Source organism: Candoia aspera, chromosome 8 (genome assembly GCF_035149785.1).
Source record: "Candoia aspera isolate rCanAsp1 chromosome 8, rCanAsp1.hap2, whole genome shotgun sequence".
Taxonomy (NCBI): Eukaryota; Metazoa; Chordata; class Lepidosauria; order Squamata; family Boidae; genus Candoia; species Candoia aspera.
This window is the reverse complement of record NC_086160.1, coordinates 48,172,414-48,244,502: the sequence shown is the minus strand read 5'-3', so window position 1 is coordinate 48,244,502 and position 72,089 is coordinate 48,172,414. Positions and strand designations below refer to the sequence as shown.

Genomic DNA, 72,089 nt, shown 5'->3' with positions numbered 1-72,089 from the left:
AGGAAGATTATCTAACTTAAAAAAAAAATATCAGATGCTGCTCCCAGTCTACCTATTACAGAACTGAAAACTTTTCAAAGTAATGCTTACTTTAAAAAATTCTGTTAAAAATTATTCAGTGAAAAGTAGATTAAATTTAATTATGGTACTGGCTTACTTTTTTACAATCACAACATTTCATGGAACAAAAGAAGAGTAATATATATTAATTCTTTCTAACATATGTAGAAAATTTTCATTTTGTTTTGATTTTTTCTAAGACTCATGAAAGACTTTGGTGAATTGTTAAAAAAAGTAATGTATATGTCAGATCAGCTTAGTACCTATACATATACATATAGATAAGCAGGATCTACACTTCAGACTAAATTATAGTATGGTTGATTTACTGTACTGTATATACTACCCTTGGGTGGGATGCGGTGGCGCTGCGGGTTAAACCGCTGAGCTGTCGATCGGAAGGTCGGCGGTTCGAAACCGCGCGGCGGGGTGAGCTCCCGTTGCTCGTCCCAGCTCCTGCTCACCTAGCAGTTCGAAAACATGCAAATGTGAGTAGATCAATAGGTACCGCTTCGGCGGGAAGGTAACGGCGTTCCGAGTCGTCATGCTGGCCACATGACCCGGAAGTGTCTATGACAACGCCGGCTCCAAGGCTTAGAAACGGAGATGAGCACCGCCCCCTAGAGTCGGATTCGACTGGACTTTACGTCAAGGGAAACCTTTACCTTTACCTTATATACTACCCTTAAGATCTGAAATATTTATTGTCACTGCAATCAATATGCCTCTCTAGAATTGTCATTTTGCAAATAGGAAGTGAAAGTAAAATTCAGATTCTCTTTGATCAGACCTGACTCCCAAGCTTTTTTTCACGGTTATATAAGCAGATTGCTTGGGAGAGTTCTAAAGGCACTCATATAGCTCTACCTCTGCATTAATGGCTGTTGGCTACCTCTCTAATCCCAGCAGGTATGCTAAATGGACAGATGCTAAATGGTGCCAATAAACTGCAAAATACCTGCAGCATAGACACTTCTAGGAACAGAAATAGCTCCTGCATAGAAGAAAGTTAGGTTGCTGTGCTTTTTCAACCTTATCTGCTTTTAAAATACTTGAAGATCAGAGAATATCCATGTTTATGGACTTCAAGCATACTAATCATATTTGACGAACATCTTTGGGTGTTTGTTGCATGTGAAAATGGGAGAGGACCATTGACCTTAATTTTAGACTCCTAGGTTGTGAAATAATGTTAATACTTTAAGTGACTCAATCTGAACTGTAGCATGTGTGTACAGGCACTCCTCATTGAACAACCACCCATTTAGCGACCGTTCAAAGTTACGACAGCACTGAACAAGGGGGACTTATGATGGGTCTCCTAGTTGCAGCCATTGCAGCATCCCTGTGGTCACATGATCATGATTTGTGTGTTTGGCAACTGGTTCACAATTACAATGTCATGGTGTGTCGGGGCCAGACTGAGAAACAATGCTGAGTCAGTGTATTCCAACTCTAGTTCTTTATTGTTCTCACCGAATAGACAGAATCTTGCCAAACTAAAGCTATCCTAACTGACCTATGGGGAAATAACCCAGGAGACTGTAGGGTGGGACTACTCTAACTTTCTCTGTCTCTCTGCCAGGGCTTTCCAAACTGTGAGTCCTCATATCTCCCTGGAATGCACTCTCTCCTTCCTGAGAACCAGTGGCAGCCTCGAAATACATCACAGGTGTCCTGCAGTCATGTGATTGCCATTTACAAACAAAGTCAATGGGGAAGTTGGCAGGAGGTCACAAATGGCGATCACATGACCGCAGGATGCTGCAACCACATGGGATTTGCTTAGCGATGGCAACTGGCACTGCCATAACTGCTGTCATAAGTTGGTGCTGTCAGGTGACATCGCATTTTATGACTGCATCACTTAGTAACAGAACTGTGGGTCCCAATTACTATCATTAAGCAAGGACTACCTGTATGCAGATGATGATTACCTTATTTCTAGTCAGAGCTATCAAAGTGAAGATGACATAAAAACATGTATCCATGCTCTGTTTTTTGTTAGCTGCAAACTGCAATAGGTTTTAAGTTTTCTTTCCCTTTAGCATTATTAGCCTTTGCATAGTAAATCAAGAGAAATGTATCGGATTGAATGATAACTCATTCTCCACAGCCTGAAGTTAGTTTGTCATGGTTTGCTGCAGCGTCATTCTCTGTAGGGGCAAGTGACACATTGAACATGACCATCACTCAAATTGCCTATCCAGGGCTCACCTGTACAGTATGTCACCATGCTATCAAATTCTTGTGAATGGCTCTTAATTTGGTGATTCTTCATTTGGAATAGGTAGAAAAATATCACTGTTCTTATGTAATCCTGGTATTTAGACAGCTATTTTGTGGACAAGAATAATGAAACAAATTGCTGCAATTATTCAATCATAAAAATAGGAGAAAAGGATTAATTATCATCAAAGGTGTACAACCATTCAATATAATTGAGAACAAAATGCAGTTATAATGGGGAATAGCATATAAAAGAGTGCAGTGTAAATATGAGAAAAACTTGTAGGGCCTAAGCTTACAATGTTTCCTTTCTACTGAGATACTGAACAGCAAACATTATGTCACCTTTTAGTAAATGCTTTTGAACATTCTATATTGTGACTCACCTTCAAATACAGTAAAAATATGTACAGTATGATAGTTGAACACCAACTGCCCACTCAGTGACTGATTTAATTATGTCATGATTTATCTTCTTTATTTTATGAAGGCTTAGCTCTTTTAAATATCTGGATATGGATCTAAATATTTTAACATTATTGGATTAAATCACTATATAGAGCAGCTAGTTAGTAAAGTCCATTTGAATTGCAAAACAAGGATTTTACATTGTAAAACAATCACCCAAGACTGTTAGCTATTCAGTTTATTTTTGCCTGTACTAAGTAATGAGTAGTCCTTGAGTGGTTTAAAGTAGTATTTTCCAGTCTGGGCAAATTCCTGATGCATGAACCATCTCCCAGAAAAAAATGAATGAACAAGTAATTTCCCCAGCATGTATGGCGCCTGCTGAGATTTCTGGGAGTTTTCACACTTCTGGAAGGCCCAGTTTGGAAAACATTGGTTTAAGGGAATCCAACACACTATGTGCTTAATTGGGTGGTGCCTATACAATTGTAGAGATGCTTGGAGGAAACAGCTCTTGGCTCTTTTCAGTCTGGGTTCTAGCCTTGATTATGGACAGAATCAGACTCATCAGACAAATTTAGGAGTGACAGTGTGAGTGAAATTCTATTGATCTTGCTTGATCTCTTTCCATTTTTTTGTCCCTTTAACCAGTTGATCCCTCCTGAATGTCTTTGTTATTGAGCGGTTCTGCTCCTAAACACAGAGAGGGTTTCAGAGATTAGAACTGGGTGACTGCTTCAGGAACTTGGCAGCTCAGTTGTGTTATGTCACAAATTACTATTTTATTCCCAATATTGGTTAACATATATACAGTATGAAATTGCTGATGGCTGGTCATCAGGAGTTTGTGGGCTGTGTTTTATCAATATATTGATGATTCTCAGATCTATTTCTTCATAGCTTCTGAATCAGAAGACACAGTACACATTCTGCATGTCTTTGGATGCAGTGATGGGCTGGATGAAGGCTACTCAACTAAAAATGTATGCTGACAAGATGGACCCCACAGTAGGGAGTGGGAATGGGAATTGGTATAGGAATTGGAAATAGTGCCTTTCTCATACTCTTTACACTTCTTTAAAAAAAGGTATGCATGTTTAAGGATGTTGGTAGAGTTATCACTATCATTGGAGGCTCCTATGGCTAGGAATGTCTATTACTAGCTTTAGTCAACATGTTGCCTACATACTTTCCTGGGCAGGGGCAGACTAGTTAATATTATGCATGTCCTGATAACATCATGCTTAGACCATTTTAATGTACTGAATGTGGGCCTATCCATGTATTTGGTCCAGCAGCTACAGCTGGTGTAGTATGTAACACTCAGGTTTCTTAGTGGAATGTTGGAGCTCTATAGAAGCAGCTGCACAGGCTTTTAACTAGCTATAGATTCACATTAAAGGTTTTGCTTATGATATACAAAGTACTAAAGAATTTAAGATCAGGATGCCTGATGGACCACTTGTGCCATTAACAGACCAGATGGAACTCTTAAATTGCTGCAGTAGTCCATTTTGATGGTCACTAAGGCAAGGGTGACTGTGAGCAGAGCCTCTCAGTCCAGAAACAGGTGCAAGTGGCACACAAGATGAAGCTGTGCAAAAGCCCACCTGGCAATAGCTGCCACCTATCCTTGGACAGGAGCTGTGAATTCAGGAGGAACCCAAATTGCACACTGGTTATGTTTGGAGTAGTGCAACTAAAGATCCAGAACTAAAGATGAAAAAAACCCTGTAACCTAGAGACCCTAAAACCCAGAGTCACATAGTTTTTCTATGGTTGAGTTGAAGTCCGTTCTTCTCTTTCCAGACCACCGCAGAGACACTGATATAGAACCTGCATGGCATCACTTGGTTGGCTCAGGGTGGAGATACAAAGCATCTAGTGATCTCTAATAGTGATATCTACCCAGTAGAAATAATAAACTGGATCAAATAGGAAGAGAAATGAAGATATGGAAGAAGTGATGATGATATTGAGACTTTAAAAACACTTTATATTCACTTTCCCTCTTCATTCTTTTTTTTCCCCTCTGGTGTGGTATATACATTTTTGAATCAGTAGGATGGATCTGGAAATACGAACTGTAGCCTATATTACAATTTTATTTTTTATTTCTTCCAGGAACCAAACTGTACATAAAAGGTCAAAATACATCATTAATGAAAACTAATTGTGCTAAAGAATTTACAGTTGGTAAAAGGATAAAGAGCAGTATACAAGACGTTTTTTAAAAATCTAAGTATCAGAAGAAATAAAGTAAAAAGACTGTTAAAAAACAGCTTGCTTCAGTCACAAAAGGTCAAATAGATAGCACAGTAAAAATATTAATTGATTTTGGCTGTACTTTTTATTGACTATTTTCCTGAAATTATCCTGAAAAACTTGGCTACAGCTAGGTGAGAAAAAGAAAGTAGAAACAAAACAGTTTACGAATTTATTTTAACTTATAGAAATTTTATGTGTTCACAAGAATGTTGTACTTTTAAAGCAGTTTGATATTGTCCTGTAAAAGGAATAGGAAATAATGAGATGCAACACTTACCTTCAGAAGTTGTTCTAGCTTTGCGATATGCAGCTTCCAGGGAAGAAATGGCGGACTGAAGATGGCTGTGCGAAAAGTGGCAGAATGGACAGCCGGCGAGTAGACTGGGTCTTTGATAATTCTTTTCCAGACAAGGAGAGGACTTGAGATCACCCACAAGTGCTCCAGACAGTTGCTCCTTGTGAAGGCACCACAAGACAGCAGTCTCCGGTGGGTTTAGAGCTCTGGGAGACGAACGAATAGCCATCTTGCTCAAACCAGGGTCAGTGCCTTTGAACGGACACTGGGTTTGCATACTTCCTTTTCCAATCGCTTCCAGAAATTGCTTGTTAACTGCTTTTCAGCTATTAAGAACATTTGGGTCAACAAGTTTCATAGCACTGGGTGAGTTCCCTTCAATCCTCAGTGAAAGAAATTTTCAGTACAAGTTTCAGGACTTAATTTTTTTTTAAATAAACAGCAAAAGCCTGATTAAAACATTGATTTCAGAAAGTCACAAATGGACTAAGGGTCCAGATGGATTTGAAATAAGATTTTGGAATTAATTATAAAGAATCCTTCCCATGGGAAAAATGCTTTTCTTTTGAATTCTTTTTTTTAAAAAAAACATAAGATAAGACTTCAAAAGTTGGACACTAGAGGGAACTAGAAGGAACTAAAGATTACAAGGAACTAAAGATTACAATCAAGGAAAAGAACAGTTAAAGCTGGCTTACAAATACAGAATGAAGCAAAATATTTGAACATTGGACATATTGAAGGGTATTTTTGAACAATGGACCTAGAAGTTAATTTTAAAAATGTCTGCCTCTATAGATAGATTGTGTTTAAAATATGTTATGGAAGTTTTATCTGACAAGACTGAGACTGATTTGAAAGTGGATTTAAAAATGACAGGCTACAGGAATGACATGGAAAAAGATGTTACAGTGGACATACAAAAGTGTCAGAATCAAGCCTGCCTCTGATTTGGGAAGTGAAACTCTTTCAGAGTCAGAGGAGTAATTGGAAACTTTCTGGGCTGAAACCGGGAAAATGAAACTCCAGCATGAGTCGGCAGCATGGGAAGGGTCCAAGGCACTGATTGGCCAAGATTCGGGGGAGGATTCAAATCCTCCAATCAGCATGCACCAACAATGGACAGAAAAGCACGTGAAAGAGAAAGCAGCCCAATTGGCTGCAGAAGGGTCCAGGTGCGCGAAGGATCAGGATAAAAGGCAGCCATGTGAAGAGCGAGCTGTGAGAGAAAACTGATCCTCCAAGCCTCCAGCATTCCCAGAAGAGTCTTTACCTGCAGGAGACAGCATCTGTGGCCAAAGGGGAATCAGCGCCTTCACTCTGCTCTGAAGCGGATTTGAACCTTTCCAGCCTTGCTCCAAGTCTCCAGTCCAGGGAATCAAGCCTAGTCCAGGGCTTCCAGCCAAGTCCAGTCTTGTTCCAAGTTCCCAGCCTTGTTCCAAGTCTCCAGTCCAGAGAATTCAGCCTAGTTCAGGGCTCTCAATCGAGTCTAGCCTTGCTTTGAGTTCCAGTCTTACTTCAAGTCTTCAACCCAGTTCCAAGTGTCCAGTCAAGTCCTGCCTTGTTCCCAGTTCCTAGTCCTGCTTCAAGGGTCCGGTTGCTGCTTCCAGTCCAGTGCAAATCTTCAGCTACCCAGTGCTCCAGTGCCAGAGCAGTTCCAGTATTGTTCCAGTTCGAGAACTGTTGTCTTCAGTACCTTGTGTTCCAGTCTCGTTCAGCTTCCAGTTCCAGTCAGAAGTCCTGTCCACTGCCTTGTTGTGTCCAGTTGGGTTCATTGAACCCAAGTTTTTTTAAATAACAAGGACTTATTTATTGTAAATAGTTATTTAATAAAAAATATTTTTGAAATTACTCCACCTGGTTGCATAGTCTGAACAGGACAAAAAGAAACCTGCTAATGTCTTAATGATTAAAAGGCATATACAAATAAGGGAGTGACCTAGATAATTTTCATATATCAGATTTACAAAAGAAGCTTGTAAAGCTTTGAAGAATTTTGTGAGAAGGGACAAAGAAAAAATGAAAAGAAATCAAGTTGGGTGTTATTTGAAGGGACTACAGATCAAGTTTGTTAGATGTAAAAGGAAGGCATATAAAGTTGGTTAATTTGATCAAGGTTAAAACAGATATGTTGTTATCTCTGGTAACCCTTAATGGACTTTTGCTGACATCAGGACTGAAATGACGAGGCTTTAAGGATTTGTTTATAGGTAAGAGATTGGATGTGGGAAAAAGATATCATTTGTTGTATATTAAGAGAAGGTGCTGAGCTACTACAATTGTTTATATTTGTTGTGATGAAGGAAAATATCAGTTCTTTATATATTTCTTTTCTTTTTCTTTACTTATTATTTTTATTTTCTATTTTTCTTTCTATGTTTTTCTTTTTTCTTTTCTGCACCTTCTATTTTTTTCTTTTTAATTCTTTTAGTTTGCATTAGTTTTTAATGTTGTAATTATAATTTTTAACAAAATTATTATTAAAAATAAGTCATTCTAGCTTTGCTAAAACAAAGAGCATTTGGTACTGGCTGAACCTGTTCTGGTATGATAATTCTTTGCTTTGTTGGATTTTGTTCTGTTCCTATAAAAATACATATATGTATATTATATATACATACAAGAGGAAATCTTCTGATCTGCCAATAATGTGAAATGCAAGCAAACATCAAGGAACTGAAGTTTCAGTTAGCACAATTTTATTAAAATGCAGTGACAAATTTGGATTCCATATAGGTAAAAGAGGCAATTTAAAAGGATTTTATAGATGATTTTAAAGTTGCCACTAAATAATTTTATGCAACTGTAACTATATTAAGTATGTATTTATTGCATTTGAATTTATCCTTTTGGAAATTCCAGGTGGTGATCATGAGACATGGGTTTTTACTCCATCCAAACAGCAAGATTAGGAAGTAGATATGTGCAACCCCCACCTCCTCATGCACATGCGTGCATGCGCGCGCACACACACACAAATCAACCCAAGTCAAACTTGCTAATGCTGCTTATGATTTTTTGATGGTGAAGGACATTGGCATTATTCCATTATGGATAATTACTTTCTACTTCCTAAAATCTAAGATCTTTTCCCAAGAGTGAATGATGACTTTTCCTAAGTCTGAAGAAACATGCACACATATATTTCAAACAAACTTCAGAAGGACCATAAAGTAACATTTTTCCATTCTTGTTTCAGAATGGAATTTATTTTAATGGGAGATTAGTATAAAGACATTATATCTATGTGTTTACAAATGAGATCCTTGTTCAAATAGTCAGGGTTGATGTCTATAATCTATGACATCTGTGTTTTCTGTGACCTGCAAATGACTGGAGCAAGGAAGAATCCTGGCCTTTTATTAGCGAACAGCAGATATTTTTCTCTTGAGTGATGTGTAATCATCCTTTTCCTTATTTCTGTGCTAACAAAGGCACAGGATTCCTGAATACTTTGAAGTCTCTACATTGCAGTTTAATCTTTCTTCAACCTTTTATTAGTTTTGACCCTTACTTATACCTCCCACCAATGTTTGATGATATAAATTGGGACTATGCATACTTCAAAAATAAGTTGAAGTAAGTATTTCAGAACTTGTGCAGCACCTCTGTTATTCATTAAAGCAGTTCCTTTTTCAGGCTTCCCAGTGAGTATGAAACAAATGGTGTGGCTATTTTAAGAAGTTGATTCAATGTAATGATTAAATCCTTATATTTTACTGCAATTGTTCATGGTCTGCTTCAGAATCTGCACTTGGAAATTCCTGGACCGCCTTACTTCATCTTTTTTCCTATTATGTAGCCAGTTTGATTCAAAGGTTGTCCATCCAGTGATGTCCAGGTATAGAGTCTTCATTTTAATGTTGTTTGATGTGATTATTAACAATAAACAAAGAGTTTTCTTTGCAAAATTATATTAACCTAAATCTAGTCTTATTGCACTTACCCAGTCCAATTTGTCCAGTAGTTCCAGGTTTTTGCAACTTTTGATATCCAAACAATCATGTGGTAATCTTATGCTTTTTCCGCTATTGCATTAGTGGGAGCATATACTTGTATAACAACAAGGTTTTAATGAATAGCCAATAATTCTAATATGTACAGTTCTAATTTGATATGTAATATCTGCTCTGTATTTTTTAGGTTACATGTAAGTACATGTGATATCCTTTTTGAGTGTCACTGACACTCTATTTCTTCATAAAAACCCATGCCCAGGAATATGTAATCATCTGAGTTAAAATGGCCTATTGTGGTCCAACTAAGTTCATTTATTTGTTAAAGCAATTTACTACAGTCTTAATTTACAATTGTTTATTTTTGCTTGAACAATTTCATGATTTTTTAACTTAAATTTGTCACATTCTATATTCAACTGTATCCATGTTTGGAGAACAAATTCCTTTTTCAATGCTGACCTCATCAGTGATCACAATTCTTCGGCCTGTGACCAGGTCCAAGGAATCACGTCTAGATCTACTCATATAAGTTCATCCTTTTCAACCAATAACTTGAGGAATACCTTCTGACTGGCAGCTGACATCCAAACTTTTTCAGCATGTCTGTATGGTTTCCTTGGCAACAAGAAGGAAGTCATTTTGTATTTGATTTAAAGTTCATTCTCTGAGGTGGATTGCCTTCTCCTGGACCTGCAGAGCCCACCCACTCTCATGGCCACCTTGAATTCCCTACTGAGCTCTTTAACCTCATCAAGATAAATTTAGATTCAAAGATTATTGTATTCTAGAAAGATTGATAAAATGCCTATTTGAAAATGGAAAAGGTACCTTTCAAAGTAATGCTTGTTCTATCACTAGAGTTTTATCAAATGGCCAGTCTGCTGATGTATTTAATTCATATAAATACTTAACAGTGCAAGGCAGCATAATACCATCCTTTTCCCTATTTAAAATTTTTTGATATCAAATTATTTGCAGAAACAGCATTTTGCATTTTTGTATGCGTACAATTTCTAGGAATGGAAGATAATTACTCTGAAATGCATGAAGTTTAGGAAGTTTATTCAGTTTTTAAAATTCTTTGATAATAGATCTCTGATTATGTAGTTAATTTTTTTCCTGTGTGTGTGTTAAGAAAGATACTTCATTTTTTTTCCAGCAGACTACTTTGTAAAGTCACTGTAACCTTAAAAGCACCTCAGTATAAAAAAATGAACTGCAGTCCAGTCTTATCCCAAATTATGCAAAATTATATAAACAATGCTAATTATTAACTCACGTATTTACTCTTTAATAAAGGTATAATTATGTAACCAATTCCAACCGTTACCAACTGGTTCTGTCCAGATTTGATGGGCTACAACCCTCTGAATTCCCAACAAAGGTTGTGTTTAGAGTGGACACTGAAATACAATATAAATCATATTTGAAAAGAAACGTAACAAACCAATCTTGGACTGCCCACCATCATGCAGAATGAAGCAATCATCTCAGAAAGTAGGTACAATTGGTTTCCTCAGCAGTATCACCTTTCTATAAGGTTTCATGAAACATAAATCATGTGTCTAAGGCAAGATAAAAGTCAAAGGGCTGATGACCGGGTTCATTACTCACAATCCAGGATACAATGGATAGCCGCACTGATAAAAGAGAATGCAACATAAAACATAGAACTCCAAGTCCCAAAGTTGAAATTATTAGGTTAATGACTTGAAATTCATTTCTGAATCAGTAATACCACATTCAGTCTATCTTGTGTTCAGCAAAGGCTTGATCTCCCCTACATTTTACGATAGAAGTAATGATAGATTTAGTCATATATACTGTGGCAATGACCTGCTAGGGCCTGAATCACCAACTGCCAATATTTTTAAACAGCCCAAAATTGAAAAACTACTCCTGTCTTGAAATCAACATGAAACTTGGGGACCTTTCCTAATTTCCTCATATACGTAATTCATATATGCAATTTGCATTGCCTTGTATGATTAAAATTACTAGGTAATACAATACTACCAGGCTGCCATCAGTAGAGAAACTTGATAGATGTCTCAGAAGATAATGTTAGATCACAGAGAATATCATTCTATATTTTAGTCTGCCTTTCTTCCATTTGTGCAACAGGAAATACATGCTCTCATAAAACCAGACTTTCATATTTTCTTTTTCATAAGCCCAATTCATTTAATTAAAGTCATGATTTAAGAAATCTGGATAAAAGTTTGATAAAAAAGGAAGGCGTAATAACATATCAGTAATCATAAATGATAACTGATAGCATTTTAGCAGTTTCCATGACAAGTAACAGGATTCATTTATTCATTAGTGTATTTAGAATACTATTGCCTGCTATCAGCCACTTTTAAAACTGTTTAGAATTTTAACAACCAAAACTGTTAGAAGAATCTAATAGGGAGGGAGGGAGGGAGGGAGGGAGGCTTATCATATTTTATCTTTCCATAAGTATATTTTATCTGTCTAGGGTCATGCACACACGCATGCACACACACACACTTTAATTAAACACCAGTGAATTAAATATTACACAGTTATATGCAACAGTTTAGTCAGCTATAGTCAAATTGTATGTTTCAATGAATCCCTAACTGAATAAAAGCTGACATGACTTTGATATGGTACAAGGGTAAATATGCCGTTTTCCCGCAAACTTGAATGCAAACTTACTAATTCTGTTCAGTTGTTGAGAGACTGAAAATAAGAAAACAGTGAACATGGTATATGCCTAGGTTTGGACGCTTCCAGTCAGTACTTTTGCATCACACACTTTGGCAGAAATAACAGCTTTCGAAATGTCCTGTCTGGCATGTTCACTGTTTCAATGTGCACTGTACATCGTAACGTTTCACATGCCATGGTGCTGATGCGCGTTGCTGTTGGGAGAGAGCTGCTGGGAAACCTTGTGCCAAGCTCTGTATCTATGTTCATTTCAATGGAACGTGTTTGGGTTATGTGCTCTGCTCAAGGACTTTTCCACCGCACCACCAGAAGCTGTTGGGAGCACCTGAGATTGTGAGCCTGGGAAGATTCTACTGGGGGAGGGATCTCGTTTGTACCGAGGGTTTTTTAGTTTGCATTTGGCATGCTTTTCTCATTCTCAGCTTTCTTTGTACTTGCATACTATTCTTAAATAAACCAGATTTTATTTAGCTCTTGCTTGTGAGTCTGAGAGTGTTTCAGAATAGGCAACCCTTACATGTTTTTCTGTAGAAAAGACTTCCCAAGAGTCTCTCTATACTTGCTTTTGGATCTTTTCCCTCCCTCTCTCTTGTAAAACTCTCCTAGCTCAGAAATATTCTTGGGTCCCTTACATTTACTGCACATTCGAGATTTCCCCCAGGTTTTCAATATAATTCAAGTTTGAGGAAAATTTCTTTTCTGTTAAGCATTTTATGGCTAATTTGGATGTATGTTTCAGACTGTTATTTTGCTGAAATATCCAACCTTTTGTCAGCTTCAATTTCTTAACTGACAGTAAGACATTAACTTCTAAAAAATATGTTAATATTTGAGTCTATTGTTTGACTCACACAGTATTTCTTGTACCCCAGCAGAATCCCAAACCATGTTAGAACCACCCTTGTGCTTAATGGTTGGTATTTTCTTCAAATACTTTATCCTTTTTTTTGCTTCTCTAAATGCAACATGTGGTTGTTGCTTTGTTGCTTTGTTGTTTATTCGTTTAGTTGCTTCCGACTCTTCGTGACTTCATGGACCAGCCCACGCCAGAGCTTCCTGTCGGTCGTCAACACCCCCAGCTCCCCCAGGGACGAGTCCGTCACCTCTAGAATATCATCCATCCATCTTGCCCTTGGTCGGCCCCTCTTCCTTTTGCCTTCCACTCTCCCTAGCATCAGCATCTTCTCCAGGTGGTTGTTGCTAAACAGTTGTATTTTGTTTCATTAGTGCAAAGCACTTTTTTTTTGTTTCCAAATGTTTCAGGCTTATCAAGTTTTTTCTTTTGGGTAAGGCCAGGAAAATGTTTCTTTCTGACATCTTTTCTGTGCAGATCACTGTTGTACAAGCAGCACTGTACTATGGTCCTGCAGACTACTTCAATGTCAGCTAAACCTACATATCTAACTAGATTTAATGCCGTTCTTGGCATTAAATTTTTCTTGGTCTTCAAGCGAAGACTTGGCTATTTAGCTGACCTCAGGAAATGTTTTAAGCTGTTATTTCTGCTAGTGGTGTTACAAACTACTGACTGGAAGTACTGATCTTAATCTCTACATCTGCCACATTCACTATTTTATTATTTTGAATCTGTAAACAATTGTATATAAATATTGAATATGGATTCTAATTTGCAGAAAGATATCATGTTTAACTTTGTACAACACAGAGGTTGTATGAGCTCCTGTTCCATTAGGAATTGATTGAACATACAATTTGACTAGAGATGCTTAAAGTTTTGCATATAACTGCATAGAAATATACAACTAATGGACATATCTGAAAAAACTAGCACAAAATATATCATTGTAATATGTAATATGTCCAGATATACCTACATTCTACAAATCTTACCAGAAAATAGTAAAAATACTGGCATAGGAACAAAATGTTCTAGTATTTATCTTATTTCTGGAGATGCTCTCAGCTTTGAAGGATTTCAATATGTATATATATCTACGCCAAGTATTCACTGATATTTTCGATAGGAGTTACAAAATTTCCTATCATTTACTGTGCCAACCTCAAGCTGAACTATCATAAAGTAAAAGAATTCTAGTCCAATTGCCTGTCTGCTTCCCTCATCACTCCATTCTTGGTTTCTAATCAATAATAGCAGATCATTTAAAGTATTAGACATAATCTTCCACAGTTATCCACATCATGACCTGTTTGCAGATTTGGTCATGCACGAAATGAAATGCACTTCAAAACTTTTACTGATTTTGTTCTGTCTATTCCAAGGATGATCAAGTTTTAATCAAACCAAATGGATTTAATTAAGTCTAATTTGAAGATGGAAGATGGCCACTGTGTGGACAAATATCTCATTCCTCTAGTTCAGATCACTGTTCCAATTAGCTCCAATTATCATTCTTTTCCTCTTTTAAAGTAATGGTACATATATTCCCACCATAGTAGAATAATGATTTCTGTAATTTTTCTACATAGTTACAGTGGCTAAGCTTGCATAGTTTTACCTACTTTATAACAGAAACCTCTCAGATTTATTCTTTGCCTTTTATCGCATATTGTACTCCAAGGCACCATACATATCAAAAGAGTCAGGCTCAGTATTACAAAAGTAGAAGGACAAAAGGAAACTAGAAGAAATGACATATTTGATATAGGCATGCCCGATGTTTCCAATATACTAAAGTTCCATTAACATAGGTAGGCCTTGGTTTTTCAGAAAAGGGACAAAGAGAGAATAGCAAACAAATGTAAAAAAAATGTCTGCTGAAAAGCAAATATATTTATTATGCACTTTCATATACATAAGGACTTTTGCTTAATATAATACAAGAAATAAAATAAAAATTTTACAATGTGAAATTCAATGTACATTTTAGGCTATTTACAAACCAGTCCAGGAAAGAAAGTCTAAGCTGTGCACCATGTTATTTGAAGAGTTCCAATGGAGGATATCAAGCATTAACAGACATTTGCATAGCAGCACAGCTGACAAGAGGAAAGGATGCTTTAAGTAAAAGCAAAGCCATTTTCCAATACTGATCATAACAAGACCTACATGGCACTGCTATACCTTAACATGTCAACATTTTGAAAGATAAATTAATGATTTGCTTCCCTTTAAAAATGCCTACCTGGGGTCACTTGTGCTACAGGTTTTAACATCTACCTGCCCTTTCTCAAACCTCCCAGTTGTGAAGTGTGACAGTTTACTACAGTTCATCTGGGAATTTTAGCCAGTATATTGTAGGGAAAATAAAAAGTGAAGGTAAAAAAGACAGAGATTTGTGGGCTGAAAATAGAACCCAGGGGTCCTAAATCATACTAAGTTATAGCTGATCAGCCCTGTCAAGTCATGGCTTAACAGAACTGAACCACACCCAAGAACTCATAAAACAATAATAAAACAAAGAATTGTCAGTCTTTCAGGTAATCAGTGTTTACCCTTCTTGGAGAGAGGCCACAAAAGCCAATATATTAAAATCATATATTAAAGCAATGCAAAACAGTCTCACACTTTTGTCAAATGGATAGATTTATAATAAAGGCAGGCATGCTGTATTCCAAATAAGTTCTGAAAATATGCAGGAACTTTTATGTCAATGAATTATCAGAAAGCACTTTCCCTCTGATCTTCTTTTAGTTGATTTCTGTGCTTTGGGGATATGCTTTGCCTTACCCCAGCTCTTTCAAATGTTAAAATTAATTCTGCTGAAAATCACAAAGGCTTCTGTAACATGTAGCCTTCTTGTGCGTATGGCCATAAATGTAATTATCAAGTCACAAATACATACTAGGATAAAGCAAGTCTAATAAATACAACCTCAGCAGTAACTGAGATGAGAAAGAAGACAATCTTTAGGGATACTTTTTACATGGTAAAACGTTATCTAGTAAGAAACAAGGGCTATAATTTTGAATTGTTTTGCAAATGCCCAGTACTTGAAACTCAGAACAAATTCAAGCCAATGTTTTGTATCCTAAGTCACTTGGTAATATTACTACTCCAGTATTTATTTTACAAGAAACCTAATGGCTTCAGAATTATAAGTAGCTAGCAAAATATTCATTATAGTTGTACAGCTTTGTGGAAAAGATGATTTTCATGGAGTATGAATTCATGTTCACAGAGCCAGTTTGGTCTAGTGGTTAAAGCTCCATGCTAGAAACTAGGAGAGGGTGAGTTCTAGTCCCACCTTAGGCATGAAAGCCAGCTGAATAACTTTGGGCCAGAGACACTGTCAACCCACAACATCAGGCTTGGGCAACAAGCCAGTCAGTTAGTTCCTGTTGCAACCAACCGATCAACATTCAGTTGATCCAAAAAAGCGACCCTGCACCCATGGGAAAAACACTAGGAAGAAAAAAAAATGAATTCCTGTTCATATTACACGTATCTTTAATCATCTCAATGCACACAGCCATGTAGCTTTCCCATTGCCATATTCCCATTAGTGAGGGGAGACTCTGTACTGACAAGCCTTTATAACAAATTTTGACCTTCTGGCAGAAGTCCCCCCCCCAAGTGGACCTATAATTTATCCCATAAACAGCCATTTCTCACTGTTGGGCAAAGTAAAGCAGTGACACTGGGTAACATCACTGCAATGGGGGAAAAACGGATTTCCTGCCACTATTTACCAGGAAGAATAAAGCTTGTTCCTCCTGTCCCAAGTTCTTTTTCTTGGTCACAAGAGAGGTGCACAGAATAGCAGGGACAGGATTTTATATATATAGATAAAGGCTGCTACAAGGCAACTTCAAACATTTTTATTTGATATTTAGATTTACAGAACTCTAGCTTCAGATGATTTTAAAAATATCGCATTTGAAAGAGTGACTTAAGTGGATACAATCCAGTTGTATAGTATTATTTTCAACTGGAAAGAGATTATTGCAGTTTACCACTTAGATCAAATCCAATAATAATAATAGGTGGCAAAATTAAACACCTGAAATATATTGGGGCTATACAGAGAAAAAAACAAGAAGAAAACAAACAAGCAAGCCATTATTCCTGCTTTAAATACATGCAGGCAGGTATTTGGGGTTAGGCTTGTCAACTGCTTATGATCATTTCATTTTTCAGTATATTAAATTACTTCATATGGGTTAAAGTCTTATGTCCACATAATGCAAAATAGGCAACAAATATCTTCCAGATGTTTTGGACTGTTACCCAATAGTTCCAAGAGGGAGGCAAATGATGAAATGTTTTTTGTCATGATACAATCCTACTTCTTACATGTTTGCATGCAACATGTCACAAAAACAAAATGATGGAGCTTATGTTATGGTACCATAACAGACACTTTGTTATGTTTGTGTTATTGTGGTTGGGAATGGATGCCTATGCAACAATCATAAGCAACAGAGACAATTCCAATTCCAATTCCAACTGTAATTGTGGAGTTGTAATATAAAAAAATTGGAGATCACCAAATTGTCAACACTTTATCTAGCTCACTGCAATAGAGGTGTCTTGTTTATCTCAGATCATTTAAATGAGGATTGAAGGATTGAACAAGAACCTTTATATAGGTAAAACAGGTGCTCTACCACAGGCTATGTCTCTTCCACAGAAAAAACTGAAGCAGCTGCTCTGGCTCTGGCTGGATGGACCTCTGTTAGCTTTCAAAGAGGAAGAAGGCAATGTGAATACAGATATAACCCGACTTAAGTCAATTAGAGGAGACCTGGATTCAAACACATTCCTTCACCAATGCTCTTTAAAATCAGTAATGAGAACAATCTTGATGACTTGTAATACCAACCAGTATTGAATCCAAGTACTGCAGTTTAGCTAACATTGTCAAAAGATTGCCATTCCTGGTGGGAAACATCTGATATACAGAGAAACATTCCAGTGGAAATGCAATTTAAGATGTACAGAAGAGTAGCTCATATTGGTTTGGTATCATGTGTTTGAGATTACCTATCCTATGTATGTACAGATGATTTTTTGGAGAATATAAAGTGTGAACCAGCCATACAGAGATATAGCTACATGTCCCAAACATTGATATTTGGGACTGCAGTGGTAGGTTTGTTTGTTTTTTTTGTCTGATCACAAATGTTATCAATTACTATTGTGGCTGTGGCAGTTCCCACAATTCTCTTCTACATGCAAATTGCACTCTTTGAGATAGCTGCAGTCTTTTGTATGGGTATATGTGAACCTGCAGTAAAACTATAAGCAGTCTTATGACATCTTAAAGTCTAACTAGGAATCATACACTGCAGAACTGCTGGTGCAAGCATAAAAAAGAAAAAAAAATGACATTCAATTGGTGTTTAAAACGCTTATTAAAAGAAATGAGCAGATATAAAAGAAATGACAGATACGTGTGTGTACATATTTGTGAACTGAGGTTATTTCAATCTTTTAGGTAGACAAGGATGCTGCTTGTCTTTTTGGCTGAAAGTAGGTTTTTTTTTGCCATTTTAATATAAAATAAATACATAAGTTAATGCCTTTCAGCACAAACTCTACCATGGCACATTTACCCTGATGATGCCTTCTTGAAAAGGAGCTTACATTTCTACTTCTTACAACTTTTCAGCTGTGGAGGAATATATGGCATTAACTTGTTCTGTTATTAAGGAAGAAAGTGCTTATTCTGTGTATTAAGTATACAGTACACAAAATACAATTTCTGAAGCACAGGAGGTTACATAAAGAAGGCAGCCTTAACTTTTAGGCACATTACAGTAATCAAGGTAACTGTGCTGCAGTGATCACATTCAGAATTTTCAATGTAGTTTAATGAGCAAGAAATGCTTTTATCCCGGTCTAGCTGACAAACATTCTTGGCAGAAGCTCTTCTTTTTGTTCATGGTGTTATGAAACTGCCTAGGAAAGGAAAAGAAAGGAAAGGAAAGGAAAGGAACGGTTACATTCCACCTCAAAAATCTCAACTCTATCAATAAGTGAGCTGCTTATAATGTCATCACTGATATACAAATAGCAATGACTAAAAATCTTACAGTTTACCATTCATTTATGAAGCTTTTTAAAATGGATTGTCTGAAATTAAATACATATAGAGATCAACAGACTAGAGTGATGCAAGTCTACTGTCCCCAAATAACATTGTCATGTCAAACTTGCTTTTTACACTTAGGATCACCTTTACTGTATCTCAGTGACATCATGTTTTATATTTCCCCACCCAGCAAACCTGGCACTGCTGATAGGAACAAAGAAAAGGGTAAGGTGATATGGCAACATGATGCAGATATTAAGATGCCAATATGGGAATTCCGTTTTGACAAGACCGTGTTGTTGTTTAACATGTAATTTGTAGCTAGCAATGCTTTTTAACAAAATGAAAGCTTTTGTAACTTGAAACTGCATACTTTCTACTCAACCTTCTATGCTATTAGGCCACTGAGTTCTTATAGTTTTGTAATATTTTAGGTATGCTACAATATTGTATGGGCTGACACACAAGGGCAATTTGCAACACTTTTTAAAAAATATGTTAAATTATGTTGTGGGAAAAAAATCTTGATTAAAGTAAAGCTTGTCCTTGAAAAGGGCTAATATGTCACAGGAAACCTAACATATACATAATTATGAAAAAATAACTCTTACAGATAGCTTAATTCTTCTAGTTAAGTAAATATATTTCAGTCACCCAGATTTGATTGAAGCTGGGTGGCATTTGTATTGAATAAAATAAATAAATACATGTTGTAAACATAAAGATCCCAGCTAACATTGTAAGCTCATAATTGCCATACATTCAGATAAACATGACAATTAACATGAGACTTAATTCTAATTGGTCCTCCTTTTTTTACAGCAAGCTGTGAGTTTGAATATGCAATCCCATGAGTCTTTGAAGTCTCACTGTATTCCCATGACTTTACTTTCTTTATATGATATGCATACATAAGGATACCAGCCTCACAAATTAGCAAATGATGCAGCTAAAATGATATTTAGCTAAAATGATATTTTTCATAGGCTTCAATGTATATATATATATACTGATTTTCTTAGAGATGAACATTGGTATCTTGTCAACTGTAATTAAATGTAATCAAATGATAAAATGTAGAATCAGAAACATCAAGCATGAGCACAAACTATGCATACAACCTTCAATGTCTCCCCTGATTCTGTGATCCTATCCAGCTTCATGTCTTAGCTTGGAAATCTAAGGACAGATAACACTGTGGCCACATACTTGCATTAAAGAACTACTGTGCTATTTGTGCAGAATTTTTCCTATCGCTTCATTATAGTCATTTTTAAAAAGTACTAAGGCTAGGTGATTACTGCAGATCAGATTTGAAATTTCTGTTAAAGAAAAATAGATGACCATTCTACAGTCTATAATGTAATCTTTTCAATCATCTGTGACCCCACCAGATTGTATTATCCTCTAGTCTGCTTTTAACCAATTTCCTATCCAAACCATGAGAGACCATGAAAAGTATCATACTGATATCAAAGTTCACAGCATTTCATTAAACTCTGGATTAGTAGCTTTTTTTTTTAATGAGATGTTTGGGAACCATTATTCATAACAAATCCATGCTAATTTGTACTGGTTTGTTGCTATTCACATGTTTTCAACTAATTGTTTTATAATTGTTTTATAATTTAAAATGATAGGAGATTAGGCATTTCACTTCAATGTAATCATGAAGCTACTTTCTAAATAATTTGAAGGAAATTAATCAAAGCAAGTGACAACTGTAAACATATTTAAGTGCAACAATATTAATTCATGATGTTGTTTAAAGTTTTGGTTTTTCTATTTCCCAAAGCACTAGAGTTATTTGATATGCCATGCATAAATTCACCAACTGGCTAATGAAGGGGTGTGGCAAGTAGAAATTGTCCTAAACCCCAAGCATAAAAGTCAAGTTTGTTGTGTGACATGTTGGTAGAATCTATTAATGTCCACGTGGACATGGCTGAATACAACCTACATAAAATGCCGCTAACCACTTAACAGTTATGTTGTTTACAAGCTACTGTTCAGTGAAAGACCTACCAGTTCTTGCTCTTGATTGTCAATCAGCAACAGTAACCAATGGCTATCTACAGAACCCCTTGAATAGGACAATTCTAAAAGTTACTCACCTCTTACAATGGTGTTTCCTTCTTGTAACTGAAGCTTGGGTCATTTCCCTCAATTTGAATTTTTAAGGCTTGTTTAAGGCTAAACTCCGTTTCTGCAGAAGGATAGCCTTCCAAAACCTCCTGATGCCCTCGATCCTGGACTGTTCGTGGTACAGACACTCTACCAAGAAAAACCTGATTGCTCTGAAGATGATAGTTTGGATTTGTCATTATTCCATTTCTTTTCTTTTGCTCTCCACTTTGTTGGTGGATCAGGAACTGCTGTGGGGACTGGCAAACTTCTTGCTGGGCTGAAGGGATTAAAATTTTGCACTGTGTATCACTAGGCATATTTTTAAGAGGCACAGTAGCCCCACATTTGGCAATAGGTATTTGTTTATCAAACTGAGTCATTTCATATTCTAAAACTTTTGGTTGTGAAGAAGTGGTTTGTTTTACTTTTTTTCCAGCAGACCCAGATTTGTTGGAGTTCTCTGTTTTTCCTGTTCTGCTTGGTTTTGTTGATTTTAGGTTGGGCTTCACTTGGCTCCATTCAAATTCACTATTTGGTGAACTATGATTCTGGCTTAAAGAATGAGTAGTGGAAGAAGGTGAAACAATGGACTGCCTACTTCTACTGCGGGGCAGTGAATGCTGCTGTATTTGCTCTGTAAAGGACATGTTGTGGAAACTATCAATAGGTACTGTTTGGGCAGTTGCTGTAGATGAAGTTGTGCGAAGAGAAGAGTTTTTTGAGCTTTTCAGTGAATTATTGGATAAAGACGACTTCTGCCGGTCAACTGTTGAATCAGGGGATTCAGAAGGAGAACTAAAAGCATGAGATGGCCCATTTGACAAGCCACGCAAAGCAGCTTGTACATCACCCCCACCAGTGCTCCCTGAACTGTTTGATTTTATAGTTAAGGATTGGATTTTTGAAGGTACTGATTGCAAAGGTTTTTGCTCCATTGTATGGATTGGAGAAGGAGTATATCCATTTAAACTAGAAGCACCATATTTTTCCAGTAGTTTAATTATCGGTGTGTGCCCATTCTTTGCAGCAACACGCATAGCTGTGCGCCCAAACTGATCTGCATGATTTGGATCAGCACTATTTTCCAGTAATATCTGCACAACGTCTATGTGCCCTTCTTGGGCTGCAATGCAGAGTGCAGTTGCACCTTGATTGCACGTATGATCAACTAAGGACCCGTGCTCAATCAAAAGCTGAACTACTTTGACGTGACCCTGCCATGCAGCAGACTGTAAAGCTGAGCGTTTCTCATTGTCTGCTGCATTTACATCAGCATGGTATGTTATCAGCATCTGTACCATCTCCACATGGCCCTGCCAGCAGGAAACATGGAGTGCTGTCCTTCCTTCAGCATCACTTGCCTCTACATTTGCACCATTTTCTAAAAAGTACTCGGCCATTGATAGCTGGTTCTCTAAGGCCAGGATGTAAAGTGTTGGTCGGCCATCAGCATCTTTATAGTTCACATCAGCTCCATGGCTGAAAAGTAGTTCAACTATATCTCTGTGCCCTTCTAAAGCAGCAACACGGAGTGCATTTCTCCCATCATAGCCTCTGTGATCAATATTAGATTTATTTTCCAGTAAAGTCTGCACACAGTCATAGTGACCCTCCTGGGCAGCCAATATGAATGGTATACGTCCATCATTATCAATTTCATTAGTCCGAGCACCTTGTTCTATAAGTGCTTCACATATTAATCTGTGACCTTCAAAAGCAGCCATATGCAAAGGTGTCCATCCTGCATCATCCCTATGGTTTTCATCTAATCCTCTATCTAACAGAGTCCGTACTACTTCAACATTACCTTGAGCAGATGCTATGCTAAGAACTGTCCGTCCTTCACTATCAATACTATCCACAGCTGCTCCCCAAAACAATAAAGTATTTACAACAGAAGCATGGCCCATTGAAGCTGCAGCAAGAAGAGGAGTGCGACCATTGTTGTCAGTATGATCTACATCTGCTCCACCTTCCAGAAGCAAATCAACAACATCTACATGCCCTTCATAGGCTGCCACTAGCAGTGGCGTCATACCATCTTTGTCACAATGATCCACCTCAGCTCCTCTGTCAATTAAAAGGCTCACAACTGAAGCATGTCCCTTACTAGCAGGAACACAAAGAGCAGCAACAGAGAGAGCAGTCCTTCCATCCACGTCCTCATGATTTACCTCTGCACCATGGTCTAGAAGATGCTCTACAATTTCTTTATGTCCCATGTATGCTGCAGCAATTAAAGCAGTTCTACCTTCATTATCTGCTTTGTTCACCTCAGCCCCATGTTGCAATAGATTCAGTACAATATCTTCATGTCCTCCCCAGGCTGCTGCTCTTAAAGCTGTTCGACTGTCAGCATCTGCACAGTCCACTTTTACACCAGCATACAGAAGTGCAGAAACAACTTCAGTATGTCCACCCCAAGCTGCAGATCGCAATGCTGTCCACCCATCGTGGTCAGTGTGATTTATGTTAGCGCCACACCCAATCAAACAATTTACGACTTTGGTGTGTCCTTGCCGGGCAGCTAAAGTAAGTGCTGTCTGCCCAAGAGCATCTTCAATCTCTAAATCTGCTCCTCTAGAAACTAACAAATTCACTACATCAAGATTGCCACTATAGGCAGCATTGGCCAGCAATGTTCTCCCATTTGAATCACATTGATTTATTGAAGCACCATTATCCAATAAAGTTCGAATGGAATCTTCTCTTTCCAATGCTTGTCGCACAATGCAAGATGTCCGATCATCATCACTATTAACATGAGCACCAGCTTTTACTAGCAATTGTAAAACTTCCTGTTCTTTGGGAATTAATGTCGACAAAGAATCTTTGACAGGAGTACCATTCCAGATCATCCATAAAGCTAACTCAGATGTTTCCAGTTGTAAATTTGAATCTATTAGATGCAAAGCAAATTCTTGTGCTTCCAATGGTGCTAAATCCTTGGCTCGACATGTATAGCTCATTGCTAGCATTCGGTGTCCCTCTGCTGCGTTGCATAAATATTTTTGTGTACAATGCTTTACATCCAACAGCCATTCTGCAAAACTGTAGTGAAAAAGGATCTTTGTGTTTCCAAGACCATCAATGAGAACTTTTGATAGAACGTCTAGCTTGCGCTGAAAATCCTCCATAGACAATGCCATATTTTTGGTCCACACAGCATGGAACAATTCAGTTGTGGTCAGTGGTCTGCAAGCAGCAAGGATTACATTCAGAATAGGTTGGACTTTTGCAAACTGTTTTCTCACAAAAAGTCTCTGACAAAGCCATAGGTACAGTCCATTTAGTGTTCCAGGAATATCACGAATTTCTCTTAACATAATGAAATTTTCTACTACTCCATCTAGGACACGTTCTAGATACAGAAAGCAACCACTGCTTTTAATGTGAAGCTGATTCAACATTTCTGCAGTTTCTTTTGTAAGATGTTGTCTCAGGGCTTCTTCTTGATCCAAGCGATGAAGAATATACTGCTGGACATCTTTCACGATATAGGCCTTTCTGAGATCATCAAGGCTTATTTTTCGAAAGCCTAGATAAAAGAGAAGCAAAAAGGATAAGCATTTCATAAGTTTAGCTTCAAGCAATTTTCACTTTTTTATGTTAGAAATGTTCAATTTACACTAGTTCAGATGTATGTAACTGTACCTAATAGTTTATGAACTACTTGATTGCACAAGATAAGGTTTTCCTTTACCACAGGACATGTTTCTTGCTTGTTTTTAAATCTAGAATTTCAATCCTTTATAATGCAAGATTGCATACTCACAATCTCTGAACTTGGGCTATGATAACTAATTCAGAATATGAGTTTTTGGATTTGCTGTCTCAGAAACAGACTACTAATTCCATTGTCCTTTGTAAGATTATCTGCCATGATTACCACTTGTCCATCTCTATAAAATTATGACTGTTTTCAAGCCAGAATTTGACAAAACCCAAAATTTTATAGCTTTTTTGCACACCCACCAAGCATGATATAATGACCCTTCTTCACATTTCCAACATGAATTTGAAGCACCTTTATATATTCTAAATATTTCTGGTGTCATATACCAATAGTACATTTTATAAAAATTCTCTTTAAGATTGTAACTTAGTGTAAATTTCAGTCCTTTCAACCACATATTTCCCATTTTTCCATCTGTAACCAAACTTTTCAACCCACTTTTTCATACATTCCAAAACTTCTTCTGTTTCAAATTTCAATAAACGTTTATACATTTTAGCAATTACATGTTCATTATTTGTACACAATTCTAATTCAAACAAACTTACAATGTTCAAAACCATAAATTCTTGTCTACTTTAAATCTTTCTAACTATTGTAAATAAGAGAACCATTGACAGTTATATCCCTCTACCACCAGTTCTTCTCTTGATTTTATTTTACACTCCCTTTGACAAAATTCTGGTATCTCACGGTAAGTTAGCCATTTGTGTTTGCCTATTATTTCTCATCTATAAAATGCTTCTTGTGCTGACAGCCACAAAGGTGTTTTCATCCACAACCTAGAATTGTATCTATTCCATATTCTCAATATGGCATGTCTAACATAACGATTTTTGAAATCTACATTAAACCTGACTTTATCATGCCACAAATATCCAGGCCACCCAAATATCATGTCATGTCCTTCCAACTCCAAATATCTTCTATTTCTCAGCAACACCCACTCTTTCAACCAAACCAGACAACAAGCTGTAAAATACAATTTCAAATCAGGCAAACCCAATCCTCCTTTTTCCTTGCATCTTGTAACACCTTATATTTACTCTTGGCTTTTTCCTTTGCCATAGAAACTTAGATACATCTTTTTGCTACCGTTTAAATGGTACATCAGTTGCCAAAACAGGTATTGTCTGAAACAAAAACATCAACATAAATTCTCTCATATTAACATTTTTTAAACTTAATTCCATGACTCAACATAATTATTTTGAAATTACAATTCATATTTGTTATAGTGATACCCAAGTATTTTTTCCCAATATTAAACCCCCCCTTTTCTTCACCAGTTCTGTTTGATCCTCTATTTTCATGTTTTTTGTTAACATCTTTGTCTTCTGATTGATAAAAACCTGTTGGTGTACTGAATTCTTTTAATTTTCCCATTAATGTTTCTATTTCCTTTAGTGGATCCTCCAAAACCAACACCAAGTTATCAGCAAAAGCCCTTAACTTATAAGTTTCTTTTTTAATCTTTACTCCCACAATTCTCTCATCCTGTCTTATATCTCTATTCAATAATTCAAGAACTAAAACACACAGGAAAGGAGACAACGGGCATCCCTCTCTTGTTCCTTTTTGTATCTTGTAAGGTTTTCTGAGATCTCCATTGACAGTTATTTGTGCTTTTCATGAAGTGTGAATCCATCTTACCCATTTAATAAACTTCTCCCCAAAATTCATAGCCCTTGGAAATATTGTTGTGATTTGGCATTCCTTCTAGAACCATGTCTTTCAAACCCAGAAAACATAACACAGTCTGCACATATCTTTTATGTAACCAGTTTATAAATGAAAGGGAAAAAAGATTTCAGACAGATATCTATACATCCATCCATCCTCAAGTTATTAACAGTCATTAAGATCCAACCTATTCTGGAGTAAAAACATCTAGGCCAACTTAAGCTACACATTCTATTGAACCTAAATAAATCTAAGTTTTGAATTACATTTACTATATTTGCAGCATGTCAGATCAAAGTATAGGGCTTTTTAAAAGCTACATTGCAATGAGAAAATTAAAACAGAATACGCAGTTTCTATGGTGCTGATTCTATCGTTCACAGGAGACTGGAATGCTAAGGTGGGCAGTCAGATGATACCTGGAATTACAGGTAAGCATGGCCTGGGAGAACAAAACGAAGCAGGACATAGGCTGATAGAATTTTGCTAAGACAACTCAATGTGCATAACAAACACCCTCTTCCAGCAACCGAAGAGACGGCTTTATACATGGACTTCACCAGATGGACAACACCGAAATCAGATTGACTACATCCTTTGCAGCCAAAGGTGGCAGACATCTGTACAGTCGGTAAAAACAAGACCTGGAGCTGACTGTAGTTCCGATCATGAACTTCTTCTTGCACAATTTAGGATCAGACTAAAGAGATTAGGGAAGACGCACAGATCAGCTAGATATGAGCTCACTAATATTCCTAAGGAATATGCAGTGGAGGTGAGGAATCGATTTAAGGGACTAGACTTAGTAGATAGGGTCCCGGAAGAACTATGGACAGAAGTTGGCAGCATTGTTCAGGAGGCGGCAACAAAATACATCCCAAAGAAAGAGAAAAACAAGAAGGCAAAATGGCTGTCTGCTGAGACACTAGAAGTAGCCCAAGAAAGAAGGAAAGCAAAAGGCAACAGTGATAGGGGGAGATATGCCCAATTAAATGCAAAATTCCAGAGGTTAGCCAGAAGAGATAAGGAATTATTTTTAAACAAGCAATGTGCGGAAGTGGAAGAAGACAATAGAATAGGAAGGACAAGAGACCTCTTCCAGAAAATTAGAAGCATCGGAGGTAAATTCCAGGCAGAAATGGGTATGATCAAAAACAAAGATGGCAAGGACCTAACAGAAGAAGAAGAGATCAAGAAAAGGTGGCAAGAATATATGGAAGACCTGTATAGGAAGGATAACAGTATCAGGGATAGCTTTGACAGTGTGGTCAGTGAGTTAGAGCCAGACATCCTGAAGAGTGAGGTTGAATGGGCCTTAAGAAGCATTGCTAACAACAAGACAGCAGGAGACGACGGTATCCCAGCTGAATTGTTCAAAATCTTGTGAAATGATGCAGTAAAGGTAATACATGCTATATGCCAGCAAATTTGGAAAACACAAGAATGGCCATCAGATTGGAAAAAATCAAGTTATATCCCCATACCAAAAAAGGGAAACTCTAAAGAATGTTCAAACTATCGAACAGTGGCACTCATTTCACATGCCAGTAAGGTAATGCTCAAGATCCTGCCAGGTAGACTTCAGCAATTCATGGAGCCAGAATTGCCAGATGTACAAGCTGGGTTTAGAAAAGGCAGAGGAACTAGGGACCAAATTGCCAATATCCGCTGGATCATGGAAAAAGCCAGGGAGTTTCAGAAAAAAAGATCTATTTCTGTTTTATTGACTATTCTAAAGCCTTTGACTGTGTGGACCATAACAAATTGTGGCAAGTTCTTAGTGGTATGGGGATACCAAGTCATCTTGTCTGCCTCCTGAGGAACCTGTATAATGACCAAGTAGCAACAGTAAGAACAGACCATGGAACAACGGACTGGTTTAAAATCGGAAAGTAGTACGGCGGGGTTGTATACTCTTACCCTACCTATTCAACTTGTACGCAGAACACATCATACAATGTGCTGGGCTTGAGGAATCCAGGGCTGGAGTTAAAATCTCTGGAAGAAACATTAACAATCTCAGATATGCAGATGATACCACTTTGATGGCTGAAAGTGAAGAGGAACTGAGGAGCCTTATGATGAAGGTGAAAGAAAAAAGTGCAAAAGCTGGCTTGCAGCTAAACCTCAAAACAAACCAAGATTATGGCAACCAGCTTGATTGATAACTGGCAAATAGAGGGAGAAAATGTAGAGGCAGTGAAAGACTTTGTATTTCTAGGTGCAAAGATTACTGCAGATGCTGACTGCAGTCAGGAAATCAGAAGACGCTTAATCCTTGGGAGAAGAGCAATGACAAATCTCAATAAAATAGTTAAGAGCAGAGACATCACACTGACAACAAAGGTCCGCATAGTTAAAGCAATGGTATTCCCAGTAGTAACATATGGCTGTGAGAGCTGGACCATAAGGAAAGCTGAGAGAAGGAAGGTAGATGCTTTGAAACTGTGGTGTTGGAGGAAAATTCTGAGAACTTGGACTGCAAGAAGATCAAACCAGTCCATATTCCAGGAAATAAAGCCAAACTGCTCACTTGAGGGAATGATATTAAAGGCAAAACTGAAGTACTTTGGCCACATAATGAGAAGACAGGACACCCTGGAGAAGATGCTGATGCTAGGGAAAGTGGAAGGCAAAAGGAAGAGGGGCCGACCAAGGGCAAGATGGATGGATGATATTCTAGAGGTGATGGACTCATCTCTGGGGGAGCTGGGGGTGTTGACGACCGACAGGAAGCTCTGACGTGGGCTGGTCCATGAAGTCACAAAGAGTCAGAAGCGAATGAACAAATAAACAACAAAACATGGTGCTGAAGTAATGCTAGTGACTCAATTTTTTAATTTTGTTATAAATGTTGTCCACAATGTGCTAGAATGTGAAATATTCCATTATTAAGGATATTCAAATACTAAGCTATGTGGATTCACTGTTCATACAAGGGAATTGAAATTCTAGTTATACAGCTATTCCAATCTTTGCAATAATCAGACTTACCTATCCAGTGCCAGTAACTCTGATAAACACTAGCTGTTTATGAACATCATTTTCACATTGTGGCCTCATTCAAGGGAAATTTTCAAGATGTAAATTGTTACAGAGGACCTTGGATATGCTAGCTGTTTGGACATGCTCAGTTGTATCTTGGATTTTCTTGTTGATATTTCTTTGACTCTTGGGTTGAAAAACAAAAACTAGAAGAAACGGAGACTCGGGAAAGATGATGAATTAGAATAATACTACGGTCGATCAGTAGGATCAGAGTCTAATTTTGTGCATCTCCTCTACTCATTGAATTGAAAAAAAAAAATACATTTCCATTAATCAACTCAAAGGAAGCTGCTGCCAGAGAACTGCTAATATATTCCAACAACCACCTAATTGCCATGCTACTACCAAGTCATAAGGGCATCAGTGTAATGGATAATTCAAAACCTGCCAAGGAAAACTGCGTAACCTTGAGATATTTCCATGAATCAACTAGTTGTAATAGCAAATACTAAATCAGGAGTCTGGTATCCTGCAGGATTCCTTTTGTTTTTGCATTCCAGTGTTTCTTGTACCATATAGTCTGGCTCTGGAATTATCATCTTTTATTGTCTACTATTAAAAGGAGTATATTAATCCAAGAGAATAGGAGTCACTGGCCATCTAGTAGGAAAAAATAGAGAATAGAAATGCAAAACATCTGAAGGACACTAACTTGTGTTCTGCATCTGCATCTGTGCTAAGAAGTGAGTATACTAATCCTAATACTGTAGTTTTTTTATTTCTATTGTGAATATTAAAATATTAAAAATAAAGCCTGTAAACCTGGAAAGTTCTGTTTGATTTAAATTATTCTCAACTTTAGTAATGCATAGTTCAACATTTGCTGTCTGTACACGTTACCTTTCTTTTAATCAGTCTGAACTCATGTATTTGCACTGTGAAGACTGTAGTTAAAATTCTTTTGAATATACACTAAAGATTGCTTGTAGCATTTTATTGTTAATTCTGATCATTCAGCAGAAGTTCTAGACGTGGAGTATAATTAAAATGATACTTCTAGAGATATATGAAAAATCAATAGCCCTTTAGTATAACAGAATTATGCTAAAAATAATTAAGACCAGGTGTTGATAAAGCAGCTATTTGGTGATTTATCATTTTGCCAAAGCTTCAAAATTCTTTGGAATATAATGTCCAAGGAGAAAATTGTAAACGGAATAATACTCCATGGATCATCTAATACATGGTAATTTGTTAAACTTCTTTGGTGCTGTAGTCACTGAGAAATCCTTAAGAATTGTGAACAAAATCTAAATGAAGTAAGAGTAACAGCCACATACAACTCCCATGGAAAGAGAACGGGTATGCATCTATTCAGTTCATGAAAAGTCCCTCAACTTCATCTTCCAAATATACATTATATCTGTGAAATAGTAAGATTTGCTTAACACAGCACTGTTCTTTTAACTTTTGCCAAGCCAGACCAGCCTGTATTCAGGAAAGGCTTTGCAAGTCCCCATTATAATCATCCACTTAACTTAAATTTGCTAATAGATAGTTGGATGTAGCTAAAAGTAGAACAGAAAAATGATAGACGTTAGTGAATGTTACACTGGGGTAGAATGATCCCTCCCTTAATAAATTTGTATGGAAATTACTGTAATATGCCCAATAGGGGACTGTTTTTAAACCTAAATTCAAATGCTTTAACTGATACAGAAGGCTGCTAGTCAGTTAGTGAGCAACATGCAAGATATTCCCAGCTACCTGCCTGTACACTTTGGTTGAAAGTCAGGTTTACTGTACAGATTTCAGAAGACTAAGTCTGAAATTCATCCTCAGCCAGGAAAGCTCACTGTAGGAATTCGGATCAGTAAAACTATCTGTCTGTTCAACCTACTTCACAGGATGGTTATTGTGAGGGAAACTGAAAGAGAATGTGCCTTGAGCATCACCCTGAAATCCTAGAAAACAACTAACACATAAACAAATGGCTTACTGGACTAGACTGATGTACTTATAACTGGACTAGACTAGTACTTTTCTTATTCTGTATGAATCCAGCCTTTGTAATCTCTAATGCAGGCTTGATTATGGTGCCACTGATAGCTGAGATTATCTATACAAGGATCTTCTCAACTTCAAAATTCTCACTATATGGAATTAAGGGCTTTGGATTGAGCAATCAGCTTCACATTTGCTGAAGCCACAATTAATCATTAGCCTTTTGGATTGCTTTGATGCATTGATTGCTGTTAATTCCAAATGTGCAAATTTTTAAAAACACTACAGGTAGTCCCCACTTAATGACCACTCATTCAGCAACTGTTCAAACTTATGACAGCACTGAATGAGTGGTGCTTACCACCAGTCCTCACAATTATGACATTGCAGCATCCTGCAGTCACATGATTACCATTTGCAATCTTCATTGCCAGCTTCCTACAAGCAAAATCAATTGGGAAACTGGCAGGAAGTCACAATTGGTGACCATGTGACATCACGCTTAACGCCATCACGGGATTCGCTTAACAATGGCAACTGGAAGTGCCAGAACTGCTGTCACTAAGCAGCGTGGTCATGCAACATCATGCTTTACAACAACATTGTTTAGTGATGGACATTCCAGTCCAAATTAGCATCATTAACTGAGGACTACCTGTAGTGTTTTCAAAAATTTTGCTGATTTGTAATTCTATATTTTTATTTTTGTAAACTGCCCTGTATATTTGGTATAAATTATTCCTCCCTCTCTAATAATACTTCTGGTTTTAGACTTGACACTGATGTTTAACAGATCTCATCAAGTGGCACAAAATGTAGGGATTCTAATTCAGCACACATGGACTTGAAAAGATACCAGTTTGGAAACTTCATTATAATAAAGCTTACTTACGTTACTAGAAAACTGTTTTATAAGCTGTCTATCTCTCATATAGGAAAGCATACCTATTCTTATTTTTTCTTGTGTCAACCAAATCATGGCTTTGAATTTGGCATTACTTTTAGATGTGATATGATTTCCTGGCAGTTTCTACTGAATACATCTCCTTACATTCACATACAAAAGACAATTAACATTATCTTTTCAACAATAATGATGAAAACAACATGAGAAAAACATCCTATTGCAAGACCTATCTCATGAATTCTTGACCTCAACAAGCAAGCCTATTTACAATTCAACCACGCAGCTTCTGCGTTGTTTGGATTTTTCTTATAACACATCTTCTTCCAAATAGAAGCTCCAAAATGGATTTCCTTGATTTATTGAATACTCATTCCATTATATAAACAAATCCATCCCAATGTAGATTCTGGCATCTTACAGTACTTATGAATATTGAAAGTAGTATCTGGTCTCTGATATTTATTTTGGTCTTTAATGTGACAGAAATGTGAACAGCAGAACACTGGTACTTTGAAGGTTAATGGTTCACTGTAGCATAAGGTTTTAGAGAGGCAACAGATCTGCTTTTTTAAAGGTGCCAAATACACACACACACAAACACACCAGCTCTCCCTATCAAATTAGCAAGGCTATGCTGCTGGAATAACACTGCATTTTATTATCTTTGATGGGTTTGCCTTCTTCATCATTAGCATACTTCATATTTGTCCTTCACTCAGTGCAGCTTTTAAATTTGTAATCAAAATGATGAGCAATGTTCCAATGTTGTAAATATGAATAATTTGCATCACCAATCTAAGTTGACTTAAATAGTATTAGGTATATTAGCATTTTGTACATACCTTTTCAGAAGGAACTAATAATCACTAATTAAACATTAATTGGACAACCAAAGCCTTTAACAATATTATTTCAACAAAAGTCAAAGAACAGAATACCTGCAGCTTTACAACAGTTGTTTGTTAGAAAAAGGTTTAACTGTCAATTTCAAATGTGTACATGTATTTAAGTCCCTTCCACATATATACATGTACAAACTTGTATGTATGCATATGGAAGAGACTTAAATAATATAAAGTTTAAAAAAAATTTAGCCAAGTACAGAACATTGGTCTTACTTGCAGAAAGCCCAAAGATTCAGTCCCTAGGATCATCTAGGATATCTGAAAAAAGACCTGTTAACCTATTGTTAGTCAGAGGAGTTCTAGGCACATATAATCTGAGTTAGAATACACTACCACATTGTTGTTTGTGCACTTGTTTTTCAAAAATAAAGCAAGAAAATATGTTAAAACACATGATACCCTCTATTTAACTCTAACAATAGAATTTATTGAGCCACCTATTGTTAAGTAATATTTCTAGTGGAAACAGAAAGAGAAAGTAACATTCAGTTCTGGTAAATATACATTTGCCCATTAGACCTGGAGACTTGCCACGAAATGTACAGAATTTAAATATTATTATGCATGGTTCTCCATTACCTCCTTCAGATGATGGCAAACTGGTTCCTGTCCCATTTACTAGCTTCAACCCATGATCTTGGCTGCTGGATCACTGGAGGCCCTGGACTCAAGCTAGCTCTATGTAGACAGATCTGAATTTGTCTGGCTAGATTTTGGAGGATTAACCAATCTCAACTCCATGCAGGAGGAATAACATTGATATTCCATGAGAACTGGGTGAAGACTTTATGTGAAATTGTGTTAAAACTATTTGTGAAGTTAGATATCAGTGACAAATTGTTTTCTTTTGCTGCTACTGTGGCCCCTTGCTGTTCAGCTGCCTCTGTTCCCAAACTCCTTGATTTTGTCATTGGGTAATTGATTTCCCTAGGGTGGATACAAATGAGAAACATGTCCTTGAGAGAGTGCAGAAGAATGTCTAACAGATCTTGGAAAAGCAGATGAGAAAAAAGAACTGTAGCAAAAGAGACACCACAGCCCAGGGGAGCGGGGGTAAGCACGAGGAAGAGATTCAGCCTCAATTATGCTAGATATAAGTTGAGTGGGAGAATTGCTGAGCAGGCTTTCAACTTTCAATTACTTTATCCTAGTAACAATAATGATATTTCCAGAAAGCCAAGTAGCCCCTGTTTCCTGAGTTTGCCAGCCTCACGGAGCTTGAGAGGGAGGGAGGGAGTATTATTGCTGGACTTGAAAAAGATGGTGGGATGCCCCTTTTTCAAGAAACTGTGGCTTAATCTGGCTGTCCATCTATAGAGGATTTGGACTTTTGAATAGTTTTACTTTTGTAATTTGTCCAGAGTCCTGTGCATGAGGGAGCACATCAAAATTATAACAACCAATAAATAAATTCCAATCCTCCACTCTTTCCCATTTCTATTGCTTATATTTTAAAGGAAAAATGCAGATACATTAACTATATTAACATATTGTTAGCCCTAATATCTGTCAAGGAGCAAGAAAATTATGTGAACTTTTTTGCAAAGGAAAAGGTGAACATAATAAACATAACCATATGTGCAATCCTAAATCATCGGGTGCATGACCTGAGGCCTATTCTCATTTTCTGGAACATGTGCTTTGCATGCTTATCTTCAGATTTCAGTATACAAGAATGGACACAGTGTTTATGAAGATAATTTTGTACACAGTGGTGTTAAAACATTTGTATCATTACCCCAAAACTCATCTGTATTCTACAAAATTTAGGCTTCTTTGCATTTTTCATACTGATGGCTCAGATATCTCATAGTAGACAGGTCTTCCAAATTCCTTTCATACAATCATAGACCCTTTCTTTACTGTTGAGTTAAAGTGCTATCCACCCATCCTTGAGTCAGAAGAAAATTTTAAAAGCATGACAATTCCTGTTCTATTGCCAATCTCTATCCTGTCTCTATTGCCTTCATTTTAGGTCACTGCAGTTACTTGAATTCCCTTGGAGTATCAGTGACAAAGCCTAATAGGATGACCTTGGGCAATGTATGTTGAAGTTAGGGGTAACATTCTACTAGTTAAGTCTCAGTTATGGGCTAGGGATGAGAGGAAGACCATGTCATGGGAACATGGCAGAAAAAAGACTATTTCAGGTGAAGACTGTGCCATGCTACAAGTAGGTACAAGTAGTAGAAGGACCACAGAACTGGAATGGTTATTCAGGCCACTGAATCCCATGCACTATTTCTGGATAATAATGGAAAAAAGTATATATATACACATGTCTGTGCATTTCCTTCCCGCTGTACAGTTCAATCTTCTCTTTCTGGGTCACCTTAAAAAGGATTTGAATGACTATTTTTACCCTTTACCCTTTCTCTCATATAATTTGTGTTTTAGTCTTCTGGAATTTTATGATAATACTATACACTTCTGGGTTATTATTGTTAAAATGTTTTGTGATATTTGGTATATTTACTTTTGCACTGATTGTTGTTTATCTCTGGTGTTGATTTTTTTGTTAACTGCTGCTGGAATGTGCAGTATACAAACATGGTACGTAGAAAATAAATGTGGTCCCAGAATGGGCCTTTCACAAAGGCCCTCTCTCTCCATGATTTTGACACAGTACAGAATTTTTGCTGACAGAATGGGAGAGGTGCAAATATCTATGCAGTCTCTGTGATCCTATGTGTTGAAGTTTGTAACAGCATGAGAGAAGTTTTGAAAAGTTCTGGGGGGATTTGTGAAAATAGTTTCCCTGCTAGTTACCTGGAATATTCTGAATAAAACTCTACTCAGAATGTGCTTCTAGAGGTGAAAAGAAAACTGGTTAGACCCATAGTCTACTTTCAGCTATTTATTTTATTTCTATTCCACAATTGTATGGTATCTTGCAATCTGTCTCACATAAATGCCTGCTTTTTATTTATATTTATATTTATATATATTAATTCTGCTCCACAGCTTTGGTATAATCTAGTAACAATAAGTACATCTTTCTCCAAATAGTAATTAAGTGAAGTAAGATACCATGGAACCCATTAGTTACTTCTGTCTAACTTGAATGCTTGTATTTAAGCAACATTCCTTGCTCTTCAGGCAAATGTATCTGCTGATAACATCTTCTAGTCTAATTTCATCTAATTTAAATCCGGGATGCAGTCACTATCCTGAAATAAGAAAAGTTCAAAGCAGAGATCAACATTAAAAAACCGAAGATTCTCAACTGACCTCGGTCTTTATTTCAAGATAAGAGAGTATGCAGAAACCAGACAGATTGTTGGTAGATGGAATCTGCATTTCCATAGGAATCTCTTGAGAATCTGTAAGCAGTGTTCAACAACTGTCTTCTTTGCAAAATAATTCTGTTTTCTGTGCCACACTTGCTCTTAAGGCCTCTGGGCTCACAGATTCATCTGCCTAGGCAATTATATAACTGAAGGCAGTGGCTTTGGACTTTTCCCCTTTAGCAGTTTGGGTTGAAATACATATTGGCTTTCCTCAAAATATTCTGACAAGGACATCATAAGGCACATTCATCATCTTTTATACTTACAATGTAAACGAAAACAGGATCCTCCAGTTTTCTCCTCTCTAGTTTTTTTAAAAAAATATTGTATACTCTTATTTCTCTCAAGGCACTGTGAGAAAATCAGAGTGTACTTAACCTAAAAAGAGAGCACATTTTTTCTGAGATTCTACTGCTTCTGCTTTTGTGGGCAACAAAGTTCCAATCATACCCTCTTGAATAATTTTTTCAAGTCAAGATCCATGATTCCCCATGCCTCCAACCAAACCAAACCAAACACAACTCAGGTGTTTCAACAATAGACATGTCGCTTTGAAGCACAGGTGGCATTTTAATAACTTTTGTAATATGGTAATTGTTATAAAAACAAATATTACAGTAATTAATATTCATAATTTCAAAAAGTATATTTTGTACACAATATATGTATATATATGTGTGTGTCTGTGTGTATCCATATGCATACACACGTTTGTAAATAAATGCTTAAGTGTACATTTTACTTACACATACTATGTACATAGACAACATATAAATATTATACAAACTGAATACAAATTTACAAATGAAACTATTCTAAAATATTACAGGTGCTAAATATGTATCCCAATGCCCAAAATAGTGGGTACAACTACTTTGACAACAATACAGGCCAAATCATGCCAAGCCTTAACCTGTTCTTTGCAGATTGAGATAATGTAGTGGTTCTTTCTCAATCTTAAAAGAATGTGTTTCTTTTTATTCAATCCCACTAACTTACAGTAAAAATAACAAAATCTATCAATAATGGGTTAAAACAAGAAAATGTAAGTATCATAATTTCTAAGGTATCTGGCAATTTTGCCCTTGCCTTTTTTATCTCTGTGGAGAGATGATTCCACGTTATGTGGACATAACGAAGAATGCTTTCTTATCCCTAAAGTAGGCTAGACTGAGATGCAATGGACTGGCCTCATCACATAAAGCTGTGGTTCTATCATTTTACTACTATGACCATAAAACATAAATATAATTAATAATTCTATTATTCAAAATGATGTAATAACTGTGATGTTTTATGTATGTATATGTATGTTTGGAAAGGACTTCAAATTTTGATTTACCTTTTTAAGGTCCGCCTACCTTTTGGTGCTTGGGAATAGTGAAAACATAGCATAATGTTCCTCAGAGGTGAGGCTGTTTTTATATATTGGCATAACAATTCTAATAAATGAACCTGCTGTGAAGATGCCTGGATCTGGAGTGTGTTGCAAAAGTTGCTGCTGCTTCTGCCATAGCCAGAGGCTGCTCAAGCTTTGGGTAGAAAAGGCTCTTTAAGGATGGATAGAGGCAGAGAACGGCTGTGAAAATGGCCCTGCTCTCCATCCACTTTGAGTCCCCAACCCTTCCAGTAAATGCCAGGATGGAATTCACAATTCTTCAAGTTTCAAGGGAATATTATTAAAAAAATAAACAAAACAAAACAGTCAATATGTGATGAAAATCACTCCCTCTATTTATGACCAGTTGAGAAACCCTGATTTATAGAGATTATATGGAACTGAACCTTAACCTAGCCTTCCCCGGTCTGGAGTTCCCCCTATATCCTGAACTGACTGGACAGGAAATATGGAAATAGACGACCACATCTGGAAAGCACTTTGCCGGGAAACTTGCTTTAAATTCTACAGTATGTGAAATTGGCTCATAATTGGAAAATTAAGTACAAATCAGTAAAATATTTATGTTGACATAATCTATCTTAATTGCTGTAAAATCTACTCTATATAAATTTGAAAAAAAAATCCAGTTTGAATCTCACAGGATTTCAAAATCTTTTCTAAATGAATACTCAGAATACTTGGCAGTTATTGACATTGTCTCCTGGAAGCAAAGCAGTCCTTTCTAACTAAACAAGGAGCACCTACTCCTATTTTTTTTTGTCAAGACATGCCTGATTTTTCCAAAATTACAGTCTGCAATTTAGATTTAGGAAAACAAGGATCTATGTAGGCTGCTCAATTTGTTCTCAGTTTTTCTTGCCACTATGGTAGAATACTTAAACATTGGAAATATTTTATATAATGCTCACAAAAACCACGTAACTCCTCAAAAACCCCCTAATGTTGAGGTTTCTGGGGGAGGTATGGTGAACTGAAGATGGCTCTGTGACTGCAGCAAAGACCAAGGAATGGGTGAGTACACTGATTCCTTGGAACCTCTCTGAATAAGGAGAGTACAAGAGATGACCAACATGTGCTCCAGACAGTGGTTTTCCATGGGTTTGACCACTGGGAAATGATGGGATTTGCTCACAACTGCAGTGGAGACTTTTAAAAGACACCAAGTTCGCAAACCTCACTTTTTAATCACTTTCGTAAATTGCTCATTAACTACTTCTAAGCTATTAGAGACCTTCAGAATGACAAGTTTGAAAATGCCGGGTGAGTCTGCCTTTAATCCTGAACAAAAGAAATTTTTAATTATAAGCCTAAGAATTTAAAGAATCTGAAATAAACAGAAAAAAGCTAAATAAGATTTTTATCTTAGAAAGTTATAAACGGACTTATAAAGCCCCAGATAAAATTGGAATGTTGAAACTGTTATAATAAGGTTTTGGAATTAAGGTACAAACAGCCACAATATCCACAATGTCAGTAATGATGCCTGCTTCTATGGCTAGACTATGTCCAAAATACGTTATTGAAGAAATGTGAGATGTAGAACAAATTTTATCTGACAAGATAGAGATGATATTAAAAGTGGATTTACAACTGACAGGCTTTAGAAAAGAATGATTTAGAAAAGGATGTTCCACAGCATCTACAAAAGAAACTGGCTGAGGTTTTAAAATTTAAAAAGGAAATACTGTCCTAACAACCAGGAAACATACTGAGACAATGAACTGGTCTCTAATATTTATTGCTAGTACTTAACAGGAATCCTAACAAACTGAAGAAGCGTGGGAAAAACCCAGACATATAACCCCCAAGGGTTAAGGCGGTCCCGATCTGTGTCTCTTTGAATGGCTGAACAATTCATCAGTGCTACGCATGCGCTTGACAGTCTGGATGGGAGCCCCCTGCTCGCCATCCTTACTCATGACAAATACAAATGACAAATCAAGAGAGTGATCTGGATATTTTTTTCCTACTGGATTTACAGAAGAGGTTTCTTAAAGCCTTGAAGAACTCTGTGCAATGGGACAAAGAAGAAAGGAAGAACATAAAATCCTATGACAATATTTAAATGAACTAAAGATTAAGACTATTAGAAATAAAAGGAAGGAATATAAAGTTGGTTTATTTGATCAAGGTTAAAATAAGGTATCTTGTTACTTCCAGCTACCCTTTTGGACTTTCTGCGTATGATGTTTTATGCATTTTTTTATAGATAAGAGATGGGATATGGGATAAAGAGATAAATGTTTGTAACTTTAGAGGGGGTGAAGAGTTACTAAATTTGTTTATACTTTTTGTGATGAAGGTTGAAAGTCACTTTTTTATATATTTCTTTTCTCTTTATTATACTCTTACTTTTTTCTTTTTTTCTTTCTTTCTTTCCCCTTGCACTTTTACTCCTTCTGTAATGTACAGCCATTCACAGGATGAATTTTGCTTTTGTACAACACAAGACTAAGTGCATATTATGGAAAGTCACCTGGAGTTTCCTAATGCAAAGTTGGACCATATGGTTGTTTACAGACAAACAGACTCATTACCACAAAGTTGTGGTTTCTCCTTTCATAACATTTAAATACAGGATGCTACTTGCTATGAAAGCTACAGTCAATGGATGCTTTTCCACAAGAGTGAATGCTTCACAGCATACAGTTTTTTAAAAAATGTGAGTATGAAAGAAAGGATTTTAAAAGTGAGAATCTGTTCCTAAAGTTGATTCTTTAATAAAGTCTGTTATCTCTAATCTTTCAGTGAGGGGGAGCCCACATCTGTTCTAGATACACTGTTTCACAGCTTGTTTTAATTCCTTCTAAAAATTAGACTGAATATTCAGCTTGGTGATCTTGGTTGTTTCAATACTTCAAATTGTTCATTAGCCTCATCTCATTTTGGATTTCCTGACTCCTTTCCTATAACAATAAGCTTCCAGTTTGTATTCCTTCTTTGATACCAGGCCCTGCTTCAATACGTTATGTCTTGTTTTTGTTTTTGTCTATGACCTAGCTATTCATCCTTTTTTAAATTTAATTTAATGTAATTTTATTTTGGTTGCCTTCAAGTCACTGTTGACTCCTGGCAACTGCCTGGACTAGTCCCTGTAGTTTTCTTGGCAAGATTTCAGAAGTGGTTTGCCATTGCCTTCTTCCCACGGCTGAGAGTATGTGGCTGGCCCAAGGTAACCCAGCCGACTTTGTGCCAAAGGCAGGACTAGAACAAGTTCTACACCACTTGACCACTACACCAAACTGGCACTACACTATATACATACACTATATGGCTCATCTGTATAGGCCCTTAAAGGCTTTTCTCATGTTTTCTTCTAATAGGGATTGTTTGCACCTACGCTTTTGGAATCTGGTTTTGGAGGATCATTTTCCAACTTGTTTCTCCTTTAGGATTTCAGGCCATACTATGCTGCTTACTTCATCCGAGTTTATTAAAATCTGCTTCATAAGTCCAAGTGACTAACTTTTCTCAGCTTTTCTTTCTTACAGTTAATCAAACTCTACCTTGATATTGTTGTATTCTCACAAGGTGCTAAACACCTTCCATTCATTCAGCAATTATTTTCTGCTTGTTAGGATTAAATCTAAAATAGCTGAACCATAGTTTCTTCTTCCATCTTTTGAAAAATGAAATTGCCAGCATGAGGAAAAAGAATTAAGTTGAGCTTCCTACTCCTTGTTAGCCTCCCAGCAGATATCAGAATCATTTGAGCATCTCATTACCACTATTGCATAAATCAACTTGTTGACTGTCTACAACCTCTGCCTTGGTAAGTGGCCAACAGCAAATTTCCACTATAGTATCAGTTTACCAACAGAAGAGAATACATGTAGCTCAGGGTTGAACTCTGGAGTCCCTGGTGTTCTCTGAGCTTGGTTGTTTGCTTGCAGACATTTCGTTGTCCGGCTAGGCAACATCTGGTGCTTCAGTGCACTGAAGGTGTTGCCTAGCTGGACAACAAAAATATGCAAGCAAATGTCCAAGCTCAGAGAACACCAAGGACTCCACAGTGTCAATTTTGTTTCTTTTTCATCTTACCCAGATGTTTTCAACAAGATTTCTGTATTTGGGGGCATTCATTTCTCCATAAGCATCTTGCTCTTCTACATACAGAGCCATTTTGCCTCCCTCTTTATAGGTATATATCTTTTGAACAAGCACTATCTTTTGAATTCTATTATCCAATCTTGAGTCTCATCCTACCGGATTTCTTTGAAACCTAGAAGATAATATTTGATTTCCTGTATTAGGATCTATTTCTGTCTGCTTGTTACCCATTATCTGGGGACTAGTGTACAGACACCGGAGACTTAATAGATAGCTGTTTACAAGTCTATGTACTGTTGTGTTGGAGTTTTAGTACTGCTTTCTGCCTAGTGCCTCCGCCATTATTGTATGCAGCCATTTTCTTAATGCCCAGCATTTCTCCACTGAGTCTTTGCCTTTATCTCTTCCTCTCTCTCCCCACTGTCAGTTTACTTTAAACCTTCCAATAATGTTTGCAGAACTCTTGACAAGTACAGTTCTCCCTATCCTTCTGAAGGGCAGCCCGTCCCACCTTCTCCTCTGCCCTTTTCTCCTTGGTGCTCCCATTTGCTGGCCTTCACAGAGAGATCTCTCTGTGATGCCCATGTGCTATTCAACTTCGTGAGAAGTCTTGAAGAAGAAAGGTTGACATCCAGTCCTTTCACCTTTTCCTCTATTAAGGAGACAACAGCAGTAATTATCACACTCTTCTGTTAGGAAGATGAACATAGAACAAGCTACAGGATGAGCATAACTTATTTTCAAAACTCTCTTATTCCTGTTTTCTCTCCAGTTAGCTAGATACAGTTTTGATAGTCAGTCCTCTTTCGAAAGCAGTGTTTCTCAACCTTAACAACTTTAAGATGTGTGGACTTCCACACCCAGAACTCCCCAGCCAGCCATGCCCTGGGAATTGAAGTCCACACATCTTAAATTAGTTAAGGTTGAGAAACACTGTTCTAAAAAGTGCTTGTGAGACTGAGGAATGTGGCTCTATCCACTAGCTGCATACCTGGTCAGTGAGTCTGTTACAAGTACACGCTTTTCCTTCTCAGACCATGTGCTTAGCAAACACATTTTATTTGGCCAGGAAAAAAATGACGAGAGCCTTCCAAAATTCAGTGGATCTGTTCCACAATTCATCAGGTCATTTGAAAAACTCATTCATTCTGTCCAACAGTTAGGACTGTTTCCCCACTGTCCCACTCCCTCCCCTGCCATAAGACTGTTCTTCTAAACATACAAAGGATATTCAGGAGCCTCCTACAGGCTTCCTGGCCAAAGTTCAACAGTTACTCACAGACCTCCTGATATTTCATGGCTAATCCCAACACCTTGGTTGACATAGTTCAGTTACCTTAACATTTGTATGCAGATAGAATTTTGGGAGATGCTCTGAAAGCTAAAGGTTATATGTCCCTACAATAAAAAAGATTTTGTGTTCCTTTTTTTTATAGAACAATTAAGCCATTTAATTTTACTTTCTTGTCATCATCTGCAAATCAAATGGTGGATTCAGAAATCAACTACAAATCTGCTTCTAGAAAATTGAGGAGTTTGTATTACCTTTACATACAGACAGATATGTACATGTATAAGCATTTTTTTCGCCTGTAGTAGTGAAGTGGGATAAGGTAAAAAGGTTATGCAACAGAGAGAAATAGCAAATGTAAAACAAAAAGCAACAGGGAGCATGAATGAGCATGTTGTATAGCTTTGTATGTTCATTCTCACACTTCACCACTGAGGCAAAGCTAAAATAGCTGCTGGTAGTTTTAAGGAAAATCTTGTATAACCATATGCATATACACATGCACCAAGACACGATTATGCAAAACGAATGTTTGTTTAGATTCCAGGTGCTCTACCACTTGATTGTAAAACAACTCAAGTAAAGTGTGGAACCTCTAGAGGTTCAGATGCTGGCTCCCCCTCTTGTTTTAGTAGCTAAATCCACTTATATGATGTCTGGATCCACACATTTGTTTTAGAAATTTAGTTATGATTAATTCATTTCAACTTACAAACTTTTGCTCTGAGGGTAAGAAAAAAATTATTCCTTAAAAATGCAGCGATGAAACAAATGCAACACAAAACAAAACAAGTTCCTGTGTGCTTTCAAGCAGCTGACACATTCTTCCAAATATTAATTATTATCTCTGTCACAGGGAGTTATTTCAACTTTCCCATTTTTTTCCACTGATGTCCTGGACCCCCCACCCCCACCCCTTTTTACCAGAAGCTAACATTGATGCCAGTTAGGCATTAAATATATCATTGGTGTAGTCTAAATGTGAACAGCACAAGGACCTTCTGTGGCAAACCATACCGCTTGCTTTACTAATTTGCCTTTTTTAAGAAAAGATGTGGTTCTTCTGAAATCTTTCTTAAACAAGCAGCTTTATATGCAGGCTGGAAATCCACTGCTTATGCTTCTTCGCATTTAAGGGAAATCTCAAGAACAATAGCAGCAGAGTGACAAAATGAGCTCATAAGTCAGCCAAGACTGGAACAACAAGTTGTAGAAGATTCCCAATAGCTTTTGCCAACAGCACTCCCATAATCAAATGCAGCTACACCCATTCAACAAACTTGCAAAATATAATTTCCACTCCTAGAAAATAAGGTGGCAAATCTAGATTTTTACGGGGGTGGGGGGGAGAAAGACACACAAATGTATGCACCTGGCACCTTCCAAATATTTATATTTAGACTAAATATAAAGTTTTGATTGAGTCAAGCTTGACTCTGGAGTCTATACGGGAAAGTCTACACAGTTTTCTTGGCAACAGTATGGAGGTCAGTTGCCACTGCCTTTTTCCAGGATGCTTTTTGGCTTACACCAGTCTAGACTATAGCCCTGGGATTTCCTGGTGATTTCCCATCTAATTACTAACCAAGTCTGACCCTGCTTACTTTTTGTTTTTCCCCCAAAGAACAGTCAAAATCAGTCAGGTGAGCTATCTTATGACATCTAGAGTATATAAATCCTAAACAAAATGTACATATCCCAAGAATATAGATAGATTGCTCACAGAAGTTAATGGTGCAGCTATTTATTTTTTAATATCTACTTCATACTACTTTCTGTATACTGCTTCCTATACAATGATCTGAAAACACTGTACAAATGACAAATAATTATTATCTCACTGAGATGTGTACTCACCAGTAAACAACTTTGTAACAGCTTTATTCTGTTTTCGAGCAGAACAGACGAGCAGCAACCATGGAGGAAAAAATTCATAGTGAGTAGCTAGAAGCTCAGCTATAGTTCCAGATAAGCCTGCAGATGTCTGGTCACCTTCTGCAATATTACACCCCTCATCTACTGAATCTACCAAGAGAAAGAAACTTTGTTGGGGGGGCTTGGTTCCCAGAAGTGGGAGTAGAATACACCTGAAACAAAAAAGGAAAGAAATATAAGAATTACGTGTATACACATAACACTAGGGCTAAGCAATGGCTTAAAAAGAACATGTGCAAGTATGTATAAAACATCTATTTTCAAATAATGAAAGCATCTGCAATTTTTCCAGGCTTTTATGGCTGCTTCAGAAGCTGTTCCTTCCCAGCTATCTCCACATTTCTACACCTACTCTGTTTCAATATAAGGCATGCAGAGACAGCTGAAAAGAGTTTCTAAAGTAGTCAAACAAATCGGAAAAAAGAAGAAACGATTTTAAACTTTGAAAAGGAGCTTCATATGCATACATATGCAAATGAAGAACCTCTTTGGAATTTGCCTAACACCAATACATACATTCTCTCACTTTATTAGAAATTATGTGACAGTGGAACATGTAGACAAAAATTATGCTCGCTATGCACTATGCATTAAAACGTTTTCTTGATATTGTTGGGGGTTCTTTATCATTATCAGGCTTTTTTATTATTTGTTTCTTATGTAAACCTGACATGTTGGCACTAGAATTCTTCAGAACTTGAAGCAGTCATTAGCCACGCTAGTTGAGAACTCTGGAAAATTGTATTCCTAATATGACCAGTGGGCAGCAAATTGGGAAAACAAATCGAAAACTGAAATGTTGAAGACAATCAAGTACACATTTTGCTTGTGTGTAATAACTTCCAGTTCTGAGAAATGGATTACAGTCTTTCTGAAGATAAAAGTCCCAGCTTAGTAATCATTCAAGCTTCCTTTCTAACAAGATACAATAATCACAGTGACCTGGATTGATTTGGCTCAGTTTTAGCTCCCCTGCCCCATGAACTATGACCATTCCTAGGCAGGAATAATTGGCTGCTAGTAATGATCTACATGAGGCTACCCTCAAAGTTAGTACAGAAAATGCAGTCAGTGCACAATGTGGCAAGTGCATAGTTGTCAGTAACATGCAGAATTAATAATACCAGTTGTAAAATAACTGCATGTTCTAGCAATACCTTCATTCATTCAAGGGGAAAATGAAGATATTAAAAGCCATAAGCAGTGTGGAAATGTAATACAGTGTCATAGCAGGTACAGTACACATTCTCACGGTATATACCTCCCCAAGTATCAGGACCCACTGAGGAGGCTCTTTTCTGCCTCCCACTATTGGAAACATGGGAAAGGTCTTGGCTGTGGCACAGATTATAGCACCATGCCATCAGAGAATATCAGAACATATCTTCTGCTATGAACCAATCTGGCCATTTCTCAATAATTTCCTAGAAGTAAATATTTTAGATACAGTCCAGTCCCAAGCATATTTGGAGCATCAGAAAGTTCCCATCTGTTTTTTTGTGTGTGTGTGTGTGCCTTCAAGACAATTTTGTGCCTGGACAAGTCCCTGCAGTTTTCTTGGAAAGGTTTTTCAGAAGTTGTTTGCTATTGCCTCCTTCCTAGAGCTGAGAGAGAGGGCCTGGCCCAAGATCATCTGATTGGCTTTGTATCCAAGGCATGACTAGAACTCACCATCTCCCAGTTCCTAGTCCGATGCCTTAAACACTACATCAAACTGGCTCTGAGGAAAATTACTGGATCACAACCAGTATGGCAAATTACTTAAGAAAAACATGCCATTCTGGTAGCTTTCCCAGAGCAATGAGCTTTGCAAACAAATATTTAAATTCTTTATTCATTATCCTTCCCTCTGGAAAGATAATAAATGTTCTTCTATATGATATCTTTCAATAACTGATTAACATTGATATCCACTGTATTCTATGTCACTTGATCCCTGAATTACTTTTGACTTTAGATTGTTATATTTATATAGAATTGCCTGTTGTTGCCTTTATGAAAATTAGTTAAATTGACATTGGTGTGTCCAGCTGCCTAATCCCACCTTTGGACCATAGAGTGGAAGCAGGACTGGGAAGGTTGTGTAGTCTACAGATTCTTTAAAGTGAAATTGGTCAAACTTTCCAGTATTAGCGAAGACGCTAAGGGAACATCAATTGAACATAATAAGCCAGAAGGCAAGCTGTTTCAAGCCTCCCTGATGACAAATTGATTAGGAAAATACCAACTTTAGCAAAGACACTATATTCAACTATAGTTGAATATAATTAGCTGGACAAAGCTAAGGGGGTCCATTGCTGTGGAGTTCAAGGCAATTCTGCTCAGGGATCAACACTGGCTTCACCATTTTGTCTCTGCAACGTATCAACCCTAAAAAGGTAACCAGCCCATTGAACTTTCTCTTTTAATAGCACATTAAGTTACATATAGTAAACAAACTTGGATATTTATTAAACATTCATCAACATTAGGTTAGAGTGGAAACACCTCAGTTCCTAACAACTGAACATAGAAATAATTGTTATTTTTGTTTAAGTTATTAAAAAGCCATAGGCATAATATATTATGCAGGATAGAAAAAGTATTGATGCTTGTAAACTTTGGTCCTACAGAAAACTCTTGAGGATAATATGGATAGATAGGAAAACAAACGAATTATAGCACAAATTATCATATTTTGGACATATTATGTAAAAACATATCTCCCTTGAGAAGTCCATAATTGTAATGGTTGCCTATCCTAATAGACTCAGACTCACAAGCAGGTACTTAATGATATCTGATTTATTAAAAGAATAGTATGCAAATACAGAGAAAGCTGAGAATGAGTAAAAGCGCGCCAAATACAAACTAAAAACCCTCGGCTCAAACATAATCCCTCCCCTCGCCCTGCCGTTACAAACGCCCCCCCCCAGGTGCTGGTAACCGTTTCTACTGATGTCCTGGGAAAGTAACCTTGAACACATGAGATAACCCAAACACATTCCAACCCAGCAGCCAACAGATAACAACTCCCCGAGATGGAATCCTCCGCCCTTCCCAGATGAAACACGTATCAGCAAAATGACATGCGAAATGTTACGATGTACCAGCAACATTGGAATGGTGAACATGACATACCGCCCCCCCAAAAATACTAAGGAGCAGGTTTCATAGGATAAGCGAGATGAAAGCGTCTAACTAAAACAGGAGATTGAACATCGCGGGCAGCCACCCACTCAGGGTGGGGGAAATGTTTCCACTGAATGAAGTACTGCAAGGTGTCACGAAGCCTGCGAGAATCAAGGACCTCCTTCACCTCAAAATGTTGCTGTCCGTCAATCATAATTGGCGCAGGAGGTGTAGGCTGCAGATGCCACCGATCGGAGTGGTTGACAGGCTTGAGCAAGCTGCAATGAAAAACAGGATGTAAACGTCTAAGATTGTGAGGCAAATCCAATTTAAACGTGACAGGGTTCACAAGTCCCACAATGGGAAAAGGACCAACAAATTTAGGAGACAATTTTTTCGAGGGCTGAGGAGACTTAATGAACTTGGTGGAAATGTAGACCTTATCACCAACTTTGAAAGCAGGTTGAAGGGCTCGTCGCTTATCAGCATGCAGTTTGTAGGCGGACTGGGCATATGCCAATGCTTGTTGAATAACTGGCCAGGAATCACCCAGGTGCGCAGCCCAATCAGAAGCAGAACAGGGCGGTGTTGTGGGTTGAGGTAAATCAGGAATGGGAACAAAATCCCTGCCAAACACAGTACGGAAAGGGGTGTGCCCTGTGCTCTGATGGACGGCGTTGTTGTAAGCCACTTCAGCAAAAGGCAGGAGATCAACCCAATTGTCCTGCTGATAGTTGACAAATGCCCGCAAAAATTGTTCAAGGGTAGAATTAAGAGCCTCTGTAGATCCGTCAGTCTCCAGATGCGACGCAGTGGACAATGCTTGCTTAGTGCCCACCAGCTTTAAAAATGCCCTCCAAAACTGAGAAGTAAACTGTGTTCCGCGGTCTGTGACCAAACGGGAGGGGCTCCCGTGAATCCTGTAGATGTGGAGTAGGAATAGACGGGCTAACTGTTGAGCAGACAGAATGGAGGCACATGGAATGAAATGGGCTTGTTTGGAAAGGTAGTCCTTCACCACCAAAATCAGTCTTTCTCTGACTAGGAGGCAGTTCAAAAATAAAATCCATGGAGATCTCCTCCCAAGGGCGGGAGGGACTGGCCACAGGCTGCAGCAAGCCTTGCGGTTTGCCCCCCTTCCGTTTAGACATGGCACAGACAGGACACGAAGGAACATATTCTTTGACATCCCATCTTAATGTAGGCCACCAGAATTGACGGCGTACCAGGTGCAAGGTTTTCATGAAGCCAAAATGACCAGCCAGTTTATCATCATGAGATCTACTCAAAATCTCCCTTCGCAAACTGTCAGGGACATAGAGGCGGTTCTGCTTCCAAGTGAAGCCTCTGTCAAATGTAACATTGTCTCTATTTGCTTGCAACCAAGTGTCAGATTTCAGTTCTGAGAGAAAATTTTGTTGCAATTGCAAAGGAACCACCGGTCTTCCCCCAGCCGGTGAAACCGAAGCTGAGGGCAGCTGCGCACGAGTCTGACTGCGAGTGACAGCTTGCAATCCCAACTGGGGTTCCATCCACAGTGTACCCACAACGTCAGGTGCCTGGACTGAATCCTGGGGCAGGTGGGAAAGCGCATCAGCCAGGAAGTTTTCTTGCCCAGAATGAACCTCAACTTGAAATCAAAGCGATTGAAAAATTGAGCCCAGCGGATCTGCTTAGGACTGTGTTTATGGGGCGTGCTGAGCGCTTCCAAATTCTTATAGTCAGTCCAAACTTCAAAAGGACATTTGGCCCCCTCTAAGAGGTGGCGCCATGTGTCCAAAGCAGCCTTGACTGCAAAAGCCTCTTTTTCCAAACATGCCATCGCCTTTCCGTCTCAGAAAATTTGCAGGACAAATACGCACAGGGCTTCAGGCAACCCGCAGCATCCCCCTGCAGCAAGAGTGCTCCAATTGAGAAATCGGAAGCATCCACTTGAACCACAAAGGGTCTAGTGGGATCAGGGTGTTGCAGAATAGGTTCAGCAGTGAACAGGCTTTTGAGTTTGTCGAAAGCCAACTGGCATTCAGGTGTCCAATTGAGCAATGCTCCCGGGTTTTTCACCTTTCGTGTGTCGCCCAGCCCCTTGGTACGTAATAAATCAGTGAGAGGCAATGCAATTTCTGCGAACCCCTGAATGAACTGGCGATAATAGTTGGAAAAGCCAAGAAAACTCTGGAGCTGCCTGCGAGTGCGCGGGCGCTCCCACTCCAAAATAGCTTGAATCTTCGCAGGGTCTATTTCAATACCCTTGTCCGAAATCCTGTACCCCAAATAGTCAAGCTGAGTCTTATGAAATTCACACTTAGACAGTTTAGCATAAAGCTCAGCCTTTCTCAGTTTGCTAAGTACTTGCTTCACCAAGCGCTCATGTTCCTCCACCGTTTCAGTATAAATCAAAACCATCATCCAAATAAACCAGTACCCCTTTGAACAAATGCTGATGTAACACTTCATTGATCAATTGCATAAACACCCCGGGTGCCCCCGCCAAACCAAACAGCAAAACCTTGTACTGGAAAGAGCCCAGAGGACAATTGAAAGCAGTCTTCCACTCATCCCCCTCCTGTATACGGATACGGAAATAAGCTTCCTTCAAATCCAGCTTAGAGAAGATTTTCCCCTTGGCCAGATGTGCTAACATGTCTTTTCTTATTGGCAAAGGATATTTGTTTAATATCGAAACCGCATTTAATCCGCGGTAATCTGTACAAAGTCTCAATGTCCCATCCTTCTTCGCTCGAAACAAAATGGGGGCACCCACTGGCGAATTAGCTGGTTCAATAAAACCCCTGGTCAAGTTTTTGTCCACAAACTCTCGTAGCGCCGCCAGTTCCTTTTGTGTCATGGCATAGATTTTTGGCTTTGGCAGTTGTGCATCTGGGACCAACTCTATTGCACAGTCAGTTTTTCAATGAGGTGGGAGTTGGTCCACCTCCTTCTCACCAAACACATCTGCAAAACTCTGGTATTGCTCCAGCAAGCCTTCCAGTGGGGTGGCAGCGAAATGCGGGGTTGCTGCCACCGCCCTCCCCACTGCTGCCTGCGGAGCGTCATCCTCCCCAGGGGCTTGATAGAAACCATCCCCAAAAGTCAAAGTCCTATGCACCCAATTTATATATGGGTTTTGCTGGACCAACCAAGGAATCCCCAGAATGACTAAAGTGGCCCCACAGGCGCCACTACAAATGGCAGGCCCTCACGGTGGCTGCCCATTTCTAACGCCACCATGCCCGTGGAATGGGTGACTGGCTTTCCCCCCGCCATAGAGCCATCAAGCTGAGTAAAAATCATGGGGCGATTTAGAGGGAAACTGGGTAACTCCAAAGCAGTCACCACATCAGAGTGCATCAAGCAGCGCGAACACCCTGAATCGATCAAAGCCCACACTTCCACAGTTCTTGTGCAGGAGCCTAGCTTCACTTTCACTGTCAGTGTGGGGTAGTTGCCACTCACCGAAATATGGTCGCATTCTTCCTCTACCACCTGCCCAGAGGCGCCCTTTAAAGCAGGTGGCTGGCGTTGGAGTATATCGGGCTCCCCCTCGTCCCCGAAGTAAGGAATTTTCTCCACTTCAGTCTCAGCTAAAGCCGCCTTCATTTTCCTGGGTAAAGAGGGAGATTTCCCCGACGACTTTCCCGGACGTTCTTCGGACTTTCCTTTCGGGCACGCCGCTGCTCGGTGACCGTCCTTCCCGCATCGGACACATTGTCCCTTCGCATAGCGGTGTTCTCGCTCCTCTTCCCAAGCATGTTGGCCGGATTTTCCAGTGGGTGCAGCAGTGTGGGAACCCTTGCGGAGCCTAGCAAATTTCATCACCTTCCGGTGAGCAAAAGTTTCATGGGCATGCTCAGCCTTCCCTGCCAGCTGTATCCACTCATATAGAGAATCTGGGTCGTCTCGCCCAAGCGACCACCTTAGGACCTCCATATTCAGACCGTCCTTAAAAAGCTCTATCAGGGTGGATTGGGACCAATCCTCAACTTTCCCAGCCAAAGCCTTAAATTCCAGAGCGTAATCTGCCACCGATTGTGGGCCCTGGCACAGCTCCCTCAATGCCCGTTTTGCTCTTTCCTTAGCTAATGGGTCTTCTAAGTGTAATTTTAACGCCCACAGGAATTCCTCAAACTCCTCCAGCTCAGGGGCCTCCGATTGACATAACTGTATGTACCAATCGGCCGGCCGCCCCTTGAGCTTAGTGGCAATGGCATTAATTTTGGCTCTTTCTGAGCAGAAACACTGTTCCCATTTGTCCATATAACTCCTTGCCTTGGTAAGGAAGAATGACAGCTTAGTTGGATCTCCATCAAATTTAACGGTAAAGTCCTTTACCCCCATTCCAGGTGGTCCCTTCGCCACCTCTGGACGATCAGGCTTCCTTCTAGCCCCCAAGGATCTCCGCTTTCAAGGAGGGGACCTTGAAATTCTTACCCTCGGCGCTCTCACTTCCTCTCGGTGCCGGGTTCTACTCCTTTCCTCCGGGGAAGGTGGGAGAGAAGAAGGAGTCGAATACCTATGACTAGACTCCTCTCTCCTCCTCTCCCGTGGACCCCAGTCCATGGACATTTTCCGAGACATGAATTCTAAGGACTCCAATTTAGCCTCCACCAGTTTTATACGATCAGGGGTTTGGGAATCCTCTTTTCTCTCTTGCCTCACCACGGTTGGGGACAACGGGTACCGCTGCTTCCAAGACGTTCTTGACATCCCTGGTAGGGTTCCCTGTGTCTCATCCCAGGTGATCAACTCGCCTGGTGACTCACCGGTCGGTTCAGGGGCTCTTTTATCTCCAACCTCCTCATCTCCTGGGCTGAAGCTCGACCCCTCCCGAACTTCTGAAGTCTCTCGAGGAGGGACTCTCTCCATTCTTATTACTGTAGAGTCGGGTTCCCCCTCACTCAATTCCTCGCTTTCCATGGTTTGGGGATTTGGTTTGCTCATCGCTAGCACTTCCCCTCACAAAATAAATTTGGAAAGGGGCTAACGGAGAAAATATTTTGATTCTCAGCTTTATGTAATGGTTGCCTATCCTAATAGACTCAGACTCACAAGCAGGTACTTAATGATATCTGATTTATTAAAAGAATAGTATGCAAATACAGAGAAAGCTGAGAATGAGTAAAAGCGCGCCAAATACAAACTAAAAACCCTCGGCTCAAACGTAATCCCTCCCCTCGCCCTGCCGTTACAAACGCCCCCCCCCCCCAGGTGCTGGTAACCGTTTCAACTGCTATCCTGGGAAAGTAACCTTGAACACATGAGATAACCCAAACACATTCCAACCCAGCAGCCAACAGATAACAACTCCCCGAGATGGAATCCTCCGCCCTTCCCAGATGAAACACGTATCAGTAAAATGACATGCAAAATGTTACGATGTACCAGCAACACTGAAACGGTGAACATGACAATAATGGAAAGAAAAAGAAGAGAATAACCAGCAAGAAGGTGGATGAACTTGATTACAGAGGCAATGGGTGCACCGCTGGGGGACCTGAAGGGTAGTTGGGGACATTGTGGAGAAGAACTGTCTATGTGATTGCTTGGAGTTGACACCAACTTGATGGCACATAATCAATAATCAATTATACATTATAGTTGCCCTCAGCTCCCCAAAGCCAGAAATCCTACTGCAAAAGTGGCATTATTTCAGGTAGGTCTCAGCACATTTAGAGTTATTTTTGTAGTTCCTAATTGCATCAGGACTTGAAGTCCATTCTGCAAGTTATTCAATAGGACTATTCCTGCTATAAAATCATCTTGCCTAGGAAACAATATATCTATATATCCATATCTATATCTATACACACACACATACACACCCTCCAACCCTCTCCCCACAAGATCCATAGGAAGTTGGTTTCTGTCATGAGTGAGGATGGCGAGCAGGGGGCTCCCATCCAGGCTGTAAAGCGCATGCACAGTACTGAGGAATTAGGTGGCCATTCAAAGAGACACAGATCGGGCCCGCCTTAGTCTTTGGGGTTTATATGTCTGGGTTTTCCCACGCTTCTTCAGTTTGTTAGGATTCTCTGTTATGTAGCAGTAATAAAACACTAGAGACCTACTCCTTGTCTCAGTGTGGTTCCTGGCTGTTAGGACAGTTTCAAATCAAAATGAACTACTTCTTACACCATTCTTCCAAGACAGCTGTTTATTACCAACACCAATAACTGAACTTTTAAAACATTCTGAGAGTGGCAAAAATTGGTATGTAATAAATTTTAGTGTGTCTGTCATGCATCATAAGACTTAAGCGGAGCATCTAGTTTCTAAGACACATCTTGCTAGTGGTTGCAATTTCTATAGATATATCCATAACCCCCCCCAAAGCATTACTCATTGTATATCACTAGATATTTTTGATTTAATAATTTGTCTGAAACATGCTGTGCCCAAGATTCATTGAAATATGACAGAAGGAATAGAAATATGTAAAAAAAGAAAAAAAATCCCTCTAACTTACAATAATTGCTATTACTACAGCTTTATAAGCCCCTTACGGCAATTTTCGCTTTTCAGGAATAAACCCTACAACTATGGCTTTTCCTAGCAGAGAAGGTGCTGGGGTTGTGTCCCACCAAAAACAGCTTTTGTCCAAAGCTAATGCTGCCAGTTTCTGATTTTGGTCTTGATAAAACTGCAGAACAAGCCACTGAGAATGTTATGTACTATTGACACTACATTGCATTACATTGCTGTGTGCAAATGAAATAGTGGCATTATGGCTTGGATGTGGAACAGCACCATGCAACTCCTGGAAATTTTCCTTCATTTTTTTCTTTGTTCACTGCTTCATGATCGTCAAATGGTTTCATCTATTGTACTGTCTCAGTTTTAAAAAATAGTTGTAGGAGTGTTATAAGTGCATACTGCCTTAGTTTACCATATTTCATCTGTGGCTTAAGCTTGTCAGAGGCAGCATTTTTAAAAAATAAGCTGAACATGGTTAGAGGTTTTTTGCCATTGTTGTCGCAACTCTACATTCCCTTAACTGTTGGAAAATAATCTGAACATTTGGGAGGAAGACACATTATTCAAAGTCTGTTACACTGGTAGGGAAGAAAGAACTAAGCTTTCCCCACTTCCACTCCCTTTTCTGTTTCCCATTAATTTTATAATTTCCTTTCAACTGCCTGAAATGAGAGGAAAATCTATGGATATTAGCTTCAAGACTGTATTATATTTTTCCCCAGTTCTGGGAGAGGGGGATGGATGTTGGTGGAATTGGTCAGATCAATATCAACAAAGTGTCTATTTTTGGCAAGAGCTAGGGAATTTTTTCAGCCGGTCAAACTTCTGTCTCTATCTTCAAAGAGGACAATCTGAATTTTCTCTCATTTTCTTCAGGGCCACTCACCCAGGGACCAGAACATGGCCTCTTTTGCTTACTCTCTCCACTTCACATGTGTCACCTACTACTTTTACAATGCCAATTTACAAATGTAGAGTTTTTAAAACATTAAAACATACATGGAATAGGTGAATAAATATGCTTTAAGCACCTTCCTAAACTGTAACAAAGAAGGAATATGTCTAATAGTTTCTTTTCCTCCCACAAAAGATTTCAATATAGGAAAAAAGATGCAGAATTTGCTGTTGATTTTACACATATCCATGGTGGGAACAGTAAAAGGTGATTTGTTAAAGACCGGAGAGTAGGGGATGAACTTTGTTCTGGTGGTAGCTTGAATGTAAGCTGAACAAAGATTTGTTCATCAAAGTCAGCAGCTTCAATTGATCTCAAAAGGCAGTGAGCAACCAGTGTAGCTGTTTCACATGGAAATGGCATGACACTTTCAAAGATAAAACTTATGATTCCTGCCTCAACATTTTGGGTCATCTTCATTTATGGACTAACTTCTAAGAGTGCTTTGGAAGTACTTTGCAATACTTCAACCTTGAATTATCATGGAGACTTCTTTTATATAACAGGCAAGTAGTATTTTTATCTATAATCCATAGAATTATGCACAACCTTTTTTACAACAACAGATGTCCTTCTGAAATATAAAAATAGCCTGTCTTGTAGAATTGAGTATACAGAGACTGGAAGAAGGAGGAGGTATTTCTTAAAATACCTCCTTCCAGACTGCACAAAAGTCTGCATTTATCAGTACTGAGTTTTATTTCTCTTCTGAATACCCATACCTAATATAGGCAAGGTAATAAGTTCACAGGTAAAAGTACATCACCTTAGAGTTCCTTTTGGAAACTAATATAGCAGCAACAGTTAACAAATCCAGCTTTCCATAATGCTCTTCTAGTAGCATTATATCCTTATATACATTTGCTTTAGCCATAGTCTTCTTTAAATATACCTCTCTTTGTTTCATCTCTTTTCAAATCATTAATATGTTAAACACAAGTCATCCAAAGTCCTGTAATTTATCCTAAAACAGTCAGTAATAATATAGAAGTACAAGTTTATTATGACATGCTTTAAAAATATAACATTGTAACAGATATAACATATTTCCATTTATGGTAACATGCAATCCGAAATCCCATATTTGACCTCTTCCAGTCACAACTACTTGTCTAGATCATAACATATGCTAAAGCAAGCCAAATTCTTTCTCTATACCATTTTGATTTATATCTACAGCAGTTTTTAGCACTACCGTGTGTGGCAGTTAGACCACTCTCTCTTAATGGATACATGGGATGGGAGGAGGAGAGATCAAGCAAAGAAATCCATTAGTCAAATGTACTCATGCACATCAGGGTCTGAAAGAAAAACTTGAAATGAAATACAGTAACTATATTGAGGTAAATGTTTTTGCACAGGTGAAATATTTGTAACTACAGGATTTCTACGTGCACACCCCCAACACCATCTCACATAACATTGTGATTGCATCATTTCTATTCTTTCAACTTATCTAAAAATGCATTAGATGAAAAGATTCTGACCAGCCCAAGGTTTCATTTAGTAAATCCGTGGGAGACACCATGTCTTCATGCATTAATTCAGAGAAGGGTGTTGGCTCCATACTAAAACAGATTATTTGCATGCAGAAGATGCTAGTTCAGTTGATGGTATCCCAGAGCTAAAGGCTGCTGGCTCTTTCCCATATAATGTTATCAGTTACTATTTGTACCTTAGCTATATCATTCTCTCACACTATGTCAATCAGCCATTTCTTTTACATTGCTACCCTTTGTCCAAATTCTGTAGTGTAATACTGCTCTCATCATAGCAATTAACAAGAATAATCTATTTTGTCAATGCTGTAAAATGGCCCATTTCTACTATGGCTATAATTGTATCTATGGGCATTCTTTAAATTAACACATAAATCATACTTTGTCTTGTCTTTTAAATTACATTAATGTGGTGAAGAGAAAAGGATAATTATATTGTTCCTCCTTCTATGACACCTAACTGAATATTTAGGTTCCAAGGGTACTTGATGGTGCAGAAATAGAAAATGAAATGTTTTTACCCCTTTCTAAGACATACATCTATTTTATCTCCTTAACTGTAGTTTTAACATTGTGCATTGTTTATGTCCACATACATGTGGATCATAGAAAAAATATATGCTATGGTCAAATTTGCACATAATGTTAAATGAGAATTCCTGGTTTCCTAAATTGCATTGTGAATGAGTCATGTACTCCATTTATTCTCCTTTGCTTATCCATTTGCAAAATATGAGAAAACTGAGCCTTATATTACATATACCCAAACAATCTAGACTTCTATAAACCTGAGTTATGACTTATTTGGATACAACAGTCCATTACCTCTGATGTGAACACAATGCAAGGTTAACCTCTTCTTGGTTTGTTTACTTGTTCATATGAAGGAGTAAACAAACTCTAGGCACTAAACTGGTTTGCTAGGACCAACTTATAATTTAATGTTGTATGTGAACATAATCTAAATGTTTACAGATAGTTTATTTACTATTGTTTACAATAGCTTCTAATTCTAAACTTTAAAATTTTTGACTTTCTATAGATTATTCAAATTATATATAGGTACAATTCAGCTTTTCACTTTTGCCCACAAACAAGTTACTACTTCTGCTATTTATCCTTCTTCTCGCCTACAATTCATAAGGGGATAATTTAAAAAAAAATGACTGCAGAGGATCAAAAGTAGCATAAATCATACCAACAATAATTATTAAATTCCGCTTCACAGTATATGATTTCAGCCTATTAGATAAAACAAGTTTACAGGAGAAAAATGACTAAAATAATATTGTTCCATTTGTGCTACCAACAGTACATTTCTATGGGGTGATTTTTCCCAGAGGTCAAATAATTAATGCAACACAAAACTCTAAATTCTTATGGTTGGCAACATGTAGAAAAAAATTAACTACACTGATCAATTACCAAAATCTGTGTAAATTAAGCATGCTTAATCTTCATTGCATTATATTTTAAGTTGTTTATATCAATAAAAACATTGGTTACCATTAAAAAAAATCCAGCATGATGTTAAAACCAAGGCCACCATGCTATTAATTTTCTAATTAGCATAAGGAGCCTACATAATTGCAGCAGAAGGACCCACAGTGAAATAGTGACTGCAGTTCCACAATTATACCTGATGAGTGATATAGGGCTGCTATAAACCACATGTTTATATCTGGATATATTGTTGGATATTGATGGTCAGAATCCATTCTGAACTAGCAGCCATCAGTCAGAATCTTTGGCTTAAATCACTAATGGTATACAATGCAATGCTGTTGATAAAACTGTTTAAGGTCTTAATTCAGCAAACAAGCAACATGTTCCTCATAGAGAAAACTGTAGATGAAAATCCAACACTGCAGTTATACACATGGGTCAGTCTGGCTTATTCCAAGGTAACTGGTACAGGATTATATTTTAAAGTTTTAGATTACAAATTAATCTACTGCATGTTATTTCTTCAGATATGTTAGAATAGGCCTCAAAATGTCTACACAGTGTAAATGGTAACAAAGTTACTTTGAAATTATAGGGATTAGAGTCCCATACATTGGAAGGGACTAATTTAGGCAATTCTTATTTAGTTTTGTCAAACTCTGTTTCACACTTGCATAAATTAAAAGTAGGGAACCCAAAGTAAGACGGCTAAAAAGATGAAAGACTGCCATGCGATACCCTTCAAGATGATGAAGAAGAAAGAGAGAGATGCTTATGCATTTTTTTCAAGAGCCAAAACAAATGGATGAACTGAAAACCAAAACGTGCAAGAAGCTAAGATGAGAATATACCTCTTTTCCTGCAAAGCTCAAGCCAAGGGGGGGGGGGGGGAGGTTGGGGGGGGGGGGTTTGTTTGCAGTTGCAACTTGAAAGTCCATCATAAAGTTTCTTTAATGCACCTGCATTCCATACTTTCACATTTGGAACCCACCTGAAAAAGAAATCACTTATGTAATAGGCAGGGATCACGAATTTAAATAACTTTCTCTTTATTCCCTCAACCATCTCCAGGTAATAGCCAGAGGGAAAAAGGATGTGCTATTTTATTTGCTGGTGTATCTCCACAAATTGGAGGAATTAAAAATAAGCCAATCCCAGGATGTCAAAACACATGAAATCCAATGGAAAAGAAATAGCTGTTTTTTTGCTTGAAGCATTTTGCTTACAATTATTCAAGAGATTTTTATCCCAGAAATCCACATTTGTCTGACTCTTTTAATACAAAACTTTCTTCCTTCACTTTTTCAGTGCCAGGCCAACTCACAGAATCTTTCTGGGCCAGGAGTTTACAGCTGTTCATTTACTGGCCAGTGATTATATAAGGCTGAACTTTCAGGAGTACTTTAATCCTAGAGGAGCTTATGTTACTTGGTTTACAGTTATCCTGTTCTGCATTTGCAAAGACAAACAAAAAAGACAAGGCGGCAAAGAACTTTACTTTGTATGGATTTCTGCTCATTACCACTACTAAATGTATGTTTCATAGGGAAAGAGGGAATTTGCGAAGTGGCAGCTAGAATCAAGCCTTTCAGAATCTTCCCCAGCACACCCTGAAGTCCATTCGCTGTCATAGTTACACTGATTTACAGCTGCAATGGAGCAATAACCTTAGAAGGACATTGCAACTTCAGGCTATCAGAACCTAAGTTATGCTTGTATAAGGTATTTTATTGCAATTCTTACCTTATCTATTTGGTGTAAATAGAGGGAATTATGCTGAACCAGTTAGTTAATTACTACTAATGTAGACAATAAAGTGAGTGGCTTGTGAGGAATTAGAAGTAAAGCTATGGAAGTTATTCATCAGTCTTGCTATTATCTTCAAAAAGCACACTTCTGCATCGAGATTTTCTCTAGACCTTTGTCCCCAACCCTGAGGCCAGAAGGTAACCTAGCCACACTGAGGTTACAAGCTTAAATAACAATAACATAGTATGTATGTATGCATTTGTGTGTGTGCACGCAAAGCTATGTGAAACAGCAAAAACAACAAAACGCCCCTGCCTTAAAAAAAAATCTGAAGCAAAATGTGCATGGACGTATCTGATCAACTCTAGGCATACCACTTCTCCAATAATTTTACATATGTCAAATGCCATTCTGCAATAGTTTTTATAGAGAGTGCTATATGAGAAGCGAACTATGTTTTTTATCTGTTTCCAGCTAATATGGCACTGGTTCAAATCTGTCTTTTATAGCAAGCTCTGACCCAAGAGATATATTACCCAAGAAGTCCCTCCTGAAATAACAGGGAGTTGCAGAAACCAACCTAAAATACTAGAAGAGATTAAAAAATGCTAGGAAGAGCAAGTAATGCAGAGAAGTGTCTACGCACATCTGAAGGAACTTGATTCGGATGAAACAATGTTTTTCACACCACCATCATCGTACACCAAATTGAAATCTCAGCTGAATTCATATAGATCTGCAATGTAGATTAGGAATAAATACAGTAACAAACAAAAACAAAAAACAGCACTTAGTACAACTTATTCATCAATAAACATTGATTACCTTTCTATATTAACAATATTTTAATGCATGTTTACTTTAAAATTAAAGAAGTCTTGGATAATTATAATTTTACAAAATAATTCTATGTATATTTACTTGCCAATAGTTTCTGTATATTTAAACTTGCTTCCAGGTGCATATATAGGATTGCAGCCAAAACATACTAGTCTTTGCCAAAGGTATACTACCTTTTTGTCTTTCATGTAATATACTCCATCATCAAACTAGTACCACAAATGTACACTTCATTCTGAGCCCCCTAGTTAAAAAGTGACTCTTCCAATGATCAGAGTTTTAGGTGATTTATAGATGAATTGAACCTTATTCTGGAATAATTAGAATGTGCCCCCTCCACATCTTTACTTCAGTCTGCAATTAAGGACATTTTAGGTAGGGGTTCTCAAAATGTGCATCACAAGGAAATACCTGGAAAAGGATGGCCTTTTCTGGGGCTGCACAAGATCCATATGGTAGGCTTCTGTTTGATGGCTGCAGTGCTCGCACCAATATTTTCTGCAACAGCCCTAATCTGCTCCACAGCACCACCCAAGGCAACCCAGTTAGAACTGAAGATGTTTTGTGAAGTCTTGTATCTCTCTTCTTCCAAGGCTCCGAATGTCTGCTCCAGACAGCTTGAGCGGTATGCTGCTTCTACTTTTGCAGAAAAAAGCTACCTCGTGTTGGGAAGGCCAGCCTCAGACTGGCAGGACCAAACACACAGGTTCAGGACCCAACAAGACACCCCTCCCACACAAATTCATTAATCTCACACAAATTCATTAATTATTTAAGAGGTCAAAAGCACCACAAGGTTTCAGAACCCATTTAAAGATTTCCGCTTGATCACTGAAAAATGAAATGAAAAAATGCAGCCACGTATTTTGTATACATTGCTTACATTACCACTGCCCTTCATGTGTGTACACAGAAGGTTTTGGATCTGTGCCTTAGCACCCAAAAATGAAAGTTTGTGTATTGAATGTTTTGCACAACCACAGATACAACTATGTGTTTTATTTACTTAACCCCTATGGGTGACATTTAGAAGCTCCTTTAAGAATTAATGTCACATCACTGATCAGAAAAGCATGAAAAACAAACCTGTTGACAAAAATGATCATGGAAATGTAATAAAATGAAAAAATAAGAGAAGGTAGTGTTATTGCTTATATTGCTATCATGCAGGGTTTGAGTTATTCTACATACAGTATTTTCCTAGATACTGTATGTAGAATAAGCTGTACTCCAAAAAGTGATAGATAGAACAAAAGTTAAACTTTTATTTCATTTACACTATGCATAACATTAAATATTAGTCATCAGTTAATGCTAGTCATCAGTCATCTACTTAATAATTTTTAATGAGACAGAAAGAGGAAATTATTTAGTAACTAACCATAACTTTCATAGGGATGGAAGATAGGCAGGAATGACTGGGGGTCATTCTGTGGGTTTTAAATTTTAATTTTTTTGCTCTGTTGAAAACAAAAAGTGAGCAGGAAGCATCAACCACAATGCACTGTCTGGTAGGAATGGAAAAATGGTCAGGGCATGAAAGATCAAGCCAATCCATGTTACATACTTCCAACACACAAAAGTGAGGAAACTTATGACTGAAAATGAGAAGAGCTGGGCCATTGGTTATGAGACTGATTATATCTCTGCTGCCCAAACCAATTACTGAGGACCAATGAATGGATTTTCTTGTAATGACTCTTTGTATGTGTTTTATTTGCATTCAGGAAGAAATCATTACCCCTGCTTGGGGCTTGAGATTTCTTTTGAAGAACAGACTGTGAAAGAGCCAAAGGTCTTCTCTTTCATATGTAATATAAAGCTTGACTTCCCACCCAAATCTTGCTGCATAAATGCCCTGAAAATAGTTTTCTTCAACATACTCCATTCTTCTTCCTGGATTGTGGAAGTCTAGATTGCAAACTTCAGTCTTCATACCTGACAGTATGAAGTAACTTGACAGTCTTCATACATTTTTCCTAAGATTTTGTTATGCTATAACCAACATCAATACAAAGCAAATCTTTGGAGGCCACAAAGGCTTCAGCTGGAAGTGTTTTTCTTTATTTGCATTCACAAAGAAGTGAGGGGCTGTTGTTCAGGTCTACTAATTAAAATACAGTAGATACACAGGCACTTCAGCACCACAGATAGATGCTAGAATGACTCAAGAGCTCACTTTTAAAGACTGTAATACACTTTCAGCATATGCAGCTCCTATCTGTATACTACTAAAACTCTCCTGTCTGTTTGTAACCTTCAACTGGCCCAAATGATACATCACAGGGCAACATTTTTTGAAGCAAAATACCTCAAATGAGCTAACTTAAAGAATGCATTCAAAATCCGGGACCCATGATTTCCATGGAACTGAAATTTCAAGGATCTTCACACCAGTTCTATTCACAAAGTTGTGGCCGCTGCAGTGTTGCTGCTGTTAGCCATGGTCATGTGATCATGATTTCTAGCGACACTTCCCAGAAAGCTGTAGGTTGCATGGCACAGGGGAAGATGGGAGTGGCACGGCCCCGCCCTCTTTCCTGCCTCCCTCTGGCCTCTGCACCCAATCAGCTAGTGGCAAGTTCCAACAGATAAGCAGTAATTGGCTGTTTTGGAACCAAGGCCAAAAAATGAAATCTCTTAACAGTGTTAGGCAGTGAGGGAAGGACAAGGGAGTGACTCAGATGTCTACTGGCAAGGTAGGGCTGCCTGGGTGTTGCCAGCAGTCAACAGGTGACCCTCTTCCTCCCTGGAGGAGGAGGCCCTTGGGGACGTGCCAGGATGGAGAGTGGGGATGTAATTTTCCTTGTGGTCCATGGCTCCCTTTGTTCCCCTTCTTCCCAGCAAAATGGCAGGCAGTGGTCAGCCAAGGAGGCGGCAGCTTCACCAAAGCTCTGCTGAAGGTCATGAGGGGAAGGGAAATCATACCAGCACACAGTATATTATATGTGGAAAGAAGGATGATCCAACAGGTCATGGGCTGTCTACTCCAGACTAGGAGTGAGACATGAGGTACCTAAGCCATTTCCAGTTTGATATTTTCAGAGCCTTAAGAAATTACCACCACAATATCACACCCCTCTATAATGTGATTTGTTTGATAGCAGCATATTGTGCAAACCCAGCAAATTGTAGTTTATTCAAGAAACTACTGTTCAGCAAACCACATAATATGTGAGCTGGTTTGGTACAAACATGTCTTTAAAATGCATTACTTGTTATTTCCAGAATGCCTTTTCAAGCTACAATCTAAATCATACCAATGAATCTTGTAGTGCAAAAAAACTAGACTGAATCATCTTAGGAGAGTGGGTCTCAGTTGTTCTATAGTAATGAAGTATTTTATACAACCTTTTCATCTGACAGCAATCAGAACCTGACATATTATAAAAGTTATACATAGCACATCCATATATTCTCTTTCTAGGCAAGCTTATTATGCTGAATCCCACAATCTTCAATTAGCTCTATACAGGCATAATCCTACATTTTGAATGTGCTTAGGAATGCTGCCTGTGATTCTAGTATGGTTGTCCACTTCAAAGAAACATCCACTGCTAGCAGCTGTAAAGAGAGCTGTAAATTGGAGTTGGCCAGCAAAATTTTCTCAGCAGGTTGAAGGGCTTTCAAGGTCTTACACCCTTTCATAAATGTCATCAAGACATTTAACGCATGCAAACACATTTTATTATCCTTGTTAGAAACATTATTAACACTTGCTCTCAAAATACAAACACTGTGTGAAGATCCCCACCACACAGTTGCAAGTCTTGCTATGTTTGGACTAGCCCAAACAAACTGAACACTGCACCAATACCACACACTTGGAAATTTCCATGTGAGCAAACAAAGACATCAAGTAGTCTTCACCAACCTTATGCTCTCCATATGATCTGGGACCCAACTCCCAGAATTCCCAGCCAGCATCAGAGGCTGGTTGAGAATTCTGAGAATTATATACCAAATGTATGTGAAAGGCCCTAAATTGGAGAATGATACCAGCCCATATTTTTGCCTAGTTACAGAATACCAGCACACCCTATAAGATACTATTATACATAAGTGGTTTAAAGCATTAAATGAAATCAATGTGACTTTCAAATTAACATGCTCCATAAAGGACTACCAAAATTAGCAATTATGAATATTACCTTCTCAACCCCCATTAAGGCACAAGCCTTTGTTACCCCCCCCCCAACCTTTATAAAGTTACACATTGCCTTAAGAACTTAAGGTATATCTTTAGGAAACATTATTCATATTTACATGTTAAAGCACACAAACTTCACATTTTTAACATGTCTGTGCAGAACAGAAAGTACTCTCATTTTTGTTGTGCCACAACTGAAGATCCAAACCTTCATTTCTAGTTTGTGATTTTATTAAAGAGAAGAGTGACTGACTTACTTTATAGGCATTCCAAAAACAGAACTTCAAGCTGCAGCTTTGTTTACGGGTATTTAAAACTGCAACCAAGACTTTAGTATGAAGCATACATAAATTAGTTCTTAAATTCTGGAGAGACCAGCAGTTTCTGAAATACTGGGTGAAACCAACACAGATATTCTCAGCTGAGCTTGCCCATCATTTATCAATGTTGCTAGCCATGATAACTGTTGTTGCTTTTGAGGTTTATAAGTATCCTGTACCTCTGTCAAAGAGATGAGAACCTGCTTCTAAAAATACTGATAAAAAAACCCAGAAAAATGGTATTATACTTGGGGAATCAAAACCAGAAGAATAAGCAAAAACAAACACACACATATTAAAAAAAAAAACTTTGCAATTTCTTTCCCAATGTTAACATGGTCTACTTACTACTCAATCCAGGGATGAAGAACCTACTGTATGGCTTAACCAGCAACTTCCAGTATCCCCATACTTATACTAGGACTTCAGCTGGCAAACCATAACTCCTTATACTTTCTTAATCCATAGCATCACCTAAACAGGATTAGACCAGAGACACCAATAGCTATTTATCATTCAGTACTTCCTTAGCATTATTGTGCTAGGTGCTACAGAATCATAAAAGTAGCACAGCCCATTCCAAGAGGAGTTAGCAAATTCAAGTCACAGTGGTTCCAAAAAGAAGTGGCAGATAACAGGAAATAATTTAGTCTATAAGTAATAAAATATTACTTGCTTCTACGCACAGAAGGTGCCAGGAGTAACAAATGCAAATGCAAAAGTACAACTGTTAAGGCAAGCAATCAAACAGGAATTTCATAAAGTAGTTTACAAACATCCCTATGATATCCATCACCATTTGGGGTAGCTCTTTCACCTAGCACTTCCCCAGTACTGTGTATACATGTCTAGAAGACTGCTGAACAAGCATTCCATATAGATAAATGGCTACATGTGGGAAATTTTGGCAGCCCAAACTAGGAAAGACTTGCAAATGTCCACTGAAATCAATTGCAAGGGAACAAGTAGGCAGGGGGAGGGATAACTCCCATCAATTTCTGCATGGATGAAATTAACTAAAGGCAGAAAAAAACACTATTTAGTACTCACCAACAATGAAAGTATTAGGGTTCTTTCATTTATTTTTTTATGTTCCTATTTGGAGGAAAAAAATTCTCATATGATTTATTTCACCAGATACCCTGAAAACCCCATATAAGGATAAAGGCCTCCATCACTAATACTTTCCAGTACAACAGAAAATAAGGTCCATGATCCCTTCTAAATGCTTTGGATTACACTTTCCCAATTCCCCACAAGCGAATATACAGATTTATGCTATAGACCCCTGTAGCATTCATCATCTGGAGGGACCCAGGTAATCTAACTCTGATGCAGAACATTAAAGAATTATAAACATAGCTATCAATGAAGAATTTCTTCTCTTGCTTACATCTTACATTTCACAAAAGATAAAATGCCATCATGGCTTGTATTCTTTACAGCCCCCCTCTGACTTGGCAAATTATAGTAAGCTTGTATCACCCATTGTTGCTCCTTATAAAATCAGTAGTAACACTGCAAATGTTATATTTTTAACTCACATGGATTTTAAATCTGGTGCATATCAAGATAAAGTTTAACAGTAAGACTTTACATAGTCAGACTATCAAGAGGTTCACTATGCATCTTTGTTGACAATGATCTGCATTAATTCACTGTTGTCATAAAGAAAGTATTAGTGCAGGGCTTCAAATCAAGAATGCATGTCACTGAACAGTTACTTCTATATTTATACAACCCAATGTATTAAAAACGGTTGTTAATGATGCACTTTGTTTTAATGCAAGGTCTTCACAGGTATAGCATTGTCCAGGGTTGAACAAATCCAACTCCAATGAAATAGCTCCTAAAATCTATTTGATCAATTAGTCTGGTATATTGTCTGTAAAATAAGCAAATCTTCAAAGCTTGTAAAGTTTTAGACCAGTATTTATTGAATGACAGATGCTCAAAATATTGCTTTACTGTTTTCCCCACACCCTTTGCTACTTTTTCCATTTCTATTATCTGAAAGCAGAATTTCAGATTTTTAGAAGCACCTTTACTCAGGAATAAAACATTCCCATCAGCTTTTCATCCTTCAACACTGTAGCTGAAGAAAGGTATTTCAGATTTTTTGGCAGCAATGTGAACACTTTGTATCTTATGCAGGCTTACCCATCTTGAATAAACTTCAAATTATACTTGAAAATAAACTATAATGGAAAATGAACTATCAACAAGGTAACACTAGAGCGCATGCTTTGATCAACATGACCTCAGCCAGATTTTTGTTTGGGTTTTCAGTACTTTTGCAGAGTTCCCAGAAAGCTTCTGAGAAAACTTTGAACAGATATTTATCTTTAAAAACAAGGACTTCTATCAATATAACCATGGAGACATTCTAATCTTTAACTACCTTTCATGTTTCTTCTTCCTCTCCCAACTCCCAGTCCCAAACAAGAGAGAATTATCAGATGTCAATCTAGCATGTGATTCACACCAGTTTCTCAGGATACCATGCCCAGTATTTATCTTTCCATATGGACTTTTTTCCACATGCCCTATTTGAGCAATTCCTGCAAGCAGAAAATACCACCCACATAAAAAGCAACTTTTCTCTTTTTGTAAAGACACCTCATTTGATCAAGCAGTATGAAAGAAGCATACTTAAATGTTATTTATTACCTTTTAAATGCTTCAGCAGGATTTCTCTCACATTCCCCAGGCTGCAGGAGACTTTGAACAGCAGGATCTCTCACTTTGTCCTCGTAATCCTGAATCAGTCCACTCTGACAGATCTGGGCAACTAAGCCTCTAATAAACCCCCCTACGCAGAGAGTATCAGAGTCCTGGGCCCTGCAGAAATGGAAGGCCAGAGCTTGGTGATGTAAACCTCTTTGTAAGTTTGCAGGTGAGCTTGGCCACAATAACTCAGTACAAACGGCTGTCTTGCCACTGCCAGGACCTCCTACTAACAATACACCCCAGGACGCTCCCTTGCCAGGAATGACACAAGCATTGGTCCCAGAATTCAGCACAACGGATGGTTTGTTGGCAGAGCTGTTGCTGAAGCTTGTCTTTTCCTGGAGGCAGTGCTGAAGCTTGTGAAAAACCCACTCTCTGCAATAAAACTGTTTCCCCTGTAGCAAGCTGGTCTGAGCCATTTTACAGACTTTATCTTCTGAGACAGGTCCAAATCAGGGGCACATCTTAGGTTTCAGTGAAAATGATAGATTCTTAAATCCAAGCCAAAGTGCCCATTGCATGGAACTGTGCCACAGGACAGACTGCAATCCACAAATCTGTTCATGCCTTCACATAACAGTCAGTGGCATCACTGGGCAAGAAGCATCTTTCTATCCAAATATTCTGATCTTGTTTTGCTGTGTGCATCCACTTTAGAGATAAAGCTAAGTTTGTACCAAAGCTCAGTAATACATAGTTTAAAAGGCTGCATGATGCCATGACTATAGCTGCACCTTGCAGTACTGCATGTTATTCTATGAGATTAATACATCTAAAGTGGAGATAACATGCATGGAGAATTCCCACAAGTTTGTTTGCTAGATTCCAGTCATTCCCAAATATATGTGGTTTTTAGATTCCCCAGATTAGTGACTCCTGAAAATACAGAACAATGAAGTTTTTCCATCAGCACATGCAGCATATATTGCAAACATATGGGTCTGCCTCATTTAGTAAGTAGTTTGCTAAATAAAGTTTATGTAAAGTTCATGCAAGCTCTGTAATCCAGATCAGTCCTTCAAATCATGATGCTTCATGAACACAGTGAAGTAGAAACAGTAGAACTTTTCTTCCCAGCCAGTGCTTTTTTTTGTCATCCTGTGTTTTAGTACACATCTGCTAGTGTTCCAGCTGCAACTGTCAAACCACAGGATTTCTGTCCTGGCCTGAGAATGAAAGTATCAAACATTTGTTAGCTTATACACAACAGTGAGCTTCATTTTGCACAATAAACAGAACCACCCATTTGTAAAATGTACACACAAGGAGCCCCAAACACCATTCCCTGCATGTGGACTACCCCCTTAAATGAATATATCTATCACTCTCTCTCTTTCCCCCAACTAAGATGAAAAACATTAAAGCTTTGCTGAAACAACCTAGAATTACATTCCTGTCTTCTATCCAGCATGCAAGTGACCTTGAAACCAAGAAGAGCCCCATCTCATTCTGGAAACAGACCTCAAGTCTCTGTCTTGCCCCTAAGACTTTGCTATCTGAACCCCCTTTGTACCTGCCTCCCCTTTTATACCTCAGGACTTCCCCTACAGTTTTGCTTCGCCCTCTTTGTTCGAAGACTGCAAGCATTAGGAAAGACGGGAGCCTCCCAAGCCACGTTTGAACTTACCGTCCGGGTCCCCCCTCCCGCTCCCTTCGCACTGTAGCTCTGCAGCGTGCCGTTTCTGTCATCTGTTCGACTGCTCCCTACAGCAACGGTCTCCTTTCATTCGTCCGCAGGCTTTGTCTCCCAGTCCCGCACGACTAGGCTTCGCGTTTCAGCTGATAAAACTGGCAGGAGGCAACAAGCCCTTTTAGACTGCTCTCCTGCTCTAGACCTTAAACGCTTTTTGGCTCACGGATAAGGATAAGGATAAGGGGAAAAAGCGGGGGGAGGCAGAGGAAAAAGTGGACTCACTCGAGCAACCGAAAGCGCGGCCCGTCTGCTTCTCAGATCCACCACTCGACACAGACACACGCCCTGTCCCCATCCCCCCAGCTTGCCTCCTCCCCCAGCGCCAGCACAACGGAGACCGTACCGAGGGGACACGCATACGGTGCTCGACAGCGGAGAAAGCCGGGCGGGCGGACGAACAGAAGCGACCGCTCGTTCCGCCTTACCCTGATCGGTAGATACACTTGATTCCCGATCTTCGGGGGAGAAGGGGGAGAGGGGAAGCCCAAAGTCCTGTTCCTTCCTTGTCCTCCTCTCCCCCTCCCCAACTCCAGTCAGACGCTTTCTCTGCCCCGCAGTTCGCGCGATTCAGAACTCAAACACGCCCCAAAACTGGCTTGATCCCCCTTCCGAGTCCCGACGCTGTTCCCCTTTGCCACCGCTACTTCTGGGGCTAAACCGAGATGAAGCACACCCACATTCAGATTACCGCGCGCCGCACCAGCGCCTCGCACCGAAGGCGTTAAGAAGCGAGCGGCGGACAGAGGTTGCAGGGACGAACCAAGACAAAGCGCGGAAGAGCTCGGGCGCACGCAGTCTCCGCGCAGAAGACAGCCAATGTGCAGGACGCAGAAGGCGCGCGCTGATGAGGACACGCAGACACGGTACCCTCGGCGCTTCGCACAAGGGAGGCGCTCAGGCAGGGAAACGACTGGAAGGGCCAGAGAGTTTCCGAAAATGGCAAGTAGCAAAGCCCTACCCGGGGCAAGACAGCCCAAGGTAAAACCTCCAGCATCACTTCAGTCCCATCCCTTCCTGACGCTGTCTTTGCAGAAGCGAAAGCGCAGCGGTCTTCAGCCCTATCCCAGATCCTGACCGCAAGAGCGGAGCAGGCTGGTGGGCTGGCTCCCCGGCTGAATGCGGCCCCTTCCCTGGCGCTTCCTCCACCCAGTCTGCCCAGCTGAGATGGCAAAGAAGCTTCCTTCCTGGCAGCGGCGCCCGCTGTTCAATTACCTCCCCCGCTTCCTCTTCTTTGGACAAGGCGGCACTACTGGCAGCAGCTGCTGGCTCTTCCCCTCCCGCGCTCAAGCCGCTCCCCCAAGGCGGGCGAAGGCTTAGACAGGCGTGTCCCCCGCTCTCCCCTCGCCGCAAGCCTAGCGATGCCCCGCAGCGCCGGCCCTCCAGCGCCCAACGGTTGCAACGCCGCCGACCAGCCTCCGCCCCTTTTCTGTCCCGTCCCTCTTTTAACCTGCCTGATCAACCCGCCTCCTCCTCGGCCCTCAAGCCACGCCTGCCGTTGTTGGCCGCCCCTCTTTCGGTCCGGGTGGAAGCTGTTTTGTGTTTGTCCTGTGGGCGGGGAAGAGGGTGGCTAGGCGGCGAAGACGATGCTCTACACCACCTGGAAAAAAGCCCGGCGACCGGGTCAGAAAGCTATCCGCTGAGTAACCCTTGTAGCTGGTGTATTGCCTTTGCTCGTTTGTGTTCGCCAGGCTTCAGCCACCCTTACATTCGCTTTGCTGTTTTTATTTCTTTGTGCACGTTTAGCAGGACCTTTCTATTACCCGACGCAATGAAGACTTGCTCTGAAGTAAACTTAGTGATTTCAATCCAGCAGAAAAACATTCTGCATAATAGCACTTTCAGAGATGGATGTTTGTGCTGGACATCTTTCACTATTCTCGCACCTCGACCATTTTCGTATTAAGAATGTAACTTTACCGCTACTGTATGTCAAAA

General features: G+C 38.7%; 1 protein-coding gene across 1 annotated transcript; it reads right to left on the bottom strand.

Moving 5' to 3' along the window:
- Positions 1–14,648: 14,648 nt before the first annotated feature.
- Positions 14,649–70,285, bottom strand: ANKRD50 (ankyrin repeat domain containing 50). The gene is made up of 5 exons (XM_063309709.1): positions 70,089–70,285; positions 68,402–69,627; positions 45,113–45,342; positions 20,987–24,537; positions 14,649–18,739 (listed from the first exon to the last, which is right to left on the bottom strand). Exons 2-4 carry the CDS (start codon positions 68,878–68,880, stop codon positions 20,990–20,992), a joined length of 4,257 nt encoding a protein of 1,418 aa, XP_063165779.1. The 5' UTR covers positions 68,881–69,627; positions 70,089–70,285; the 3' UTR covers positions 14,649–18,739; positions 20,987–20,989.
- Positions 70,286–72,089: the final 1,804 nt, after the last annotated feature.

Coding starts and splice junctions, on each gene's coding strand:
- ANKRD50 (XM_063309709.1), bottom strand. CDS start 68,880: ATGGCTCAGACCAGCTTGCTACAGGGGAAACAGTTTTATTGCAGAGAG. Junction 45,343..68,401: donor CCTGCTGAAGCATTTAAAAG/GTAATAAATAAC, acceptor TTTTTGTTTCAG/GTGTATTCTACTCCCACTTC. Junction 24,538..45,112: donor TGTTACAAAGTTGTTTACTG/GTGAGTACACAT, acceptor TCTTTTATCTAG/GCTTTCGAAAAATAAGCCTT.